At 35.2% G+C, this 68,351-nt stretch overlaps 1 protein-coding gene across 1 annotated transcript; it reads right to left on the bottom strand.

Annotated features, from left to right (window-relative positions):
* Window positions 1-3,391: 3,391 nt before the first annotated feature.
* Window positions 3,392-53,856, bottom strand: LOC132561107 (macrophage mannose receptor 1-like). The gene is made up of 42 exons (XM_060225837.1): window positions 53,830-53,856; window positions 48,648-48,808; window positions 47,371-47,510; window positions 46,711-46,832; window positions 46,288-46,384; window positions 45,658-45,790; window positions 44,828-44,904; window positions 43,873-43,982; window positions 43,404-43,536; window positions 42,565-42,647; window positions 42,226-42,351; window positions 39,827-40,009; window positions 38,742-38,813; window positions 38,259-38,429; window positions 37,908-38,024; window positions 37,433-37,546; window positions 36,962-37,018; window positions 36,201-36,380; window positions 35,778-35,902; window positions 33,827-33,947; window positions 33,317-33,474; window positions 32,805-32,921; window positions 32,471-32,586; window positions 31,918-32,072; window positions 30,914-31,125; window positions 30,001-30,125; window positions 29,269-29,321; window positions 28,141-28,308; window positions 27,839-27,886; window positions 27,039-27,214; window positions 18,910-18,977; window positions 17,842-17,939; window positions 16,079-16,228; window positions 14,940-15,065; window positions 14,399-14,547; window positions 13,863-13,962; window positions 12,911-13,155; window positions 8,543-8,711; window positions 7,843-8,118; window positions 6,983-7,210; window positions 5,259-5,447; window positions 3,392-4,382 (listed from the first exon to the last, which is right to left on the bottom strand). The coding sequence occupies exons 2-42, from the start codon at window positions 48,777-48,779 to the stop codon at window positions 4,144-4,146; spliced, it is 5,658 nt and encodes a 1,885-aa protein (XP_060081820.1). The 5' UTR covers window positions 48,780-48,808; window positions 53,830-53,856; the 3' UTR covers window positions 3,392-4,143.
* Window positions 53,857-68,351: the final 14,495 nt, after the last annotated feature.

Raw genomic sequence — 68,351 nt, forward strand, 5'->3', positions numbered from 1 at the left:
ACATATAAATTACGCTTGTTGGCTCGGATGGAAGCGCGCGAGGGGTTTAATATGGGAAGAAACCGAGTTTCTGTGTCACCCGACCACCCCAGATGTGCAATGGATTGTAGCAACCTATAAGAAAAGGGAAAAAAACCAATAACCTAGTTATGACAAAATCTAACCGACAAGTATATAGGTTACAGTTATTTTTTGTCGTCGACCGTTTTACACCAGAAAATGCGATAAACTGTTTAATCCAAAATAAGATAAATTTTGGCGTTTTGATATTAGATACGAGTAAATCATAAATAGGACAAATACATGGTGTTAAAATGGATATTCACGATTATGCTGAGTTAAATTTTCGATCGAACTTTTTATAACTGTTACGATAGTATCCATGTATGTATTACGGTGATGGTAAGCAGACGCTACATGTATCGTAGTTACACTGAAATGATAGGGAAACGCTGCTACTGAGCTTGACCTGCACTGGTCTGTATATTCGATATTTCTTTCCAAACTGTGTTCAAGCTTGATATTGCAACATAATATTTTGGAAACAATGACATGTCATGAAATATCTAAAAAGGGATTGTGAAATTGAGTGAATATTGTTATAAGTTTGAACTGACTATGGCCATATTTTGTATGTTCACTGAGTGATTTGTTGAAGTAAATGCTCTCACGGTTTGCCTCCCTTTATTCAGAAAAGATACATACACATGGCCAGACTCTATTACTGATACACTGATATATATATACATGTAGGTGCCTCATTTATAATTAGTATGAAGTTAACACTTTACAAGTTCCAGAAGAAGAATGAATTTTAACATGCGGAAAAGTGAAATTGCAAATTTAGTGAAACAGTCTTTACATGGACGCAATTTAGTATGAGATGAGCAATGGCGGTAATATCATGAAGCAACTGAGGTACCGAATGGAAACTGTGCATTTACCTTAGTGCAACTCCTTCACTGTTGGGACGGTGAATATCTTTGTGCAGTTCAGATAGAAAAAAGGAGATGTTTTGTTCCATTTTACTGCAGGTCTGGTCGCTAGGGAAATGATGGCCCTGCTAGAGCACATATAAGGGAGCAGAAGTAATCTAGAGACTCTACCGTAGTTCTGGTATAAGTTGGCCTGGAGGTAGTTTAGGTACAGGAGAGACGTAGTAACCCTGTCAGGATGCACTGCGGGCCAAGGAAGGACATTGTCGTTCTATCATAGTTTAGCTCGGGTATAAAAGGGACATGGTGGTTCTACGATTTAGAAAAGCGAAGAAACGAGATTTTCAAAAACGAAAATTGAGGTTGTTAATCAGCTTGCATTTATTTTGTCTTTTCACGTATGAATATTTAAGATTTGTTCATTATCGTACTTTCGGGGCGAAAAGACGAAAAAATGAGAAGTTATATTCCCAATTCTCTGTCTCACCCCTGAAGTGATATTACAATCCTGGAAGTGATATCACACCTCCTGAAAAGATATTACAAACCCTGTAGTGATATCAAACCCCTGAACTGATATCACACATTTTGAAGAGATATTACAACCTCTGAAGTGATATTACACCCGCTGTAGTGATATCACATCCACTGAAGTTATATCACACCTCCTGAAGAGATATCACACACCCAAAAGTGATATCACACCTCCTGAAGTGATATCACACCCCCTGAAGTGATATTACAACCCTAGTAATGATATTACGCCCCCTGAAGGGATATCACGCCCCCTGAAGTGATATCACACCCCCTGAAATGATATCACACCCCCTGAAGTGATATTACACTTCCTGAAGTGATATCACACCCCCTGACACATTTGTGTAAGAATTCAGACACATTTGTGTAAAAGAAAGTTGTACACTGCTTTTAAAAACTGACCATATTAAATGGCATATTTTCATTCATGGATTGATCAGCTGATATACTGACACCATCAGCTACATTTACAAACAAAAAGTTTTAAATTGTTTTGCCTAGTTTTTGCCAAAGTGATGAACATTACCCCTATTCAATCTTTTACTTAACAAAGGAGCCCTTTTGTTAGATTTACATAGGTGAGTGAGTTCTAAATATAGATTCACACACCTGTGCATGATCTGGTTGTGACTGCCCATAGGATTATACTGTGTAGTTCATGGTTAATTGAATTATTGACAAAACAGACAACGTATATTGAATTTTTTGTTTACAAATGTTGATTATAACATTATGACTTCGATGATAATTATGAACATGCCATTTTGCCTGGTTATTATAGTTTTGACTTACCTGTACACAAACATGTCCGAGCTTAGACACAAAAAATCTTCTTTACTGAAAGGATGTGTTGGAGTTCAACGCATTCTCTCAGGTGAGAGGATATATATTCCTAGGCTACAGTAACATGTTTATTAGAAATTAAGCTTACCCACGAATTTAATAATTTCATAATTGACTCATTCAATGAAGCTTTGATAGGAATATATATATATATATATATATATATATATTATTTTCATCGTGGTATGAAGGAAAAACCAAATTGTAAACTGCATGAATTAAAATATCTAACAACTGGGCCTGTATTTCACTAGACACCGGCTGAAGTTTATGCGAGTCAAAATAAGACTTTATTTGGATGTTATATACTATCTCCACAACAGACTTGTCCGCGATCACGACCAAAGTTACATACATTTACTTACACGTACGAATTTACGACTTCGCCGTTGTTAACTATGCGCCGCTTTCTCTTTTTCTCTGCAGGTGGGGATGCCATCCTGCCCAATTTATTGCCCATTTTCATGATCACGTGACATACTCAAGAACGATAACTCTGTCGTGCGCTTTTGATTATGAATAGCTTCATTGTTAAATTCTTTTTCAGTTGGAGCTTTACGAATGTGTGTATTTGCTATGAATTTTGTGGATAGACAAGTTACCTGTTTTTATGTAAGAATTTTATATCATATTGAAACAATTCATGTTACGATAACATGTAGATTACGGACGGTAAGCACTCCGCGAACATATCTGATGAAATACTAAATTTGACAGCGTTGATATGCATCGTACAGAAAAAATACCATTCTTACCTGCAAGTTATCAGTATTTATTAACTCCAAGTTAAGTGATAGTTCCCCCCCCTCCCTCCACTTACTTACATGACGTATTTGACATTTCATGGCAAATTACCACTTAAGGGAAATAGATGCTTTCATGTGAGGGCATATACCCGGAGGGATTGCTGACTTCTCTGGTACGGCTTAATTACAAAACGAACATGGTTGTACTGATTACGAAATGACAAATACCGGTATGTGGGACTTTATGATAATACAATATTGATTATGTTGGTTTGTCTATCGTATCATTAAACAATTATGTTTTTATTTACAAAATAATAAACAACTATAAACAATGTTTGTATATTGTTTTAATTCTAAACTTGTCAATTTTATTTTCAAACGTTTCCATTTGCAAACCCATGCATGCAAATGCACATCTTGCACAACATATTGCAAATACATTCCCGTACACATACGAACACACTTACAGCATATTTCTTGACATGTAAATAGATTTGTTAATATTATCTCACATCCCTTAAATGAAGAAATATATACAGATATTGTTATCTATCAAATTAAGTCTAGAGTAACATACATTTACGCATGGTATATTAAAAACAGGATAGTTATGTAGTGTAAAATCAGCGTCTTTTGATTAAGTGAAACACTGTGTTACAGTATCTAACCTACCAGGCATACTACTATAGAATAAAACCTAATTGTAAATTTCCGGAATCGTTGATATCGTATAGATGTCAACAAAGACGTTCATACCATACAAGAAAAAAAGACAAACAAAAGACACACGAAGAAAAAAAACCTTATAATACAAAGTAAGCTATTATCATTTTTATGTTATGTATAGTTCAATAGTAGTTATGATGTGCCGAAAGGAACTTTTTTAATTTTGTAATTTCTTTGCATTGTAGCGATAACAAATTTCGAAGTGATATACATTCAGGAATCGTGATATGAAGGTCTACTGTATATTTAATAGTAAATATATGTCATGGGCTAGCACTATATTTCATAAAAAAAAGATGTTAAACAAGACTACATCAAGACGACAAACACGTTGTGTTCATTTATATATATTATCACTTCTTCAGTGTACATAGCTTGATGGTTGACCCTGAAAGACTGTTGTCCTCCGACATAGACACAGTATCTGCAGATCTCCGATAAAGGGCGTTAGTAAAAGCCCATCCCTTTGTATTATAGGTAGCACTCATCAGTTGTCGGGCAGTAAAGTATACAGCCCCTCCCATTAAAATCAATCCTAGTATTCCAATAACAATACCCATTATTTCTCCAGTGGACAAGCCAGTGACGACTTCTGAAAGTCAAGAAAATGTGTAATAGAATGAATTGCTGTGTAGTATCTATCAATATTCATAATGCAATATAAATGGCCGAAGCGGCGTTATCATATTTAAAGTTACTGAGCGTCAGGTGGAATTGTGATCAATCAACGCATCAAGAAATAGGAAGGGAAAAAGGTAGGTCAAAGAACAAAATACAAGTAGCACAAACACAATTTTACATATAGTCAAGAATAAAATAATGCTATATTCAGGCTACATAAATGTATCACCGTCGATGTTACAAGTTTGTAGTAACTAAATGAATTGGTAAACGACTTACCCGATGTTATTTCTGTGAGAACCCAAATAACACTCGAGTAAAGATAGTATTCTGTAATCCCGTATTTCATTATTATTGTTTTTGCTGATAATGAGACTTTTTAGTTTCCAAGTTTTTTTACTAATGAAATATCACAGATATCAGTATACCCAATTACTTCCTTTAAATGATAATACGTAAAACATTTCATAGTAAATCTGTATCCAGTGGTAATTCGGGGTGTTTGATCCATTTCCTTTGTTTCAGTCCCATCTATTTAAGAAGATTGCTATCGAAAACATGTTTTCTTTTCCCTTTCTGTATTGATTTTAAATGAAGAAACAGTTATACCGATTTTAACGAAATAAAAAAAATGAAAATTCAGTCGGTTTTGTCTTACCATATATTATACGTATTTCATCACCAACTTTACGAAATCTTGCCCTATAGTATTTTGATTGCTTGAAAGAAATTTCTCCTTTCAAAAAAAAAAACAAAAAACAAAAACTGGAAATTATTTTGTGCAACACGTCCTCCTCATCGTTTAATTGTTTATTAAGACCCACGGTTAAAGTAAAAAATAAAATACCTTTATGCGGCAACGGCTGTGTTCTCCTTGCAAAGTAATGCAAAGGATTTTTTCCGGAAGAGGTAGAAACCTCTTCTGTCATGCTTGTCGATGATTGGTCCTTCGACACAATTACGGTGGTCGTCGTTTCCGGTTCCGTTGCAGTTGTTTCCTCTGTTTTCGATGTTGTAAATGTGGTCACCTCTGTTTCTAATTACAAGAATGTTAAAAGTAAGAAGTGACTAGTACGATGAGATAATTATTATTATATATATAACTATTTTATACCTTCAGAACTTACTTACCTATCTTTGGAGCAATATATAATTATTATATACCTCCAGGACATACCTACCTCGGGAGCATTATATAATTATTTTATACCTCCGCGACATACCTACCTACCTTTGGAGTGTATATAATAATTTTATACCTGCAGGACATACCTACCTACCTTAGGAGCATTACATAATTATTTCATAACTTCAGGACATACCTACCTACCTTGGGATCATTATATAATTATTTTATACCTCCAGGACATACCTACCTACCTTGGGATCATTATATAATTATTTTATACCTCCAGGACATACCTACCTACCTTAGGAGCATTATATAATTATTTTATACCTCCATGACATACCTTCCTACCTTGGGATCATTATATAATTATTTTATACCTCCAGGACATACCTACCTACCTTGGGATCATTATATAATTATTTCATAACTTCAGGACATACCTTCCTACCTTGGGATCATTATATAATCATTTTATACCTCCAGGACATACCTACCTACCTTGGGATCATTATATAATTATTTTATACCTCCAGGACATACCTACCTACCTTGGGATCATTATATAATTATTTCATAACTTCAGGACATACCTTCCTACCTTGGGATCATTATATAATCATTTTATACCTCCAGGGCATACCTACCTACCTTGGGATCATTATATAGTTATTTTATACCTCCAGGACATACCTACCTACCTTGGGATCATTATATAATTATTTCATACCTCCATGACATACTTACCTATATTTGGAGCATTATATAATTATTTCATACCTCCATGACATACCTTCCTACCTTAGGAGCATTATATAATTATTTTATACCTCCAGGACATACCTTCCTACCTTAGGAGCATTATATAATTATTTCATACCTCTATGACATACTTACCTACCTTTGGAGCATTATATAATTATTTCATACCTCCATGACATACTTACCTATATTTGGAGCATTGTTTGATGTAACCATATTGTTGCAATAAGTTTACAAGCATATATGTATGTCCATCACATACTAACATGTTTGATACAGGATTGTAAACCATGTCTCTGCACTCGGAAAATGACCTTTTTAGGTAATATTCAGACAGAAAATATCTTGCACATGAACAAATACCTTGTTTTTTTTTCAATATCCCGATATTTAGAAAGTCTTTTTCCTTGACTCAGTTTATTTTCTCTTTACTGAAGTCTCCGTGTAAATTATACTTCAAATCATGTTTTTGAAATTTTCAATTTAAGTTTGAATTATGATACCGTTCACTTGTTCAAGTATTCTTTATTCTTTTAAAGATGGAGACTGTAGACACATAACTCGTAAATGGAAAATAGAACGTTCCGACTTTGCCGATGTTTATAAAAAACAAAGAGCAATGTCATTCTTAAACCTATTGACCTGGTGATATTTCATGTCACGTCAAAGATAAAACTTACGTGACTGTCCTTTACATATATAAGGTCTGTTGTACGCCTTACAGTTGAGGTCGTTCCACCTCCCGCTACTGTACATTTCCACGCATTGTTCGTCTTCGTTGTTCCAAGCTGATGAAGGTTCATTTTCATTCCAGTTCTCAAATCCAGTTGGCGTTCCGTCCACCCACTGAAAGATTTGTGCAGGCGATTCCAAGTAATCAGACGCACCTTCATAGTCAGATCCGTAATCTGTAAAATCGGTTTCATTAAAGAATCGGACACGTGTTCAAATGTAAAGTAGCTGTATGCTATCATGTAGAAAGACTATACTATGAATTTAGGAATTGAGGATTTCAGAATTTCGTTTATTTAAAGGATATATAGATTTACGAAATACGTCACGTTTAAAAAACTGATTTGAAATTTTACTTGTGGTGGATATCGTGAACGTTAATTGTCCATGATATCAGGTATGAATGGAACATTAATGAAAAAAATATTTGACAGTACAGCTGATAGAAATGACTTTTAAAATTAAGGGCCACTTGTCAAAACGTGCGTGTTTAATTTATTAAAAAGGTTTTATATTAGTGTTTACATATTTTGTTTAAATTTTAATGTACAAGCCAATTAAGTGGTAAAAAGGCTAAGACCGACCTTGATCAACATGGTGAATGTCACAGATGAAGCTGAAGACGCTAACTATTACGGACCACCTGTTCGTTTTTCTGCTGGTATTTTTCAGGTGTCTATGTAATTCCTTTTTAAATGAATTTATTTATTTGTTCGTCTTTGATATACGTTTAATGCATTATAAAGTTACTTTTACATGTAAGGATAGTATCACATAAATACTCGAGGAGTTATCTCTGAATACTTACAATAAAGATCTGGTCGTATTTTGTTGCCTTCCAGCCTATTGTATCCTATCCATACGTTTGGAGTGGGCTCTGTAGAAAGGTCATGTATCAAACCCTTCACGTAATTCAACTCATCTATGTCACGAATGCTTACAAGATTCATTTCTTTCTCAACGCAGGTGTCTCTGGCCAAAGTCCATGACAAGGGATTATCCAGTTCCACGAAGTAGCACATATTCATATGTAAATGCATTCCAACAGGGCAAATTCCAGGCGGTGGAATAGTTTGCGGTACGACTGTAGCAGATTTGGAAATGTTGATGTGACAATAAAACATCACTTGACGTCAAATTGACAAAGATGTTATATTCACTACATATGTTGTGAGTAAGATAGTGATAAAATCCAACTTTTCTGAACAGCAGTCATGAACATTTAACAACAAAATGTGAGAACATGTGTTTAAACAATTACAATGACTGCTACTGCTGCTAATACTACTACAACTACTACAAAAACAAAAACAAGTTTGACATTTTTGTATAACTGAAAGCCGACGTCGAATTGATGCGAATGCAAACGATGTAGTTTCTATCATATCAAAAGAAAGACATGTGAACTTATATTATACAGTTGGACAATGTAGCTTAACTTCTACTGGTACGCCCGGACGTCCCTTTTGATTATTTGATTATTTCTATAGATAAAAATGCATACAAACCTAAACTCTTTTCGCATAGAAATGACATTTTTAAATCACATGCTGATGTCTTCCACCGGTTGTTTTGGGAAACTGTACATTTTTTCTCTGTCACAATGCTAGGCTGCCCTTCTGCCCAGTTTGTAAAATCAAAGGGCCAACCGTCCGCCCAAACCATGTCTTCAGATACCTTAAAAGAAAAGAAATTATAACTCACCTTAGCACAAAGTTGACAGTTGTAAGATACCACATCAAGGCAATTAATCGAAACGTTACAAAATACTACTATAATTGAAGAATTATAGAAGACTATCACCTACACAGAAAAAAAATCAAAAAATAAAGTATAATTGTGTTTGTTTTCAAGGAATAAGAAGAAAATAAAATTCCTAAATGGTAAAAGTTACACTCAATTCGGTTTATAGTACTACTATTAGAAACTGAAGTTACTTCGTTTAAATAGTAAACATAGTAACACTGCATGGCTAATGTATCTATATTGAATGTAATAAAAAAAAATACGTGCACCAGATTTTCAGAGAATGGATTTCCTTTTAACCAATGAATTTGCCTCAACAAAATTGCACAGTGACTTGAATATCAAATCTGAAATTGATCATTGGAAACTACGCCGTAAGTATACGATAAAACAAATTCATCATACATTTTAGTTTACGTCATATGGAATTAGTTGCTTTATCCGTTCATTGGTTTCAATAGCAAAGGCGCTTAGTATCACTGACACGTCCAAGAAGGACGAATCTGTACAGAAATGTTATTTGCTTATATGTCCTTTTTCACAGTCCTTTCAACTGTTTCTTGTATGTCAATGGGTTGTTTGTAACCTGGACGAGCATGGCAAGCATCGCTGATATAAGAATGGCGCAAAAACCAAATATACAATATCTACAAGACTTTGTTACATTATATATACCTGTATATCTATAGGTCTATATCTTAACACATCTCCCAGATACACATCACTAACTATACCACTCCCATAACCAAGCACACTCTTACCATATTATTATTTACATTCACCTATGTAAATTGCCCATCACTACAAATAGCAGCCTGATATCCACTAAGTCACTCAGTTGTCACTTACACCACATCCATCACACTAAAATGTGCACGAATGTTCTCTTCCCATTTTCCCAATTGACGATGACTGCTCCAGTGAAAATACTCCACGATACAGAAATATGGTGATCTGCTCATACACGGACAGTTTAAGCTACCAATATCATCTATGAAACTGCTTGCCCACATTGGACACCCATCACATCTATAACGAAAGATCATCTGTCCACAGATAATAAATCATAGAACTGCCCACACAGGACTGCGTTCACTAACTAATTCGCCCACACAGGACTGCATTCACTCACTACATCGCCCACACAGGACTGCGTTCACTCACTACTTCGCCCACACAGGACTGCGTTCACTCACTACTTCGCCAACACAGGACTGCGTTCACTCACTACTTCGCCCACACAGGACTGCGTTCACACACTACTTCGCCCACACAGGACTGCGTTCACTCACTACTTCGCCAACACAGGACTGCGTTCACTCACTACTTCGCCAACACAGGACTGCGTTCACTCACTACTTCGCCCACACAGGACTGCGTTCACTCACTACTTCGCCCACACAGGACTGCGTTCACACACTACTTCGTCCACACAGGACTGCGTTCACTCACACACACGTTCACTCACTTCTTCGCCACACAGGACTGCGTTCACTCACTACTTCGCCCACACAGGACTGCGTTCACTCACTACTTCGCCCACACAGGACTGCGTTCACTCACTACTTCGCCCACACAGGACTGCTTTCACTCACTACTTCGCCCACACAGGACTGCGTTCACACACTACTTCGCCCACACAGGACTGCGTTCACTCACTACTTCGCCCACACAGGACTGCGTTCACTCACTACTTCGCCCACACAGGACTGCGTTCACTCACTACTTCGCCCACACAGGACTGCGTTCACTCACTACTTCGCCCACACAGGACTGCGTTCACTCACTACTTCGCCCATACAGGACTGCGTTCACTCACTTCTTCGCCAACACAGGACTGCGTTCACTCACTACTTCGCCCACACAGGACTGCGTTCACTCACTGCGTTCACTCACTACTTCGCCAACACAGGACTGCGTTCACTCACTACTTCGCCAACACAGGACTGCGTTCACTCACTACTTCGCCCACACAGGACTGCGTTCACTCACTACTTCGCCCACACAGGACTGCGTTCACTCACTACTTCGCCCAAACAGGACTGCGTTCACTCACTACTTCGCCAACACAGGACTGCGTTCACTCACTACTTCGCCCACACAGGACTGCGTTCACACACTACTTCGCCCACACACACACACAACACACACACACACACACACACACACTTCGCCACACACACACACACACACACACACACACACACACAGGATATACATATATATATATACTGCGTTCACTCACTATTTCGCCAACACAGGACTGCGTTCACTCACTACTTCGCCAACACAGGACTGCGTTCACTCACTTCTTCGCCCACACAGGACTGCGTTCACTCACTACTTCGCCCACACAGGACTGCGTTCACTCACTACTTCGCCCACACAGGACTGCGTTCACTCACTACTTCGCCCACACAGGACTGCGTTCACACACTACTTCGTCCACACAGGACTGCGTTCACTCACTACTTCGCCCACACAGGACTGCGTTCACTCACTACTTCGCCCACACAGGACTGCGTTCACTCACTACTTCGCCCACACAGGACTGCGTTCACTCACTACATTTCGCCCACACAGGACTGCGTTCACTCACTACTTCGCCCACACAGGACTGCGTTCACTCACTACTTCGCCCACACAGGACTGCGTTCACTCACTACTTCGCCCACACAGGACTGCGTTCACTCACTACTTCGCCCACACAGGACTGCGTTTCACTACTTCGCCCACACAGGACACTCACTACTTCACCCACACAGGACTGCGTTCACTCACTACTTCGCCCACACAGGATTGCGTTCACTCACTACTTCGCCCACACAGGACTGTATAAATGACCGTCTTGCCCATAAAAAGGAACTACATTTATATACAGTTTTCTTGTCCAAACATGACTCATCTATGGAACATCTATTGTACCACTGTCCTCAAGCCATTATGGGTTAGAGTTGGAACGACATAAATATGACTATATCTAACTGTTGTGTCCTGTTATATCACACACACACACACACACACACACACACACACACACACACACACACACACACCTACACACACACACACACACACACACACACACACACACACACACACACACACATATATATATATATATAGTTCAATATGATAAAGGCATTGTGTATCGTTTAAATATGTGAACATAAAAAGTTCAACACGGCAAATGCAGTTGATTATCGCTAACGTTTTCAAGCCTGTAGTGGCTATCTTCAGGCGATTACTTTTAATGTCTTGGTTTCGGCATTATGACGTAACATAATCAATGACATTAGGGGAGATAATAACGTTATTAATTGTTGGGTGTCGCGACACTAAATATTGCCATTTAGTGCCGGTTTAAGAAGTTTAACAAACATGTCTTCTAAAAGTAATCGCCTGAAGATAGCCACTATAGGCTTGCAAACGTTAGCGATAATCAACTGCATTTGCCGTGTTGAACTTTTTATGTTCACACACACACACACACATATATATATATATGTGTGTGTAGATTAGCCGTTTGCATGACAATACCTAGTTCTAAATACAAACATACTGCACTAATTACATAACCAAAACTAAGCAAAACGTGTCATATTGTCAGGTATGAATTGTTCTCATCGGTGCGCACTTTATATATATGTACATTAATTTTCAAAATTTGCATTAATGCAAAACACAACATACATGTATTTCAGGTATATCACTCAATGTATGGAATTTTGGGATGGCTTACCGCAATCCTTATTTTGGTATTAAGGTGTACCCCATTTCAACATCAACACGCTCAAACAACCATTCCACCGCTCCGCTTGCTCACGTATATCTCGTTCCTTACGCCCTACTTAAATTCACCCGATGAACCCGAAACCGATGTATCCGTATTTATAATATTTGCAAAAAAAATATCACAAGAATGACAATGAAATACAAAGATAAGAAAAACTACATCGAAATAATAAAATAGAATAAATGTACAGAGTTACAAACACATTATATACTGGATATTTGTTTAAATATGATTATAAACGGTTGGCACTGTGACAGCGTTCACTTCTGCATCATTTGTACAGAACTAGCCTAAAGGCCTATTCAGTCTTTACTACCTCTATGCTATGGATTACCTCGCTCTTCTTCAGACCAATCCAGAAAGGAGCAGATTGAAGCTGGCTTGTGAATACTTCTATGAAAGCCTGTTCATAAACAGTGCCCACTGAAACTAGGTCAGCGGAGTCTATTTGACACGTGGTTCGCGCCATATCCCAAGTCATATCCGATTGAACGAGCTTGTAGCAGCTATCAAAAGAATACTTGTATCCATGGGGACACTCTTTGTCTGCCACAGGAGGGATTGTAGGAAAATGCATTGCTGACAAAAGTGTAGAAACAAATAACTTAAAGTTTTATTTTAAATTCAATAATAATGTAAAAAGATAGGAACAACAAACAAGCAATTATTACGAAAATATTTATAAACAAATTGCTTTGAAAAAAACCCAAACAAATAGAACTCCACAGCTTATAAAGATGATACTGGCAAAGAGTCTCCATAATGAGTTGGATTAAAACGCATTACCAAATCAGACAGACCAAATATTTCTTCTAATTATAAGTGTAGTCACGCATGGCTTTTAGATAACATGTTGTTCCTCGAATTGATGAAGAGAAAAATGTCTTTCAGTGATTGATTAATTCAGCACGTTATTTTCTGTAACTCATAATTACATTTATACCACAAGAGGTTATAATCTGAAAAAAAGTATGTATTCAGACAATCTATACATTTTCGCAAATACATGTACCTACTCTTCCATATAATACTAAGTTAATCAAAATATAAACAAAAGAAATAATTACTAGGGAATCATTTAAAACAATATGTTGAGAATATCACGTCACGGGAAAGTATCACCTTTTTTTACCACTTAAAGCCGTGTGCTTATATCCAACATGGGAACAATAAGCAAGTATTATGAACGTTTACGAGAATCCTATACATAAAGAAGAGAGAGTTTTTTTCTTAAGATTCTCTGTGGCTACTTCAGGTAAGATTCTACCTTAAAATGTATTACTCACATTTCTTAGATTTGCAGATGAAACCGAGTTCTTTCCAACAAGGCACATCATTCCATTTCCCTGCTCTGTTTCCAGTATTTAACATCTCAACGCATCTTTCCTGTGAAAAAGGTCAATGTACCGTGTATATATCTACTATCTTTGTAGTATTAATATATTAGCAGTATTTAATATACAGCCGAGTAAAACATATGTTGCTACATCCAACGCTTTAAACAATATTCTACTTCAGTCTCGTTAGAACCTTTGTGATATCATAATATTATTATAATATGACAATAATATTAAATATCAATACCTGCAAAAAATTGGATATATGATATTTTGAATACTTTGTCATATTCTTTTTAAACAAAAATGCAAATATAACTCATTCATATGTACATATCGTGAGTAACTAGTATTTCTGTAAGTAATTCAAATCATTCATATGTAAACAATCATATTTAGATTATTGATCTAAATTTCTTTCGATTCAAATTAAGTTTATCCTATTCCGTCTAGATCAGACATACACATCGATAAGATATACCTACATATTCACCATTCGGTTCGCCTTGATCCCAGTTTGTAAAAGTAACTTGAGAATTATCTTCCCATGAATAGGCTTTGAAATGATCGCTAAGTCCAATATAAAACGTCATGCCACGGAATTCCCTCTTCCCAAGTAGACCCAATAAGAAAGCTTTGAAACAAAAGCACAAACAGAAAATTGGTTTATTATCACGAACTTGAAGATATTTAAACTCAAAAGTGTAAATCAACACACGAAATTTACAGCGATACAAAGAAGAAAATAACACGTATCTGTTGTTATGAAAAAGACTGTTATATCATTTATATCGTATAACATGACATGCTCGTAGTTAAGACTTTTCCCGGCTAACGACAAACCGCGATAAAATGTAACAGACTTCAGAGAGAGGCATGAAGTATGTATGTTGCGTTAAGAACTCATGCTATTGCGTATACCCTTGAAATTTAGTCGGAGCAAAACCAATAGAGAAAATGTCAACGGACATTTGAAGTATTTTACGTAACGGTACTTTCGGTGACTTGAAGCATACATTGTATTACCTTGTTCCCTTGCACTGTTGATGCTTGTCAGTTGTGCTTCTGAATATTTTTTTTCACACTTCGTTCCAGCATGAATATATTGGACTTGGCCGTCAGTAGGAGTTGAAATATAATAGCATTTGTCATCTGAAATACGTGCAGTACGATAATATATTACAATATGTTACTTTAGCTGCACTAAAAGTATTGTATTGAAACAGAACACTGCCTCTTCAAAAAGTCATTAAAGGCTAGCTAATAACATTACATCGCATGATTTCCGGTGTCAGAGTAAGACAAGGCATGGACGACGGAATGTGAATGTGAGTATGAAGTTGAATTGAATCAGTGATTTTTTGATAGGAATCACGAACTTTTGCCTGTGTTGCTATGCTTTCGTTTCACAGATCACAGTCAAGGTTTTGCTGAGTTGTGGTTCTTCTACTCCGGTCAGTTCAAAATAAATATATATCCTGTATACCATGGTTACGTCGAACATTCGTTTAACAATTTATATATTTATATATATAACGTCGATGAATGTATTCATAACTCGTTATCACCCTGTGGTACACAGGTAGCACCGCAGCGAACGTTTGTGGCACTCTTATATAAAGAATCAGTAACAGAATGGAACACTCATGCAAATATGCAAAATGAAACTTGATATATTATTTAATTCCTTGTTTAAGACAAATTGTAATAAAAGACAAACTTCTATTTCGGATAATCAAGATTGATTGTATGTAATTTATCGTGGTTTCCTCACTAGTATCGGTCATGCAGCTGATTGAAGAGTATAGATACACGAGATGGTTCCTTCGCAGGAGTACTTCGAGTTTTCGGAAAACAGTCTAATCTAGTATATCAATCTAGTCACTGATTTTGCTTTAATTCTCCAGTCGTTGATAAGCAGAGCTGCGGCATTCGAGAACTATATTCTTACATAATTATATGTTAAATTCGTGTCCTTTCAAAATATCTGAAATGTCAGTCTTGTAGTTTTAGGGATATTCTACGAAAATCGAAAGTGCTGACAAATAGATTAAGACATAATTAACATAGATAAATGTAAAACTGATTCAGACAGTTCATTAGCAGTTAATACTTAAAAGTGCTGCAATGTTCACTGGTTGGATTTTTCAATAGTTCACACGTACCATATGGTGACGGTATAAAATCATGTGGACATCCACCCAAAGGGAGAGGTTGAGGTGATGGTTGGGGTGTCGCTATAATAGCAGTATTGTTGGGCTTCTTACAGATATATCCAGTAACCATCTCGTTACAATGAACACTGACCCAAAACCCTGCAAAACCAATATATATATATTCATACTTCATGAAAGGCCCCTGCAAAAAGGTCTTTAACTTACAAAAAGCGTATATCATATAACAATGGGTAATGTTAATGATGAATTCATTCATAGGAAGTATACTGACAAATATAACGACTGCCTGGTCACTATCATAAGTTGATTGAAATACAATGCATCAAAATACGTTATATCAATATTTTCAATGTTGTCTCTACCTCCTTTATAAATTAGGGAGATATAATATTCATGATTTGACTTGGATTTCAATGAATGTATTTTCTTCACAAAGGATGCTTTCTTCTTGTTTAAAAGTAATTTCAAAAAATAAAAAGGACGTCTGCACAACCATATCTTGCTTTAAAAAAAACACACACATATGTATAGATGTATATCATAGATGTCTAGGTCTGCGAAGTTTACATGAGAACTGAACAATTTCGTCAAATAAATCTTAAATTGTTTTTCTGTTATGTCACCTGGTTTGCGTTTACTCTGCGAAAAAAAACTTTTGATGTTATGAATTATACAAAACATGTGTCATAATTTATACGGTTTTTCTTTCATGTACCATTTTGATAGAACATAAAGATGAAATCTAGCCTTTAGTAGCTTCCTAAAGCTTTCGCACGTAAATGATAATCGGTAGACTTTGTACCTATTATTCCATTTTTTGAAGTAATGGTAGTGAAGTTATGTTCTACATGTAAGACATGAGTATAATTTGATATTTAACCCTTTAACTTGAGTGATATTATGTAGAACGTGATGTTACGATACTAAATTCATTTTGAAATTCTCAACAAAATGTCCGTTATTCAGGTAGAGAGGGAAAATACTAATTTTGGCCGAAGTACGTATTGTGTGTTTGTTTTATATCAGTGTTAAAAAAAACTAAATAACTTATGGCATATTACAAAAATGATAAACAGAAGGTTTTGATTTCTATGTAAACTTTTAGTTTGTTCATTTTTTACCTTGTTTCACCGACAGAGTTTGAATTAAAATTCAGTTAATACGTCATTATTTTCTTTCTTTTTTCTGGTCAAGGAGAAGAGGATACCCTTATTGTTCTGGTCAATAATTCGAATACATTTGATATAAAACGTGTAACAATTTGTACGGCTAGTATATTTTATTTGACATATCGTTGGCTTCTCTTTACTAATGAAATCTGCTTCATACAATCTACTAGCATATTTCGATTCTGATTTAACTACGAATCGCGAACATAATACTCCAAACTACCACAATCACATTTTATATTACCTAAAAACTTCTATACCATAAGCAGTAATTGTGTCGGAAACACCGTAGCTATTACGTATCATTGTAAATATTTATTGATTAGCTAAAACATCGCCATTTTGAATGCATCCATAGCACTAAATACTTTGTAACTTGGCATAGGCATAGAATATCCCCTTAAAAACTTATTCTTAAAAATGACTAGAAAATGTGGATAAAGGTTAAAAGATTAGTATGCATGGTAAATGGAATGTTTTTCTGAGCAGTCAATATATATTTATACATAACAAAAAGAACACTATACACTGTATGCGACATCTTTTTAATTACAATTTCAATGTACACAATATTGTACATACCACTATTTACTTTCGATACACATCTTTGAAATGGAATGTTATCACCTGATTGGCGCGGGAGCCAATGAGTGTACTCAACGGGTGTGCCATCTGACCATCTGAAAATTTAACAATATTTTAATTCCACTTTGTTAGTCGTCTTTGTATGACAATCGTTTTGTAGTGTTTGTTGTGTCAGACAACTACTTGTTAAAGATTATCATTAAAATCAGACAGCATGCAATTTTCAACCAATCGGAAGATCTCCTTATGGTTTACTTGTACAACTGCATTACATTTAATGTTATATTTATTCTGGTGTATAAATATAAAAAAGAAAATAACAAAATAGAGGAAAAGTGTATATTCAAAATCTGTTTGAAAATATCCGAAACGAATAGTGGAATGCTCGATTTCCCATTATTCAAGCAAAATGAAGACGTTACCTTTGATTATAATTATATTTTAATGTACATGAATGCGTCTTCTTGGCCAAGGCAATATAGTCAAGTGTGACCTTTTTTGACTTATGAAAAAATTGAAAAAATAGTAAACTCTTGCACACCACTTCTCATATACTAACAATCATATAAAGGTTCGTAAAATCCCATCACGTACGTTTTGAAAAATGTGATAAGTAAGAAACGGAACACTAACAACAAGTCTCCCTACTATATAAACAAATAAACAAATATAGGTATTTACTATGTGATAGGAGATTGCACAAAAGACAAGAATAGATAGTACTTTTTTAAATAAATTGAACTTCGATGCAGTTTTGTCATTCAAGACCAAAGGTCTAAATTTTGTAACCTAGATAGATGAATATGAACTAGGCGCCGTTTTTTAAAAATCAAAAAGATAATAGATAGAGGCGTTGATTCAGCATGTTACATGTCATTCGTAATATGGCGTGCATTGAGTTTTGTGTTTGCGTTTTTCCTATAAAGTAAAAACAAAAACAAATGGAGATAGAAAATAATTCAAAGTTATGTGATTAGGTACCCTGAACAGTTAACAAATCAACAATTGGGGTCAAAAGTATTCTTGTCTCGATAATGTTATTTTGAATATGAACGTATAACTTACGTGTAGCCATCAAGATGCAAGTTACTCAAGCCAATCCACTGCCCAATGGATTTAATCCCCATCGTAGTCTTCAAAAAATATGTCAATGACAGCTTCAATATTATTTTGAGTGACAAAAACCACTATAGCAAAGAATTCAGTATTATTAGAATTATTATTAAAATATCTCAATGTTGTTTTGATCCTTCGTATATAGAAATAAGTTGAGATACGAAAACTAGCATAGAGCAGAACACGTTATTATTTCTCTAGTTTGGAGGAGTCACATGTCATACCAAAGATTTTTACCAGGGTACTGAGGAAATGATATTAGAGTTAACAATCAATACCAATTTTTAGGGATCGAAATTTCCCGGTATCGACTATAGCGTAGCCTTCTCAATATCAGGTGAAGATCCGAGATGGGCTGTTCGACGCGCTCTATCCATGATGGTTATTGTTTCACAGGAAGCAGAGAAACGGATCATTTGGTGTTGTTGTGTTTGTGTCCTTGGTGATGTCTCTTTACCCTTATTGCCATGGGACACATATGAGGTGCCTAGCGTATGTTGTTTAGTGAGGTAGCCACTAGCTACTACTAAAATGGCCCTGGCCGATCACCAGGCGATAAACCCAACACTCAAACAGACAGTCCCATGTAAGACAATGCGTCCTATATATTTTCAGTGACGACCGTTTTTCTCCTTAATATCCTAAATTTGTTATTTCATCGAGATTAGCATACATTCAATTGACGGTTATGAAACTGCATTATCAAATATAATTCTCTTTTACGTTGTTGGTCTTTCAGTGAAAATGGCCACAATGTATGTCATTATTTCCGTGTCAACTTGTTGGTATGAACAGTCAAACATTATTAAGACTGTGTCTTTTACTGTTGAAATTAAAGAAATCAATTATATAGTTTCTGAAGTAGAGTCAACAATGACTTGCAAACAGTGAATTTGGAATTGTTAATTATTTTCCATGTTAGCATTAATGACAAAAAACTTCCCAATATACAAAGGCACAACTAGGGCTCTGGCGTTCATAATATTTCAGATATCAGTTAAATGATTTGCAAGGTGCATCCCAGCAGAATGTCGTTCAATGTATAACTACTCTCTTCTGAGATTCGAAGCATAACATCAACTTGACACAAAATCATGCTAACAAACAGCTTAAGCAGAACAAAACAAAAATGGTAATAGAAAGATGTAAATGCATCCATGAAAAAATCTTTTTTAACAAAAGTCGACAAGCACAAGATGTAATAGGAAGTGGTTGGAAAGCGTTACTGTATCCCTTTCCAGGATAGATAAAGAAAAAAAACACGTATACCTAGGTTGAGATATGCTACAGCTAGCAACAAAACATGTGTTATCATTACTTCTTTTATTTTTTCTACGAGATAAAACAAACTACCAAGTCACCTGGACTTAGTCAGTCGCCGTATGTTTGGGCTCCGTAATTTTACCGAAGTTTACTTATTCCTCCGTATCTAAGAATGCTAATTGTTGGCTTGGAGTAGTTTGAAACATCAATGAACCATATTTTTATGACCTTTTTTCTGTGAAAGTTTGTGAAAAACGATGTTTAAGAAAAAAAAATCGCGTAGAACAATGGACTGACCATCAATAGTGACAATTGTTCGCGCGCACTAGGAGTGTGTGTATACATTGTACCTTACCTACACGGGATTTACTAATGTTACCTGTACGTACTGGTGGATTCGAACTGTTATATCAGTAATCATGCCTGGATCTAGGACCAGTGTGGGTAGCGGGAGGACGGGAAGCAAAGGGAGGCCTCTGGACATTGTTAATGAACCCGCTGCAGAGAAGGACAGGATAAATGTCCTTTTTGAGATGGTAGCTACCCTTGTGACCAAATCGGACTTGGACAAGATGATGGACAGAAAACTAGAGCGATTAAGAGAGGATATTAGGGAGGAGAACCGTGTGCTAGTTGAACAGTTAGAAGGACTAATTTTCGACCTCGAAAAAGACAACGATGTCTCACGAGATAAGGTGGAAAAGCTAGAAGCCCATGTGAGTCCGAGATATTCAACGCTTCTCTAGATTATAAGATGAACGACCTGTAACAGCAGGGGGAAAATTCTATTCGCATTGTTGGATTGGAGGATACCAACGAACAGGAATCTGTAGACGACTGAAAGTTCACATATTTCTGGACACAGTAAACACAAATATTGTAGATATCGAATGATGTGATCGATAGTGGACTAGGGTATGACTCAGTACCACCAGAGAGGGACTTCCTCTGGTTTATCGATCAATTTTTTGTGTTAATTTCTTTTATGTTATCTTTGCTTTTCTCTTCTACATTACTTTTGCTCTCTTTGACTGGACTAAATATTATACTCCCGAACGCTATAGATGTAACATGATGGAGGGTGTATCCATGTTGTCTGCGAACTGTCAGGGGCTTGGGGGCAGTATTAAAAGAAAAGACGTTTCTTCTCATCTAAAAGCTAGGAAATGTTGTATTTACCGCCTGCAAGACACACACTTTACTGATGAAAATCAAAACATTAGTAGACATAAATGAGGGTTTTAGTGCTACTTTAATTCCTTTAGATCTAATTCAAGAGGGGTTGCAATTCTGTTTAATAACAATTTTGAAATTACAGTTAATAAAGGAAAGAACGATTTGTTCGGAAATTTCTTGGCTCTTGATATCACACTGGAAGGTGCTAAGATTACATTAATCACAGCACAGTGTATGGTCCATATACTGACTCGCCTAGCTTCTATGATATGGTAGCTGATACTATTGGGGATTTTGGCAATGCTAAATACATTATCTGTGGTGATTTTAACCTAGTTGTAAGTCCTGACTATGATAGTAGGCAAGTGAGAAAGTTTTAGAAATTATTGAAAGTCACTCTTTAGTCGATATTTATAGGGAACTGCATTCAGATAGAAGATATACGTGGAAGAGAACCCATTGAAACAGGCTAGATTAGATTTTTTTATATCAGATAATTTACTATCCAGTGTAACTAGTGCAACTATTGAACCAGGACACAGGTCAGATCACTCATTTCCTTTACTTAATTTAACATTTAATGAATTTAAACGAGGAAAGGATCTGTGGAAATTTAATTCCTCTTTCCTAAATGACGAGGTGTATCTTGATTTGGTTAAAAATGTTATTCTACAGACAAAAATGCAGTATTGCCTACCTGTTTACAATAGGAATAATATAATTAATATTCCAGTTACTGAGATTCAATTTTCAATTGATGATCAACCTTTTTTGAAACATTGTTAATGGAAATTAGGGGAAAGAGCATATCCTACTCATCCTTTAAAAAGAAACTGTAAATAGAAATGAAAACATTATTAGAAACGAGATACAAAACTTGGAGGACCAAAAGCAGGTTGATATTGAAGAATTAGAATGTAAGAAAAAACAGTTAAAAAATATTATAGTTAACAAGATTAAAGACAATGCTATAATATCTAGTGTACAATGGCATGAACAGGGGGAAAAGCCAACTAAATGTTTTTTTTAATTTAGAAAATAGGAATTTTATCTCTAAAATAATATCAAAGACAGAGAAAGAAAATGTCATAATATCACAACAGGAAGATATTCTTGAGAGGGTACGTTCTTTTTATGAAAAACTATATGATGACAGATATGAGACAGATGATGTTGATTTGATTGTACTGTTGGATGGATGTGATGTTCCAATATAAAAAATAATGAGGCTGAAAATTTAGAAGGGCTAATTACTATAGAGGAAGCAGCAAAACTTTTGTAAAAACATGAAGAATAACAAAAGTCCAGGTACAGATGGTTTTACTGTTGAATGTTTTAAATGTTTTTGGAAAGAGCTAGGAATTTTCATTGTTAGATCTATTAATTAGGGATATAGTAAAGGTTTGTTATCTATAACACAAAGACAAGGTGTCATTACTTGTATTCCAAAGGGTGATATAACATTTAACAGTTACTGGGTCCAAGATAGAACTTGAATAATGGACGAAGGCACGTACAGATATATCCCAGGTGTGTTATTAATGTTACATTTTGAGGAAGCGTTTGACTCAGTATCATGGAAATTTATTGATAATGTTTTGAATTATTTTAATTTTGGTCCTCATATTAGAAATTGGAATAGATTGTTTCACTCCAACGTTACTGCAACTGTAAATCAGGGGGTTGATTTATCTTCATTTGTAAATATCAAAAGAGGCTGTCGTCAAGGCGACCCAATTGCACCATACCTTTTCATACTATGGGTTGAAATACTAGGAATTAGACTTAGAAATAACAATAAGATTAAGGGTATCAATGTGAATAACTGTCCAATTCTCCTTTCTCAGTATGCAGATGACACGTCGCTTATTGTAGATGGTTCAGAAATGTCTTTAACAGAATCTATTGTCGAATTGAAATATTTTGCGAAGATATCTGGTTTAGATCTCAATGTTGATAAAACTCAAGTTATTGAGATAGGGAGCAAAGTGAACATACAGTGAAGATACATTTTTGCCTGAATTAGGCTTACAATGGAGAAAAGATCAATTTAAGCTGCTTGGAATAGATTTTAGTGTTAATTTACATGAGATCCCAAAATTAAATTGTGATAAAAAACTAATTAAACTTTAAATGCTTGTTAAAATTGGAGTAGACGAGCACTTACACCAATAGTCTTAATAAAATATCTTCTTCTTTCAAAATTTAACCATTTATTTATTTCCTTACCTAACCAGATGAAAAGTTTTTGCAAGATCTCAATACAGTTTTATTCAACTTTTTGTGGAATAGTAAGGTGGATAAAATAAAGAGAGATATTATCATGCAGAATTATTATTAGGGGGGAGGGGTCTGAAAATGGTTAATGTTAGGGTATTTATAGATTCATTAATATTAGGTTTTATAAAAATACATCAAAGTGCATATATTTTCAAAATTATCTCAGACCAACGTAAATTATCTATATGAGGCGGTGCCTATATTCAAGAATGTAAAAATAAATGCAAAAATAAATTCTGGGAGGATATGTTTTAAGCCTGGGAAAGATTAAATGATTCAGATACAGTAAAGGAAAGAAAACTCCATATTGACATTGCCATTATGGTATAACAGAGATTCACTTATTGGGAAAAAGACTACTTTGTATCAATCGTGGTACAAGAGGGGAGTGACAATAATTCATGATTTGATAAAAATATTGATACATGCTTGTTCTACACTCTTCAAGATTTTAATTAGATTCATCAAGTTAATACAAACTTTCTTCAATATAATAGTGTGACCTCTGCTATTAAATCATATTTAACAACGATAGGCTATAGAAGGCAGTTAATCTTTCACCCTATCATCCCAAGTAACATATTTTTTTTCGTGAAAAATACAAAAGGGACTAAGGATCTATATATTTTTAAGATTGAGAAATGTACTGTATCTATAGGTAGGAAGAAGTGGGAAGACATATTTGAAGATATTGAGTTGACCTGGTCCGATATTTATAAAACGCCATTTTAGGTTACAAATAACACAAAGCTACAATGGTTTCAATACAGAATAGTGCAACATATTTTAACAACAAATACATATTTGTTTAAAGCTGGATTTGCAAATAGTCCTATTTGTCATCTCTGTAACTTGGAGAGAGAGACAATACTTTATACCTTGTGGGAATGTAGAGAAACTCAGAATTTTTTGGTTAATGTTGAAACTCTTCTTGATGCATGATTGATTCCATTTTCTTTTAATAAGAAAAGCTGTATTTTTGGGGTAACTTCAGATTATGACAATGCTATAGGAAACTCAGTAGGTAATGAAATTCTGATCATGATTAAGTTATATATATATATAAATCAAGATGTATACATAAAATTTTAAATCCAAATATTCTGATAAAATCAATTAAAGAGTATTAAACATTTCAAAAATATATCGCTAACAGCAAAGGTGATCTTGCACAGCAGAATTTAGAAAATAAATGGCGAAATGGAGAAGATTATTAGACTTAAGTGACATTTAAGCTTTAATTGGTACTGATATGATCCGCCATCAAGTTTTTCTTAAATATATATATATCATTCCTTCTCTTCGCAGACAAATTTCCTTTTTTAATGATTAATGATTGGTGAATTCACTTGTGTATTTTTTATTATAACATCTATGAAAAGGAAATTTTTCTCTCTACTTACATATATTTTAGTTTCGTCTGTAGCCCAGCCATTTCTCTCTCTCTCTCTCTCTCTCTCTCTCTCTCTCTCTCTCTCTCTCTCTCTCTCTCTCTCTCTCTCTCTCTCTCTCTCTCTCAGAGCAGAGGCGTGTGTGAGGATGTGAGTGATGCATGTATAAAGGTATGCATGTCCATTTGTTGGTAGAAAAAGCTGATGTTGATGAAAATGCTGATGGTGATATCATTATTATTATATAATTGTTATTGTTTTTATTATGGTAATGATAATAGTGTGTTAGGGTGTGGAAGATGTGTGACGGTAGGATGATAAATGACGAGTGTGTTGATAAATATACCATGACGATAATTACTTCTACTGATGATGATGATGATGATGATGCATGGGAAAGTGTGTTGCATATGTAGATGTCAGTATCTCTAAAAATTATGAAACTTTTCAAAAATAAAAGAAATAAAAAATAACCTACCAGGTAACATTATATCTACAAGAATTCAGATCATTATCGGTAATAAATACTTTTAAAGAAATTCATTAAAACTTAAAAGGTAATAGTTGTATATAGTTATTCTATTTCAATGAAATATACTAACACGAAAAAGAAACGCTGAGTACACTAAATATACTACAAATGATTTATTGCTTGACCTAGAATAATGACACTCGGTCAGGTTGATGTGTTGTTCGTGGTCACTAGGTACACGTGTTTAAAATCTCACAATACCGGACCTCCGCGCTCCGTGCGAGGCACGTGCTAAAATACAAGAATCCCGTGCAGGGGAAGGTCATCGAGTTCGCCTATGGAAATTTTCAGTCTATTTGATACTGTTCAAGTATTCGGATTGATTTTTCAAAGTTTGATTCGAATTAAGCAATTTACTTCCATGCCACGATTGACGGAAGTCCAGCGGAGACAGGCTATAGGAATGCTTTTGCAGGGTCAGGGCCAACTTCAGGTTGCTGCACATTTTGGTGTGCATATTCGGACAATTCAACGTCCAACGTGTGCGAGTTTGGGGCGGTATCTCCTATGAGTTTAAGTCACCCCTGATCGTGATTAACGGTAATTTAACCGGCGTAAGGTATAGAGACGAAATCCTTTGCCCAGTTGCCGTGCCATGTGTGCAAGCACGGAACCTGATATTCCAGCAAGACAATGCCCGGCCCCATGTCGCTGGAGTTTGTCAGCAATTTCTTGCCAACAATAACGTAATCCCAATCGATTGGCCAGCATTCAGTCCAGATTTGTCTCCAATTGAGCATGTGTGGGACGAATTGGATAGGAGAGTTAGGAGACGTCCAAATGCTTCCACTAAGCTGATCCAGCTCACACGTGCCTTGCATGAAGAATGGAATACCATCCCCATTGCAATGGTTAACACCCTAATGAATTCCATGCATAGAAGAATCAGGGCTGCGACAGCTGCGCATGGAGGAAACACAAGATAGTGAAATGTCCGGCCGTGTTGCGCAATACAATTAGGGTCATCGCTAAAAGGGGGATATTTTTGGCATAATTAGCATTGATAATCGATAGAACCTTCAACAAATGGTTCCAAACAGATGAAATCGTATACAAAAATGAATGAAATAATGTAACATTAAATTATATCATTTAAAAGAATCTTTTTAGGTTACACGGCGTTTCTTTTTCGTTTAAGTATATAAACCTTATTTATCTATGTCATTTGCGATACAAGTTATTCCAACTGATCCCAATTACTCTTGCTGATCCAGATTGAAGCGCAAGGTGTATTAAGGTGGAGGGAACCAGAATACCCGGGAAAACCGAAATTGCCATCCAGATGACCCCATACATTTTTCATGCCCGTTCCAGGAATCGAACCCTGGACGCTTAGTGCGTTCCCACTGCACCATCCGACTAACAAAAGGAAGTAAAGCAAACACACAGAAAGGGGATTTTATTTACAATATATAAATATAAAAAATACCACTTACCAATGATATGAGGAAGTTGGACTCGTCTTGTGAATGAACACTGACTAAATAACTATCATTGGCTTGGCAGCTCTCCCTGGCCTCATACCACGTAACTCTATCCGCCATTCTGTTCACAAAATTGTAACAGAACCCATTGTGGAAATACCATTCACTGTCCTTGCCGCCGCACTTCTCTATTTATGAAACAATTGAAGACTAGTTATGGTCAAAGCAAACATCGGAAATGGTAAAGGAAGATAATACGTATTTTATTGTTAGAACTACGATACTTATTCAATATTATCACGTCAGAAACTAGATATTTGATAATGCCTTGGAAATATTATGGTATGAAAACACATTCAATGAAAATATCTAAATTCTTGGAATGTTGAATTTTTTTTTCATATTCTAGAATAATAAGGGTCAGAACAAACGAAATATATCAGTTTTAATATTTACAAGTGCTATAATATTTCCACCCATTTCACATAACGTTATCTATTGGAGTTATCTTTTGGACATATTATAGATAGACTATATACGCTACTGCGTTAAAAAGCAATGAACATCGTGTCGATGCTGTAAAATAATAAATATTCGAGTTTTTGTAGACGGAAAATTTTCGTTGAGATCAATCTTGGTATTATTGGTAATCTTGGTAATCGACGAATCTATATGTTGATAAATTAACTGAATTAAAAGTTCGGTAAATGTGGATATTTTACGAACGCTGACGTATCGATAAAATAGTTATAAGTTATTAAGACAATTAAAATACCCTTAAACATGTAATTTTACAGAAAATTTGATATTACCTGCTGAATATGTATCAGTGTGATTTTCCACTTCAATCAACGGGAAACCTGTGAATGAATTTCAACAAATGCTCTGTGGAATTATCCAAAGATACACAAATATATAACAGTGTGCATGAGATATTAACAATCAGTATACGTTGCAGATAGTGTTAATATCATTTCGTGTATAAAAGCATACAAGATACTGACCATGTCAAAATACTATCAAGATCAACGGGGAAACAGTGGTGAAACGTTAAAATATTTTATTCTCTCTGTTTATTGATAGTTTCCCCAATAGAGTGAAATTAGTGCCAAACCTTTCTTTATTTTACAGACAAAAGATTGTGCTTTGTAGCAATTATTGTCGTTCCACTCTCGAGACCAAGCAGGGATTTCTACACAGTCTTCCTGGTGCCAGCCATCATTAGGCTCAGCAGCATCCCAGTTGGTAAAATCCACGGGTGTTCCGTCGGACCACGTGAATCCTGTTGACATATTTACGGAAACACACTTACAAAGAAATTTATGCATTTACATTTACATCATATAACATAACATGACTGTCAAGGAAATGAAAATGATAAAGTCATTAAACTTTCTCAAACAATGAAACATATCGGTGGGGCCGTATAATTTTATACGATGTCCAATGTGCAAATTACTTACCCACGATAGGGGACAATTGCTTTTGCACAGATGTGCGATTCATTCTATCGTGGTTAAAATAGGTCTAGGAATAATTGCAAATAGCAAATAATAACGGTATCTTACCAGCGGCCCGGAATACAACCTGCCTGAAGATATTGTCAATAAGTGTAAATAACAGATATATACAAACATCGTTTTGATACCTCAGACGGAATATAAGCTGAACCTGGCACTTTTTTAAATCTAGTCCGTTTAACAGGCTCCTCTACTTCTTCGGCTGAGTTTACAACCAAACTTTTGTCAGTATAAATATGTTGGCGAGAATAGAGACCTTTGGTCGTCTTTCCAATTCTTTAAGACATTACCAACATCAGTATCAACATTGCCGATATCACCGATAATTTCCATAGAAATAAAATTTGACTAGATATCATTGAAATTCTTATTAGAATTCACTGTATCTTCGATTGACTTGATGACTGTATCCAAATCATTTTTATGACAAAGAAAGCTTTAAAATTTCTTCTTGTCAATATGGAGTCTAGGAGATCCGATATACGGCGTAGGAGGTACTGAATTATGTATTTCAGATACCCGTCACGTTTATACCAGTATAAAGGTAATGTTTTTCACTCGGTACACACCACCTCGCCAATATCTGAGGTGTGAAATTTACACACCAGAGAGACCAATTAACGCAAAATCCGGGTGCATTTCCATACTTGTTTGATTAAAATTTAATAATATCTAATTTGTTAATGGTTTTATGGACCATTAAGTGGTTAAATAACAGTTACCATTTTCGAAGTCTCTGTCGTTCAGTCCAATCCATATGGGCATCAATGTCCTCCTGAAAAATTGGTTTTATTCCATCTCATCATAGGCTTGAGTAAAATAGATTTTTTTTCAAAGCACAACATATGGTAAACTACATGCCGTATGTCGTCAAAAATATCGGGAAGACTTAAAACATATGTTCAAATATTTTTACGAAAAGAAATGTACATTTTAATATTGATGACAGTAAGGTATCGTTTGATTTTTCTGTCGTGCACACCTTTCAATGTATTTCATACGTAATATTTACGTAAAAAACAAAATATTAGGAATCCTGATTAGTAACATAATTTGTTGTCAATTTTGATGTGACCGCGATGCTATTTAAACAGCTTCATTTATTAGGTTTATCTTCTTGTTCTTCTTCGACAATGTATTTTTCCTTTCCAGAAATCTCATACTGATTTTAATTAATGAATAAACGAGTTCTTGTAAAGTACAAACATTGGAAATTGCACAATCATACTGAAAGAAAGGAGGGGACAATTCTTTAAATACACAACAATTATTAATTATTGTCTGTTTCGAAATACTTAGAGTTCAAAGCTTGAATGTGAATAGGTTTGACTTTGTTAACGTCTATAGGAAAATACCATACACAGTCACAAATGACGTGTTAGTGAACTAGAAACCACTGTCTCATAATGCATCGACTATTTTCACTATTTTAAATGCCATTGTATGTTGCTTACTTCATAAGAGTTTCATATATAAACTCCTCTTCACCAATTCCGTGAATACTCAATAAATCCCCACCAAACGCTCTACACTTGGAACGTGCATTCAGCCATGGCAACTTATCGCCTCCAACAAAAGCCTGTGATTGAAGCGTCAAAATAAGTAACCGTTAAAAACATATTCACAAAACGTAAACTAAGCGAGAATGCCATATTTGATTTTTTAAAGACATTATCCTCAGGATAGCATATATTGCTCATTAAATATATTGTACATATATCTCAAAATTACTTTCTCTGATAATGCAGTATTGTTTCCAAGAATATTTTAGCTCCTAAGGTCCGATACACCGGTGAGTTTATGTTATACTGCGGTTTCCGTGAACGCTTTTTCTTCGAATCGCTACTAGTCATGAATGACTGAGCAGATTTTGACGAAGTTTATTCTGAAGCATCCTTTGGAAAGGGAAACAAGTCTGATATAATTGTTTGGTCTCGACCTATCGGGTCGATATGGCAGGGCCAAAAATGTTGGAAATCCTACTTGTACTGTAGGAATGGTTGCGGTTTGCAAGAAGTTTGTCTGCAGCATTCTTTTGTGCAGAATCAGTTTTGTATATGGTCGGTCTCAACTTATTGGTGCGGGAGGGACGTGTTGCAAGACGCAAAATACAGCAAATTCATTAAAACGTTTGCTCCAATTTACATCCGAAACTTCCTAGGGTGAGGAGAATTTCAATTTTGTGTATTATGCATCTGAACTCCATGGGACAGAGGGGTGGGGCCTAATCTGCATATATATATATATATATATATAATTTATATGATTTTTATATAGTTTAGAAGAAGCAGTTTCAGTGAAGTAAACCATGTGAAAGATACAGTCTCATCTTATTATGGTATATCCTCATGACACTTAAACTATTACCTTGTAGCAGTTATCGGTGTAGTTGGACCAGCCTTCTGCACATGTAGATGGTGGAGAGGTGGTTGTACTAACAGTGGTTGTAGTGGTTGTGGTGAAACCACTTCTTGGGTATTCACATATAGACCAGCTCTCCATCGAACAATTTGTTTTCATCCACATACCCACTGGATGGTCTGTCGACATGGCGACGCACGCAGGATCATCGTCAATGACTATATTTCAAATTGAAGTGTCATTTATTTTATTTGCATGATTGTTCCATTAGACGACTTACATTTAAGGAATTGTGTTGTAAATACCGAAGCCTGCACAAAGTGAATATACTACTTTTGTATATATGAAAAGTAATGTATGCTTTCTCCTGTTTTCAGTCAACAGCCAAAAACTGTATACAACCTAAAACATCAGTGGTATTCATAATAAAGCATTTTGGAACTGTACGCAGAAGTACAAGCAACCAGTATTTAAATTCACAGCAAATGAATGTGTTCAAATATATTTAGTACCAAAACATAATTTTTCACATTTCAGACGATGATCAGATTTACAAAGTCAGTTTTCAGTGAGATAAATATCATATAGAAAGTTTACCTCGATGATGTTTTTTATTCAGTAACATAGATAACTGTTATTGTTTGGTCACAACGATATGTAGATTATTTAGATAATACTTAATTGAAAGAGATCACTCTATCATCACTATTTATCATATAATTACTCTTTACTTGATTTCGTACGAGTATGCTGACGTTTTTGTTATCTGAAAGAAATGCTTAACAGGGAAATTCTGAAAAAAATCTGCTTTTTTAAAAGTACTAATGCAAATAAACTTTTATTTATCTATTCGTTCAGTTATTTATTAACTTATTTATTTTAAGGGAAAATGTGGTCCTATATTGATAACACACTGATACTGCGTCATCAATTTGTCTTTATTTGAAATGTGTTTATTGTGTACCAAATGTCAGTACAATACATGTAACAATTCTTAATTGGCTACAAACCTGTATTCATTTTCATTTTTCCCCAGTGCGTGAAAGTCAATTCGACACCGCTGTTCCATGTATCAAATGTTCCTGGATTATACTGATCCGTTAAACCGATCCAAAATTGTCCTTCCTTTCCAACTATCTGGCTAGCAATGAAAGACTGGACATACCTTAAATACAACGTTTGATATTAGTGAATCTCAATGAAGGGTTTCAGTCTGATATTTCTTTTTTTTCATAATTCACATGTTCAGATTTTATTGTTTATCGATATACCTATTTTTGTAAACACATAAATCATTACCTAGTCCTGTTGTCCTGTGTTGAAACTAAATACTTTCTATTCAGATTGTAGTTTCAATTAAATGTCAGGTAGAATTATATGATGTATAAACCAATGTTTTTACAACTCGATAAAACCTAGTATTTTATGAATTGATTCACACATTGATTTACTTATCTGCTTATTCATTATTTAGATAGTTCTTTTGGCAACACTTAGTACTGATTCACGTGCTGATATGAAAATTATTTGATAAAAAATCTAAAATATATATGTATAAGTAACCTGTCATTTAACGTAGCAAGATGCCCTCCATCCCGTTGACATGTGTCCTCCGCAACTTGCCATGACAGTCTATCGTAACGCATAAAGTAGCAGAACGCACTGTAACCGATACTCCCCTGAAACAGAAAACTGACATTAAAAATCCTTCTAAACGAAATGCATTTTTTCTAATGTCCTAAAACGATGAATGCAGACATTGCTTGGCAAAAACTTGACATAAAACTTAACAATGAAAAGGTATAAAGACAATAAATTAAATAGATATCTGAAATGATGGAATATTTAGCTACGACACAATGCTGACAGAGAGTCAAACAGCGAATACGTAGCTCACGTTAGTGCAGCCAACACCAAGTGGCGAGAGTGTGGTCTTGGGCTGGAGACTTTTAGGTTGGCGGCATATATGTCCCGGTAAAGGATCGTCACACCGGGCATCATTCCACTTTCCATTCTGAAAATGCATTTTTTAGGATAAAATTGTCTATTTTTTCTTAAAATTTGTATGTCATTTTCTGGAATAATATTAAGATATCGACAAACAAAAAATGGACCCACAAACTGCAAATGTTGTTATCATAATCCTTTTCCAAATATACAAGAAAAATAGACCATTAGAATCATGGATTCTGAACATGGAAACATCGGCATGCATTTTTTAATGACTTATATGCAAATATCAGTACCACGTACTTAGCATCTGCTGTATGACAATTAAAATCAAAATTGAATAATCTTGTGGATTTTTTAATGTAAATAAATATAGTATACTATCTCTGGGAATATTTGTACATTGCTGTATTACACAATGCAATAAAAAAAACGCTTCAAAACATCATAATAATCCACCTGAAGATACATGGCAACACACTCCTCTCCCCTGCGTCCAAAGTTGTTGGGTTCATTCTCCGCCCAGTATGTATACTTAACTCTGCTTCCGTCACTCCATTGAAACGTCATGTGATCAGTTCTGTCATGAAGACCTATCCAGAATCCTCCGTAGACAACTGCTCAATGTATCAGACTAACTAGTAATTAGGGATCTGAATGTATGCTTTACTTTCATCTTCAATGGATGGGTAACTTATAAATGTGTCCTGCTTTCAATTAGGTGCTTACACGTTCAGATGAAAACTTCTACTTGAATGAGAATATTATCTCAATTGTTATTTCAATACTAAAATTACATGCGGTAAAGCCAAATATATTTACGGCAAAATACGACATTTAGAATGTTAAGTCATTCTAAAACTCCTGAGGGCCTAAGTTATCATAACGTATGAAGCGGCGAGGAAGATATATTTTCAAACATATTGAACAATAACCATCTAAAACATCTAAAAACTTTATTTCACTTACCACTATCACAAATACCACAGGAAAGAGGACACTGCTTCAGCATCCAGTCGTGGTTTATATCACACTCGCCTATTTTTGCCCAACGAGCACATTCCACTGTGTTGTATAGATCTTTGCAATCCTGTGGTTATTCAGATACAAATCCTGTCTAAAACGTACACACATTGCGTTGCGTATACTTGATTACTGAATAAGCTGTCTTGTTAGTAGTGTAAATGTTGTACTCGGTGGTGTAAAGGCTGCATCATTAGTAGGTAAATGCTGTTTTGTAGGTAGTGTAAATATTGATTTGTCGGTAAGCTAAAGTTGTTAGTTGACAAGAGATCCCAGAGGGATCTTGGCGCCCACCATTTGAGGATCTGTTTTCAGTTCTTCAAGATTTGTTTATTTGTTTATTTTTATTAATTAATTTTTTTTTGTTACAGGTGTTGTAAATGTTTATGAACGGGCCTTCATTGAATGTACTCAATGATGGTACAATATATCTTTATTAAGCACCTATTAGCAAATATCATTTGAAAAAGATCCCAAAGTATTATTAGATATCAGTCAGTTACAGGTGGATAATGGACATGGTCTTGAATCAATATGATAGAATATCGAAGAAAATATGCTTGTGCTGTATTACTGTCGATATCCAAGAAGGCTGCCTGTGGGCCACCTTGATTTCAAATTAGTCCAAGAAAGGTACAATGCAAAACTAGGGACCAAGGAAAACCAATACCTATAAAATATCAGAAGGATCCATCCAGTACTTCCTCAGAAATAGCAGTAACAACATTTTACTCTCAAATCCCAAGATGGCTGCCTGCCAGCCATCTTGATTTCGAATCAGTCCAAAAAAGGTACAATGCACAACTAGGGACCAAGGGGAACCTGCATATAAAATTTGAGAAAGATCCATCCAGCATTTTCCAGAAATAGCTGTAACAAGAATTGTTTACGGACGGAGGACGGACCACGGACGCAGGGCGTTTTTAATAGATCATCAGATGGTGGGCTAATAACATAAAAGCTATTTCGTCGGTAATGCAAAGATTGCTTTATGAAAGTGGTAAAGGTTTCTAAGTTATAGGTTGGTATAATGTAGAGATTGCTATGTCAGTATGGTGGAAGTTGCTTTGTACAGGTTGCTCTGTCAATAGTGTATAGGTTGCTTTGCTGATAGTGTTAAGGTTGTTTTGTTGGTAGTGTAAATATTGTTCTGACATTATGGTAAAGAATATTTCATCAGAGAGATAAAAGTTTTGTAGTATGTTACATAGATTTATCCGGAAAGCTTATACACAAATTTCTATTAAAACGTCGATTTTACATTAAAAAAGTGGCATAAAGTATTCAGTCAAAACCCACTAAACGAGCGAAAAACGATGGATTAATGTCTTGTAGAAGTGTTTTAGCCGTCCATTATCAATTAAAGAAGACCTATAGCCAACTGTATTTCGCAACGAATATGTTTATAAGAATATCTACCAAGGGGTCATGGTTGATCGGAATAAACGCGATTCACGTATCATTCAGTTATAAATATGTCTGGAATATATCTGGAAAATGTAGAAAGCAAGAGTCTAATGTTGTTTGGTGGAGATCTTCCAAGAAATGTCGTTTGATTGACAATGTATCTTGGTTGATAATGATGTATCATGTCTTCTTATATTGGCTTAACAACGTCTTTAAAATTTACATATACACTGTTATATCTATTTCATTTGTCTTCACCATTGGAAGCCAGTCACCGTTTTGGTTTCTTTAGCGCTTTTGGGTAAATGAAAAATCTACTAAATCAACAATTGCATTTGTACCAAAATCGCTATCTATACAATATATATCAAGTCTAAGATAAGCAACATTTTGCTATCAATCAAATGTACCATAGCAACGTAATATTTGTGATGTATGTATATATGAACACTGCTTATTAATAACTTCGGTAAATTACATAATATCTCACCTGTATACAGATTTTACAAGCCAGGTGGCAATGCGTAGCCATCCATCTTGGATTTATAGAACATTCTCCATTAGCTGCCCACACATCACATTGTGTGTCATTGTGGTGCATGTTATAGCAATGTGCTGAAATAAATAAAGTTAATGGTTTCTCTTACTTTTGAAATTGTAATCTCAGTTCGGAAATATTTGCGACCTTAATGTACATAGGATGTTAGTACAAATCACAGTATTCATTTGTCTGATGAAGTTGACCGTGTAGTCATCGAAACGTCACACTCATTTGTTTCTAGTTGTAGTATAAAAAATTCTATTCTACAGTGCTATGCTGTTTGATCATATCAGACACCTAATCTCTAATGCAGTATTACGATAATCAATAGCATTTAAGAATGAACAAACCCTTACGGCAATGCCGACATACATTTTGGCAGTTGGCTTAGAAGGAAATTATGTTCATCTTCGTTGTCGATTGTAGCCAGGTCCCCGCCCATAGACCGACAAGCTTTCTGAGCATCCAACCATATCATACGCGACCGTTGAACCATGAAGCAAGAATGCTGAAAGGATTTCCAACCAGCTGGACAACCGTAGTATTGATCATCTATAAATACATAAGAAAAGACTATTAGGGATACTAGGTCAAAAATGATGCTGCAAAATAACTATCATATAAACACTGGAATTCGTGTTGTTGTCAGCAAAATACATATACAATTTTCCGACACTATTTAACAACTGTGATGCAGCAATTTGGAACTTTCTTTCAAATGATTTTCTATGTACAAATTGACAAATAGCTATGTGCCACACTCAAATTTATTTAACCCCAATATATGATTTACGAAGAAAATATAATGGCACTGTAATGGTTCATCACTAAAATACTTCCCCAATGAAAGCTGAAAATTATTATTCTGTTATTTAATCATTGTCATACTTACAAATAGCAATATTCACTGAATAAGTTTAAGCGTCCAGCTATCCTCTTTTTTAAATAAAACTAAACAATACTAGTAGTGGCGCTTTAATATATATATTGTAACAGTGTAATACAATTAAAAAATATCAGCAATAACAAAAAATATCTTAATGATTAATGGTATGCAAACCATATTAACTGAATGAAAAATCAAATAAAGGAAACATATTGATAAGCATAGCAAACCGTTGAGTAAGACCTACCACCAGGAATGGGTCCGAGGGTCGGACTTTTGGGCAGAACGGTAGACGGAGTTAGACCTAATGCCCGGTACATGTAAAGAGACAGTTTTATAATATTATGTTGCTGATCAGTTAATACTGACGAAACAAACAAGCATCATCATAATCCTACATGAAAGGAATACCGGAAGGGAGATAACTTGAAACAATGACGCTTGAAATTTGGCATTTTACATTTTAAAGTGATAAAAATGAATAGTTACATTAATGAAGAACAATTATAGCTAGTACTATGATATATATTTATGAAAAACATAAGCAGATGTAATGAATAGTTGATGATAGTACGTAGTCTTATTCGATATAAATTTGACAGTAACAAGTTGTTAGATTTAGATCAAATACTAGATAGGTGCAGATGTGGAACGCTTTTCAGGATATATTTGATAAAAGAGAGTTAGCTTTCCTAGAATTCTCCTATCAATCAATCACCATGTTTCTTGCAGATAAATCCATTTTTGTCATTGCAAGAGTTATCTTCCCATCTCGATGTCTTGACAATCATGCTGACACAATCCTCTGTGTTATCACTGCTGTCAGGTTGACCTGTGACGTAATAACCATTTTTACAATACTAATATTCAATGAATAGATACATAAGTCGAAGAGCCACTAATAAGTCAGTAAAACACACACGTTCAGAGAAATAAACACACTAATCAGGTTTCAATGTTACTGCGGTCAATTATGGCATTCTCAAAAACAGGATTATCCTATAAAGGCGTAAGATATAAATGCATGCCCGTTCTTGTAATGATAGTTGAAACAAAATCGTAAGCTGAATAAGAAAATATACCGATAAAGGGAATTCTCTTCCAGTAAATCGATCAATGGTTCCTATTTAAAATATTGAATAACGTTTGAATATAAGTAGACTTAACTGTTGGTTAATTCAAGTTGATTTTACCTGGCTCCCAGTTAACGAAACCGAATGGTGAACCGTCTGTCCATTCCCATCCTCCCCCATCACTCCTACTGTTTGCACTTATCCAGAGATTGCTTGACCTCATCGACCTTATTCTTCCTGGAATCGTGAGGAAACAAGCAAGAGCGTTGACTTGGTGAAATCACTGAACATCTGTCTAATTAACAGTTTCAAAACGAGTTCCTAGCTTTTACCATAAATATTCATTTTTCGCTTTAAAAATAGACTTATTCTATGATTTGCGAACATCTGTCTGAGTGAAACATATCACATTCAAACAATTGGTTAGATCAGGAGTTTTTAAGGTGAATTGACACCATGAAAATCAAATACCTCCTATATAGAATTGCTCGTGAGCCCCAAGAATGCTGAGAAGATAGCCACCAGCTGCTTTGCAGTGATTTTCAGCGGCAATCCAAGTTCGTTTCTCGTCGCTGAATTTGTAACATATTCCCGAATAATGAGCTTCTTCCCAAAATGGACCACACCTTGCACTCCAGGTCACTATAAACATTAATTATCGAAATGATTACCCCCTCTCCCTTTTTTGAAATGTTGAATGCTTAATTTAGTACATTCATATTCTAGTTTACTATGAATCCCAAATCTCTTTATATATACTGTAGTTCGGTCACCGAAGAAAGGCATTTAATAAATTTTGTTCAGATGCAACATTCACTCAGTGATATCGGAGTTTGTGTTATTGCGCACTCGATCTAGTAGTCCCTTATTAAGAAGTTAAGTATGGCATTTTATCTATGAAAGGCGTCAGATCAGCAATTTTTTTATAACAAATCAAAGAATTAAACGTTTTACCTGGTGGATCTGTCGGTAATGTTGTTGGCACCGTAGTCGAACTTGTTAATGGTATTGTTGTTCTAGTTGCGACTAAAATTGTAAACAAATAACTCAGGCATTTGCGAGAACGAAATGTATTTGAATTCTCCACAACAACGCCATATTCCTCGTGCACACATTCATATTTCCGGCAATAAAGAACCCTGAATTTTGATAATTCTAAATTCGTATTTAGTAATTATCAGTTATAACATTCCGCAGAATAATCATTTAGAGGAATAGGAGAGTGTCTTTCCGCTGATTTATATATGGACCAATGGCTGCATTGTGCGATTGTTAGATATATATCGAAACGTTGAACGAAGTGAGGTGATGATTTTATCAAAGCACAATAATTGACGTTTTAAAATGAGACGTTTTCACAATTGCGTTATATTAATCGGCACCCGTCCACATTTCCGTCAATAAATTACTGTGAATTTTAAATAACTCTTAATTCTTGTTTTGCAATAATCAGTTTTTGCATTCTGCATTCTGCACAATACCCATTCAGAAGAATAGGGGAATATCCTTACGGTTGATTTATAATCTTTCACATTTCAGGACAAGAAAGGGCCAATGACTCATTCACGTCATTACTCAAACGAGGCTAAATTTATCGATGAGCTTATCCAAACAGTCACAAAGACCTTGTCAGGTCTCTTTATTATGCAGAATTTTATCCCGTTCTTTTCCTACAACGAAACTAAAATGGACACCTTTCCACCAAGCTGTATGATAAGTGTTATGATTTCAATTTCCCTATGAGGAATTTTCCGTTTCTAGATAGCATCAACCCTACTTACCCAACCTATAGTATGAGTGGATTTATATGTCACAGTTGATTCAATATTTAAGAGTCTGTTACCATTTTTATGATTTTCCTGCAAAAAGAGTGAACTGACGAACAAACTCGTAACTCTTTTGGTGCGACATGAAGATGGGCCTGTTTGCTGCTCTTTAGTTTGTCTATTGGTTCCGTGTTAATGTGCAATTTTCATGGTGTCAAATTTGGAATCAATGAGAGTCATCCAGACCCAATCAATGGTTTAAAAACATCCTACCTAATCCCGATTGAGGTGTCGAGGGTATATTTTTTGTCGTTGGTGGTGTTGGCGTAGTGGTAGTGGTGGTTGTTGTTGTGGTAGTGGTTGTGGTCAGCTGTGGTCGGTCCACACTCGTCACACACACAAATGGAATCCTCTGCTCGCAGCTTAAATCCGATCTCCATTTACCGTTACTGTCATCTAGAATAACAATTACATCGCTAAATAGGATATTTTGAAGATATGTCAACACTACTGAACACATAATGTAGATCATATAGTAGTGACTGTCATGGTATTACTTGCACTTATGTTTGACACTAAACTAAATACACAGTAACACTTTCTGGATATAGTAGGCAAAAACAACAAAGAAAAAATCAGCATATCAACAAAATATTAACTTCAACTTATTTCACGTTAACTTACATCAGATACCAAAATATAACTTTGACAAAAATCTTTTAAAACTTAAATCACTTGTTAGCTCCTGGAAAAGACAATTATTAACCCAATATTGGTAAAATAAACATGATCTAACCATTTATTTATCTCACTGCCGAACCCTGATGACAGGTTTCTATCTGAATTAAACTCATTGCTATGTGAATTTCTTTGGAGCAGTAAAACTGACGACGTAAAAAAGGAAGTTGTTACCCCGGATTACATTGGTGTTGGTTTAGAAATGCTTAATGTTAGACCCTTATATTTTCTCTTATGCTGAGGTGTATTAGAAGACCTTTCCAGTCTACTTCAGAGTGGCAAGTGATTCTAGAAACATATGACCTGATGGCCAATTGTGGTACTGAATACATACAACGCTGTCAAAATTATTTTTCTTCAGTATCAAAGTAATCTAAATGCTGTAAAGCAAGAGCAAGGTTATTCCCTCAGGTAAGATAAATGGAATGAAGTCTTTGATTTGTGTTATTCTACATGGCACCAAAGTTTTAGGCTACACTTTCTTATAACGACAAATTCAAAGTTTCAATGGTTCCAGTTTAGAAGTAATCACCATAGTCTTATAATATATTCTTTTCTTTTTAAAACTCAATTAGCTATATCTCCTCTGTGTATACTATGCAACTGTAAGATTGAAACTATAACTCACATTTCATGGTAATGCAAAGAGGTTCAAAATCTTCTTTGATTTGAAGTTCTGTTAGATGCATTTATCTTTCTATTTAACTTTAACAAAGCATCCTACTTATTTGGTTACTTAATACAAATTTTAAATCGTAAAATTGATAATGAAATACTAATTGTTATTAAACAATATATATATATATCTAATGCACTGTAATGCCATAACTCCCTTAATATAACGCTTTGGTAAACACAATCATAAAATACTATAATGTACAAAGATTTATTGCAATTAGCAAGGGAGATAACTATGAAAAATTTGATAAATATTGGAAAAAATGGGAAAGATTCCACTACCCTTCAAAAAGCCAACTTAAAGAGAAATATAAACAAAATAGAAGAAAAAATAAAAACTATAGCAAAAGCATCTTTAAAACTCATTTTATACGAAACTCGAGCTAAATAATTACAAACAGTAGACAAAATAAACAACGAAATACCAACACGTCAAAGCAACTCAGTTTCAATGAAACTAGGGTAAACATTATCAAATAGAAGGCAATGCCAACACGTCCAAAAAATGTTTATTTCAAATTAAGATTCCATGAAACTCGAACGAAATACAAAAAATCAAAATAAACAAAGAAAACATCAACACAACAAAGGAATCTTCATTTCAAACTAACAGAAGATAAAAACTGGACATATCGAGATGTCAGAAAAATTATAGTTTAAACTCAGTGACAACGAATCTAGACCGAAAAATAAACAAACAGCAGACAAAATAAAATACCGAAATTTTAACACAATCTAAATTCAAGCACTCGCACAGAATGAAACGCGGGCAAAACATTAACAAAATATAGATTTACACTTCCACTCATGATCAAAGCAGACACAAGAAAATCGTTTCACTAGGAACCATCAACATGGATTGTTCAACATGACTCAACAATAACGTATGATATAATAAAACAGCCTCCCATAGCTGTTCCCTCTATGGCTCTTCAGTGGTGCAAACTGATGACTATCAAAACTGGGTAAAATATCAAAGTTAATGTAACAAGGAAATAGTACTGGAAATGATTCTTGAAAATGATCATATGCAGCACATGTAAAGCCGGTTAAACCGGAGAAAAAACCGTCGATCACGTGAGAGAAAAATAGTCATGCAGGTCTTAAACGTTGAACTGGCAATATTGTACAAACGGGGGTTTCTCCGATGTCATCTTCTTAACAGACAACACAGAAGAAAGCTATAAGAATGAACCGAAATTTACATTAACAAAGTCGTCTTTGCCATTTCAAATGACATTCGATGTTCAAGTTACCTGCGTATACGAATACACAGCTACGGCCTGTTGAAATCCTGCTGGATGCTCCAGCGGCCCAGTTAAAGTAGGTAAGCTGATCGGGCTGATTTTCTGTCCACGTCCACATCTCATCATTGTTACGTCCTATAAAACAGACGACATGTTATGAAACTGTAAGCATATTTCATTTAAGGTAAGTTGGCATTCAATACCTCTGAAAATTATAATATACTTAAAATAAAGTTAGAACGAATGTTTAGGATGTACCACGTGGAAATATTTTAAGAAAATAATTTGACATTTTTTCCAGTAATTTTTTTTACCGGAATTTTGATAAAAAGGTACGTGAAAACTTACGAGATAGACCAAGCCATGATCTATCCATTCCACGTTTCTTCTGCTGCCTCATATAGCTGACAAGGTAAGTCTTCTCTGTGGAACTAAATGAAAAATCAAATGTTCAAAGCAACAGTGACGATGACTTCAGTCAACATTAATATAAAGTGAATAGCACCTTTTTATAATTTAGGGTGAAATATAGAAGAGCCAAACGATCAATAAAACTGCGTCATACAGCTTTTTCATCCTTGTGAGACTCATCAGTGATGCTAAAATTTTGAAGCCGAGTAGGCGACTAAGGAAAATCCAAACAGGTCTAAAAGAAAAGACAAAAATCTAGACAGGAAGTTGCAGCAGCCCCATAATTATATAAATTTCGTAATTTCGATTGAATTAAAACGTTCTAGGCAGTCATCTTTGAGAATTGTCAGTGTAACAAATATCACCCTAAATGCTAAATCGACACAATATTTCGTATGTGTGAAGTAAGGTATGTATTTTATTTAACGTCTAATGGTAGCCATGATCATCTCATTGAAAAAGTATTCTTTTTTATTTTGCATATTAAGTTGGACACATTTCATGTTCATATGTATGATACCTGTGAGTACTGGTTAGTAAACATTTGGAAAGGTGATATTAATTACTTGGATTAACGAATAGTAATGATATGGCAAGCAGACGACACGTCTTTTTCCAGAGCGCCTGGCCTCGTTCTCCTTGTTTGTTTTCAGGGATTTCCATGTCATTTTTTTTTCTTTAATTTGACCTAGTTCCACCGATCTGAATTTGAAGTAAGATCCTGTGAAAATATCGAAGTTTTTGTGACTGCTTTTAAGAAAAAATAGCATACTTACCTCCTAATGTCCAGAAGGCGTCCTCCGTTCACCAAGCGGTTACAATAAGCGCTAGCGCTGTTCCAAGTGTCTGGAGTGAAAACCGGTAAGTAACATTTTGTCTGATGCTGGTCAAATCCGCTTGGACAAACACCTGCATAAAGATCAGAATCCTCATAATGCAAGTCCAACAAATAAATACATAAAATTGTATTTGTCCTTAAAACATTTCATACGGAGCTCTTAAAGCGTTTGTCAGTGCGTACGAAAAGCTATCATCAGTTCAATTGCTGAAAGTTTATCGTAAGTGAATAAATCAGTTACATTATACTCGATAACAGAATATTTTATAGCGATACTCTACATCATCATATCAGATACCTATTTAACTTAATACAAATTGTTCGTCAAAATAATACGTTACAGTTTTATTAATATCAGCAAATACACACTTTCTTTTCCCGACATCTGTATACGTAATATAGCAAACCTTCTGGCTTTCGACATATATATGACAGGCCCTGATCACAGCTCTCCGCATACCAAGAATTGTCCCCATTTGCTGTAGCGTTGATCGCAACACAAACGGAGTTGGACGTTCTAAAAATAGATAGTGCTACTATATGTACTACCACAGGAGAACGCATTATTCCTTTGATTTTTGAGAGAAAAACATTGATTGTTATCTATAATATTAGCTCGAAAACCACGCGAATGTATCAGCAATGATTATTTTGTTTATACCGGGCTTAAATGAAGAGTAACTCTGCATTTTGATCCCCTAAACAATACAAATTTAAAGACTAAATAGGCATTCCTCTTGAAATACAAATGCACACATAACTGTTAGCTGCATGAAATTATAAAGTATTACTTTGTTGTGAAAAATCATATCATTCATTTTAAATCTATATCTATATCAATATGTTTCCTAATTATTTCCAAAGTAATTTTGAAGGATATTTTCAATTGAACGCCAAGAAAGACTACTTATGAAATGGCTATGAAGTCTACAGAATAGAAGTTCTTATAACACAACCAGTAGAGTGCGATATTTCGATGACTACACGGTCACCTTCATCAGACAAATGGCCAGTGTGGAGTGTACTAGCACTGACGTACGTAGTGTTCGAGATGGTAGGGAATCGACCAACTTTTTCGGCTGTACTTATGTACTCTGAAGTCGAAAATAGTGTGTCTGATACACTACGTATGTCATCGTGTAGTCTTCAAAACGTCACACTATAATCTTCTAGTGGTTGGGCTATAAGAACTTCTATTCCTTTGACATTACCAGCCTGAAGAAAACGTATCAAAAATGTGAAGTCTTTATACAATATATGAAATGTCAGGAAAGCAAAATTGGTTTCATAATTTAATATTTCATCGTTTACAATGGAAAAGAGGAAACATTTTTTTGAGCTAGAACACGTTGTATACTCCACCCATCAAATGTCGGTCGACTTTGCCAGTACTGCATGGACGCTGGAGACAACCTGGTGTTGTTGGTGAGAACCCAGGACTATTGTTTCAAAAGAAGTAACGGAACAATTCGACATGTTATAAACTCTATGACATGATTTAAATGCTTAAAAAGGGAGAGACGATTGTATCGATAAACGTGTAAGATAATATTAACAATCAATATTATCTAACGACATATTTACAATGATATGAAACAAGCCCACTGTTGGTCTGGATGGAAAGTAAGTGAGGGATACGGAAGCAATTCAAACATAATACCCTTCTACTTCAGATGATTCAATCGAATTCACTCCCTAAAAAAGGATGAATACGTTATCCCTGTGTCATCCATCATCAATTCTTTTTTAGAAGAAATTTTAAATATTCATGAGTATATCTTATCAAAATATAAAATATAATGTTTCCCTCTCTGACCTTGTCCTTTCCTACTGAAAGTTAACCATCTGGAAATTGAAATCTTCTGAATAATTCATAGGGAGTCAGTCCCCGATGGACATATTCAATATCAATACAATAAGACTTGATGCATGTGAAACGGTATTAACGATATATATATATATATATATATATCAACTTGTTAATATAATATCATATAATTAACACTTAAAATTGATAAACTTTAACAGAAAGGCATTTCTACGTCTTAAACATGAATCATCAGAAATTAACAATAGAATAATAAGGCTGCAGCGAATGCTAGAATTCGTCGGTTAACAAAATAGACATGTAACTGAGAACATCAGAGAAAAGTTTCGTGATATGAAGATTGTGTTGTGTAATATATACTTACGTTATTAACCATGTGTAGGCCAATCCATGCATTCTGAGAACTACTTATCATGGTAACCATATGATTAACCGCCCTTTGCTCGTTGTCATTATTCACTACAGCCAAATTCGCATCCATATTCAAACAGGATTGTCTAGCAGAAGAAATTCAATAATCAAGATTTATCTTCAGGATATTTGGTTAAAACACTTAAAACGTATTTTTGCACGGGGTTTTACGTCTTCCCAACACCAGGTGTAATATAAAGACTGATGTTAAGAGGGAAAATAAAGCACAGAAAGTAAGAAAGTGATACAAAGAAAAGGAAAGTTCCTGTTGCAAGAGGGATGTATATTCCTTCAATGTCATCTTTGTAGACAAAAAGGAAAGAAACTTCCGCTGATGATAGTCCCCTACCTTAGTGGCGCCTTACAAACTTAAAATTATGTTTCTGGAGAATCTGAATCATACAATGCTTTAGTTTTATTCGTGTATTTACGGTAGTTATGAGGCTGTGACTGTTCTTATCTCATTTGCCTTCTGAATAAGAGTGCAGTGTAAATCTTCCATTTTCATTTTTAATATCATATGGGCCTGCGTTTATTTTATAGAAGGTTTCAATAAAACTGTCATGTGTTCTATAGTAAGTACCTCGCTTGATTGTAGGTTCTGTAACCTGATATGTATTTATAACAGGATCCAGAATAGTACTGCCAGCCATCGTCAACGTCACAGGTCAGGGGTACCACTGAATGAGTAAACAATCAACAAACGGCGAAGTAAACAATCAATTAATGATAAAGTAATTCAAATCAAGCAAAACAAGTAAGCTGAAACTGCTTCGTCAGAATGTAACATTTGTACACTTGCATACTCAAATGAATTAAGTCAAAAGACAAGGTGACATGAATTTGCTGGTACTCACTACATATAAATACTCAAACTTTCATTCACCAATACTCCTGATTATCCTTTTTGTATACAAAGTAGATAATGTAACTTGTTTACACACTTTGTAAATGTATGTAAAATCACCAAACAATGTATGTACTCAGTAGATAAATAGGTACTCACATTTAGATCGCTCGCAGACATACTCAATCGGTGTGAGACATGATTTATCATTGAGTAGGTTATCCCAGATTTCGGCGCATCTCTCTGTATCAGGGTCACTTGGTTCTCCAGATCCCCAGCGTCTGTGTAGTATAATTCACGATTGCAAAGGTTGAATAACACCTTCGTTCTTCAGAATTGTTCAAAAGACGCGTAAGTAGATAAGACATAGTAGAGCCAAACAATGAATTAAACTGCTTCAAACAGCTGTTTTGTCTTTCGAGGACTCATCAGCGATGCTTAGGTCTAAATTATAAACCTATGTGATGTGCCGATTGAAGAAAATCTAAACTGACCGCAAGAAATATTAAAATCAAGATGGGGAGGTACACTATCCCTGTAATTACGTATATTTCGTAAATACTTTCCAACACCTCACGTAAAACATACACTGTACCTCACATAACCAAAGCTTGCAACCGTTGTTTTGCTTGAGGACACCATTGTCTTTTTGATGGTGTTTCACGCTATTGTGTCAAGGTCACGACATTCCAGCATGTTGATACTATAAAAACGTACCAAGGTCTCCTTGAAATAGTGCGAACCTGATGCTTAATATATTCATATTCTCCACTAATTCTGAAATAATTTTACGATTAACTTCAACATCACATGACTTACAGCAAATTAGTGGGTAGGGTTGATCCATCGGGCCAGCTCCATATCGTTTCATTTTCCCCAGTATTGGTCAGCCCCACCCAGAACTCCTGCTCCCCGGGGTACGTATTTGATAACTGTTTGATTTTCTCAAGCAGCCATGCCTAGAAACAAAAACAGAAGAAAGCGGTATTTATCAGATATTATTTATAGATACAGGTATTGAACATACATAGTGAGATACTAACGTGTGTTATGAATTTATTGTATAGTCGGAATTCAATTATTTAGTCTAATTGCGAAAACGGGGACCAAAGTAGAAAGTATCTACAAATTGTAATTTTTTAAAATGTACATTGGTATGTTACCGTTGAGTGTGGACAGAAAAGTGACAAAACAATAATATTGCTACCTCCAAACATCGTTATGATATTACTTAATTACTTACACCATAAACAGTTATGGACATTTACGACCCCCTCCTCCTCCCTCTAACGTATGAATGCAATGTGTTCCCTACTTGAAATATTTTAGAGGTAATGACTGACAAGACCTTGTCAGCTTTCATAGTGTAATAGAATAAGGTGCAGGGCCCAGTTAGGTCCAATTCATTGTGATAGAACTATAAAAGTGTCCTACAGTGGACCTATGATCTGTGTGCACTGCTTGACCCTCGCGGATTCTTCGTGAACTATTTTCAAGATTTTGATATTATATGTGGTGTTTTTTCAGTGTTGTTTGGCTGAAAAAAATAAACTAGAGATATGTGCTAGTGAGAAAAAAAATGTCTTCCCTTTCAAGAAATTTACTCCTTTTGTTGTCAGATAGGTCATTGTGTGTCTGATTGCTATGGTATTGACAAATATATATACATTATATTTAGAAGTTATTGCACATTTAATTACAGATTGATTCGTAATCAGAGTATATAAGTGATATATTAGAAAACACTTCTAAGAAGAAGCAGAGTATTAAATAGTCGTTACATTTTCAACATATTTGATGTACGAGTGTTTTGACTTGCCCTATCTTAAAAATTTGTATCTACAGGAACAAGAAACTATACTACTTAGGATGGAGTTCGACAGGGTTCCTAATTGGGTCATGCATTGAATGAATATTCTGGCCTTTGACCTTGAAGTCAATTTAACAGTAACCTAAGGGCAATGTATTGTGTACCGGTCTTAAATGATAAAGATGTACACCAAATTTCCATTTACATATCTTAACCGGTTTCAAATCTATTGCTCGCACAAGAAATTATTACATGAACTAGACCAACAAGAGACATAAGGGTTTACCTTTTCTGTAGTGTCATCGATTTTTACGAGGTCAGACTGGAACGACAGACAGTGGTCTCGGGCAGCAAACCATGATTTTCTTGGTACGCCGACTCCGAAATAGTAACAATTTATTTTTAAGGGGCCATCCATCCAGTCAACCGGACATCGCTGACTGCTACCTATAATTCAACAAGGTTTGAACCGTGTCTTTACCGTGTTCAAGATAACATTCTGATATCAAAATATGTGTCCAATTTCCCGTTTGGGGCCCACACCCGGGTACTGCGGTTCGAATCAACTTTCTGAATTTAAGAATTGATACCAAACTATCTATGATGTTTGGGACCAAATTTGGTTTTAAGTCCATCAAGGCCTGAAGGAGGAGTAGCATTTTAAAGTAAAATTTTATCTGACTTTTCGTTTTGGGTTTCCGTTCCCAGGTCCCGTTCCCAGGTCTACTTTCTGAATATAAAAACAATATTTTCGTCATCAATTAATGCAGCAAACGGAATTTGGGTGAAATCAGTAATGGCATAAACGAAGGGTAGCATTTTAAAGGAAACTTTTATGTACGACGAGCAACGACGGTGGAAACATGATAACAATAGTTCATCTTGACCGTTGTGGCCAGATATTTTGAAAATCATAAAATAGTAGACTTCTGTTTGCATATGAAATTCTAAAAATGGACGATTAGTTGGGGATAAACTTTCTAGGATCTTTTAAGATATAAAACAAACAATTTCTAAAGCCGTAACTCGTTCGCACAACAGATTCGGAAATGGTTCGACCATTGATTCTGATTGCGTTACTATGTTAAGTACCCCGATTTCCGCGTTATACAGGAAGAATCACAAGTCATCTCGGCTCATTAATGATGAACATGGTTGGCCGGAATAGGAGACATCGGATAATTGAGTCTTCTGATGGTCATATTTTGTTGGCGCTAATCATAACAAGACTGATGGACTTGTAACATCACTGGTAACCCATGTCAATTTTCGGCCACTGTCGTGAATATATCATTATAGATCAGTCAAAATGCCAGCTTAGTTAATTGCTTTTTTTTCAAAATATTAAATGGATTTTTTATTCATTACTGAATTATTCAGGTCGATTCACGTTATGTGTTTAAATGAAAAGAGTAATAAAACTGACATTTTGACAAATTGGGTTATGAAGGGGATAATTCAAAAAGAATAGTTCTTATTTTTGTTTTAATGTCAATGGTACAGTGTGTTGTGATTGGTTGCTGCACTTAACTTGGTAGACGTACACGTGTCGAATAATAATAATTGTACTCAGTTGAACTGGCTATGAACTGCTGGCCCGGTATTACATCTTATTATTGATGGAAAAATTGTGACTACGGCCGTTTCACAAATACAAGAGAACATGTCGATGGATTTCATATACTTTCTTACTTGCGTTTCTAGCAGTTTGAAATGTACAACTAAATAAAGAAAACGATAATGATCATCTCTTTCATATTTGTATACTTAATAATTGCACGGTAAATAATATTAAATAAATGTTAGATACATATATATATATATTCAAAATTATTTTTCAGTTCTGATATTTTTTCCAGATATTTCAACTCTTTTATTGACTTTCTTTCAGGTTTTTCAGTTCCATTAAGAATTAGATAAGTGCCACCATCAAACTATGAAAGAAAAACAGCTACTTCATCTACTTTTATCTCTTTTATCCTTCAGTTCAGACGACAGCCGGATTTCTCGCAGTACAATCACCGCCCTCGGGATTCGGCAACAAAACCGTGTAGGTTTCTAACCCTTGACGGTGAGGGCTAGTGATGAACACGACCAGGCGCCTTAACCACTCAACCACCGCCGCCCCTTTAAGTGTAGCATATGGAAAGAATGCTTTTGTATTGTATGATATTGCAGAAAATTTATAAATATGAGTTGATGACTTTTTAAGCACTTGTTAAAACAGGTTTATTTATATATTACATCTCAAGCATGCTACTTGTTTCGTATAAGTATAGCTGTGTCCACTGTATGTTTTCAGGACATGTGTTGGCGAATGATACTGTTATCTATTTAAATGCCTCGCCGCTACGGTTCAACAGAATGTTACTTATGGTTTGAGAAACCTCTTCATTTCGAGTATTTCAGAATGTTACTTGTATTGAGCAACATATATGATCAATGAATGTTGAATATTTATGTAAACACGTGAATATTCACAGTCACATCAGGCTCTAAAAAGCACTTCCACAGAGTGACTTGTATCACGTGTTATACAGGGCGAGAGACGAAGGCAATGAATCATTTATTACCCCTCCCTTTGAACAGCCTATCAAAAAAATGACAGAACTGTTCGAAGTGTTATTGGCATCTTAGAGAGTTACACATTTTAATTTTTACTTTTTTCACTGTGTCAAACCAGATATTAGTTGACCAAGGTTTCATTCGTTCTTCCTCTTTATCAAAACGACCATGTATTGTTGATAAAATCAGTGAAATATTTTACGTAAAGATAAAGTCCGCACACATATACACATTTTGGTTGCTCAAAACTACAGAATTCGTCAACATTAAGGATTATTTCTCAAGACATTGACACGAATTTCCAACCAACGATCCCCATTGTATATGTATTGTAGTGTTAAGTGTTACATACATTATTTTCTGTTACACTCTTAAAATTCGTAGATCTTCGTGACTACCATTTTCACTTAGAGACATGTTCTGTCTTTCCTATACCTGTTTGACCAAGTATTGACAAAGTCATAACCCTTGCGAGTTCGGCAATATCTCTGTCTGGTCAAAACGGTCTCTCATCTATACCACTGTATCTATGACATGATCACAATCTCTGTACTTGTGGTGGTATAGAGTACACGTGACCGCGTCCACACAGAATGTCATTTGATAACCTTTCTTCTCCTACGTTGTAGAAACTCTATATTAAGATCAAGGAGCTCACATCCCTTAACAAGAAACGCCATTTATTATTTTTATTGCCGATGATTAGAGTATACTGAATTTGTCTTCGGTCGCGACATCTAATTCCGTATTGTCTCAATCTCAAGAACGAAAAAATAGATAAATTTTAAATTTTCTTGAAATATAATTTGGGGGGAAAATCTAACTCCGATACTTTGAATGAATTAATTACAAATAAATAGATAATCTTTACTTATTCCAACTTATAATAAACCCTTTTTTGCCTCGGAGTGAAGCCCGCGAGGGTCTTGGTGTGGGAGGAAACCGGAGTACCCGGGGAAGGGCAGGTGACCCCATACTTTTCACATCCATCACGACTAGGTGAATTACAGTTTCACGTTTGAGTGCTGTGATATGTTGGATTTTCAAAAATATTGAAAGAGATTTTTAAAGAATATTTAAAAGATCATTGATATTCCTATGCGTTTCTTACTTATTTTTATACACTACTTTATTTATTACAGTTACAACACAAGAAATACACAATAACAAATAACGTCTACTCTCTGATCTCGCCTCGTTCCATTCAGTTAAAAGATGGTATAGCGACTAGCGTGCCAGCTAATGGGGACGAGAATGGCGATCTGTTGCTGAACAAACAACTGCAGTGTACCGAGTTCCTACGTGTACGTCTCTAGTTCCCATAATCCCACAGGAAGTGACAGAGCTAATACTCAGTGTCCACTCCCACACCTTTCACGTTTAAGGGATCTATCTGCTCTTGCGATGTGCGACAAGTCCACTCAATATATACCCTCATGACATAAAACCTCAGCACACACCAATCTTCTTATAGATCACACAGCGGAAGTCCACTCACAAACAAATATGTGGATTATCGTTACAGATTGAGGTAAATGTGCGACCATTCAATAATTGTTCAAACTATTTATTCGTGATGCACACAAATAAATTTTACTGTCTAGGGAAGAATAACATGACCAACCCCCGCCAGTTATAGATATATAGCTATAATGGCCCACAGAAGAATGTCACGTGATAATTGTCTCCTCGACAGTAGATTCGTGGTCATAGTATCCCCGAGATTAGATATATATCTGCCATCAAGTAAATACATAGGTGCCACAGGGGACTTGCTTATGTATAGCTATGTGATCAATGGGGGCTGTAACATTTAATGCATAGCTAGCACAGGGGACGGTATGATTATTTTTGGTTTAACCTATATCTAACCACAGGGGCTAGTTACATTACATTTTCATTTCCATGTAGAACCCGCATTCAATTACAAACTCTGGTACTGATGATGCAGTATACCAAACCCTGTCTCAAAACAGTAATGTCTTCTTGTTTCCTAAATACGTCTATGAATCAAGTTTGGGCTTTCCTGCTAGTAATATATAATTGATACCCTTTTTTTGTAAGGAAACACTCAGAATAAGGTTTTTAATTCAATAAAGGTATAAATATAGCCCATGCTTATCATTTAAAACTAAAGCTTATACTTACATGTAGTCTATAGTTATTTAAAACTATAGTCCAAACTTATTTTAATGATCAGTGGGATGTATCTCCTTACGTTTAACATGAACCTAAGATGACCGGACAGATCGATAGGCGTTGTATCTTTTGGAAATGTTTTTTTTTTTTTTTTTGGGGGGGGGGTGGTGGTGGGGTGGGGGGGGGGCACGAGTAGTTATTTAGAAATTGTAAAGAGAGAACAAAAACAAAATGGAAAAAAAGCGAAACAAACCGTTTTGACACCCATCAAAAATTAGCATAAATTTAGTAACAGATAATTACAAACGTTGTTTTAAGATGCGATCATTTCACTTGTAGCTCGTAGTTGGTGAAATCGGGGTACTTGTCACGTTCTCGCAGTCATTTCGATCAGTTTTACTCATTTTTAGATACAAACTTCGATATGGGGAGATAACATCGAGTTATACAGTTTGCATTTTACAAGAAACTGTCAGAGAGGTTTTTATTTTCTTTTTGAGGTCAACTGACATTCAATATAAAAATTTATTCAATACGAGAAAATTATACATTTCATTGTCCCATTATTGTGATCATAGGTGCAAATATGGCCTTACCATTTCTTTCTGGTAATCTAGGTCACCAGTGAATTTACGCCACTAAACATTGTACAGATGTTATTTTTTATATCTATATGAAATCTTGCCAAAGTACATGTACAAAGCAATATGAATATCCCATTCATTGATGAGTATAGATAAACAATTTACATAACAGATACTCACATTGCCCGCAAAGCGACAGAAAAATCAAAACAGCAGCAAAATAGTCCCCGTCCATATCGTCTCACAAATCGCAATGTCAGTGACAGCCGAAGGAGATGCGAAAATGCAAAACCGGAAGTAAGTACTTTGGTCACGGGGTCCGTGTTGTCGATGGGAAGGCAATTAGTGTGTTTTAAGGGTCAGGATCTGCTCCTAAATACAATTGGAGAGGTCCTTATCGCCTCATTCAATTTGTATACATAGATCCTTATAGCGATGCCGCGATATAAATCAAACAGAAAGAAATGTGATTGTACAAGGATTTTACGTTATTGCTTATATTTTTCACAAATTTTGTATAAGAAGCGGAACTTTTCATCAATTGTAATCATATCAGTGCATTCTGATTATAGATTTTAGTTTACATAAAAATTTTGAACATTTTGAATAAAAAACTAGAAAATGTCTTTAAAACATGAATTGAACTACTATATAACTCAGTATGTCACCATGTTAAGACATCGACGTTATGGTGATATGAGGAAGATTTGAACTAAATCTGTAGAGGACTTTTAAAGAAAATACTATAACCATAATTAACTTTGAAATACCGACATATCAATACTATTGTAATTTAAACTAAAATTCGACGGAACAAGGGCAAGGTATGAACGGAGACTCGGGAAACAGTACATAGAGAATAAGACCAGGTGTTCCGGAAGAGTGGCCGTCTTCTGCTTCGTCGAAGACAAATGGTTTGTCTAAATAAAGCTTTGTAAGTAATGTCACGTTCAAAAATGAAACAAAATAAACAACAATGGAAACACCAGCCATATACAAGTAAGCATCAAAGACGTCCGACTTCATATTGCATAAAATATAATATTTCTCATCGAAATCCTTCCGATGACCGTAAAACCTCCACATAATCTTCCTTCATCTTTCAAAATTCTGTGTTGTGAGTTTGTGTTGTGTTGTGGTGTGGCCTGTTTGATGAGCTATTCGACACATCCAGTTTAGCATGAAAATTAAAGTCAGGAGGAATGCGCTTTATTCCCAAAGTCTTTGTTTTTTTTTAAGTTTTATGCTGCAGGATAGGTGAGCTATTCCGGTCCATTGCTATTCAAAGAACATTTTTGTCAGCGCTCTAGCGACCTCGTTCTTTACTGGACTTTGATTTCGCCAGTAAGAAACGATTGTGATATGAATTAATATCTTAGACAAGATCGAATTTCATGGTGGTTGGGTCAAGGTCAATTACTATTTATATAGAGTCTTTGTTAATGATCGAGTTGCATTATTTCTCATTGGATTTTGATTAAACCACTTACATATGTCTATAATAATGTGGTGGTAAAGTTTGATCATTTTGAAATTAACCTGTGATAGTATGGTTACCACCACTGTCCCCTACCCGGAAACCTGTGACAAAACTGCACCATTCTAACACCTAATTTCATAGGTAACTTAACGACCAGAATACAGGTACAAATTCAGTGTTGTATTAAATAATGTATATTTCTGAATGCCAACATTTTTAATTTCCCTACAGGGCAATAGCTCAGTAACTATCTATGTCGTTTGTATCACAATGAAAATTTTGTGTTGCTATCTCTACATTATTCCAACTGTCAGTTTCCACTTGGAAATATGGTTGGTTATTCTAAATATGAAGTAAAATTCTTGCTTTACCATTTAATATATCAAATTTGTTTTTTTTTTTTTCTGATTACAATTACTTTTAATATATTCTGTATTTGTAAATTGACACTGTGATATCTGCTAAATAAGTTTTATCATATATCAAATAATGTACATACATTACTAATAATGATATATAGCTGCAAGCAGTTGTACTGTGACAGGAAGTACTATCAATAGAAAATACGAAACTACGGACTATGAAATACTTATACTGTGGTTAACCATACATATGAAGCGATTCCAAGTAAAACACAGTTCTAAGTACTACCAACTATAATAATGACATGGTCCAGAATATCTAGAGATTACCATGTATAAAATACCATACAATACCATTTTGTTTCAATATCTTGGACAAAATCGAGTTTCAGGGTTGTTTGGTCAAGGTCGATGTCGTGTACTATTTATAAAGAGTCTTTGTCAGCTCCCTTGTAGCTTCATTCCCTTTTGGATTTTGATCAAACCACTTACAAACGACCAAAATATCTTGGACAAGATCTAATTTCAGGGTTGTGGGGTCAAAGTCAGACTCATTAGCTATTTAAAGGAAGTCGCTCTCAGTTTCAGTCTCAGCTTCCGGATTTTTGAAATAAGGTCACCATTAACATTCTCAGAAAATCGTTATCAGCGCTTCAGCAGCTTCATCTCTTACACGAATTTGATCAAACCTCACATACTTACAAATGACCATAACTCACTATTACACATTAGCGATGAAACTTTATTATCAGAATGTCATACTTATTTCATTAAAATCAGTTATAAATTAATTATATACTTATCTTTTTTTCTAAATTAACACCAAAGAGCACCGTCATTATACATTATAACATGATAATAATTTGTGGTGGTCGATATGGAACAAGTGTCGATTAAGTAATAATTGGAAGGCATGTATATATGGAGGTCTTATAGAGGATTTTTATTGAGTTACTTCCCTTTACTGCTGGTACTTCTACATGTACATGTGTGCTATCATTTTGAATACATACAAGAGCTATAAATCATATGGTTACCGCCCCTGGTAAATATTTATATAATTTATTATCGTTGTTGTGTCTTTCTAGGCGAAATTCACTCGACCCTTCGTCTTGTTAATGAACAGATTTGTCACTTCACTTAGTTTATATTTTCTGGTTATTAAAAATATCAAAAATACAAAAAGGGTTAGATGAGGCGTAATTAAGGATCTCCCAGGTAGCATTTGTTTCATTTGTTTCTAGATTTTCTGCTTCTTGCAGGAATTAGTGTAGTCCAATGTTTTGGTATGATTAAACTGTTTGTACTACTAAATTCCTTTTCTAATGTAAAGTTTACTTATGTATTTTTGTATGCCCGTGATTACACCTAACCAATTAATGTTCGTGATCACTTGTCATGTACAGGTCTGAAGTAAGAGGACAAATATCCGTCAGTCGGTAATTTTTTCACGCAAGAAAAACTGGAACTATGAAAAACTTACTTTTTCGATACGGTAAGTTATAAGGGCACAGGTTGTAATGGCTGTCTCGGACACAAACGCAAACGGAACCTCAACGGGTCATACAAGAAGGCCTGTTCTTATTACATCGACGTTGTGACAACTAGGTTATTACACCTCATGACAGTGTGTTTGTGTCTCTAAATGGGGGGAATGGCTTTGCAATTATAATGGAAAGGCTTCCTTCCTAATATTGGCGGGCAATGTGGATATTGCCAGTAGTCCATGAATTGTGTTTTTTCAATATCCCCAATCATATTCACGATAGGGAACATAAACGTACCCTTTCCAGTGTAGGGGTAACGAAGGCGGTATTATCTCGGTGCTAAAAACACGAATGGCACGAGATTTGTTAAGGTCAGACTTCCGCCTGCACTTCCGTCCATTCGGTATACAGTAAAATTGGAAACCTCAATCGTCTAATTGTTCACAAGAAGCAGAAGAAAAAGCCCTTTCTGCCATTCTATTAAGCACTTTTGTTTTAAATGCATTATCCACTGCGCACTTAATTGCCGGAATGAGTTGTGCAGGCATTATGTTAACGTCGGAGCCAATTGTCTTTGTGATTTGATATCACGTGTGCACGTGAGGGAATTCGAAACGAACATCGACAAAGTGTTCCTAAGTAATGTTTTCCACAGCATCAATAAGTCTTATCTTGATGTCCCGGATGTCCACGCACAAGGAAAAGAACACACACACATAAAACACACACACACACACATACACACACACACACACGCGCGCGCGCACGCACGCACGCACGCACACACACACACGCACGCACGCACGCACACACGCACACGCACGCACGCGCGCACACACGCGCACACACACACACACACACACACACGCACACACACACACGCACACACACACACGCACACACTCACACACACACACACACACACACACACACACACACACGCATACACACGCACACACACGCACACACACACACATATATATGAGGTGTGAAGGTCGGATAAAAGTGGAAGTTATGCTTGTTATCATGACAGTAGCTATTAAGGTACGGCAATAAGTAATTATACAAGAAAGATGTTGTAAGTAATGAATGTCACGGTGATCTATTTCTACATATTAAATTAAACACCACTGGCACTTTTTTTGTAAGTGATTCACATTTCTACTCCTAATATACTGCATAATAGACTGAAATTTTTCTACTGCTTCAACTCCATAACGTCACAATCATGACAGCAGATATCAGAGTATGTCAATATTAATAAGTAATTATACAAGTAATTTGTTGTAAGTGCTGAATGTCACGGCGATATATTTTTGCATATTAAATATAAAACGATGATGGCACTATTTTCGAAAGTGATAGATATTTATGTACCTAATATACTGAATGACAGACTGAAATTTCTGCATGGCCTCAACTCCATGTTTAGTTAAATAAAGGGTAAATGTAGTATCATCCTGGGTGCTGACTATGATACTTATCACTAAATTGTTTAGACAGAACTAGATAAGTCTGTCATGCTCTTATTCTCCCCGTATTTTCAGGTGTCTCCGTGTAAAGTTATCAAATCCTTCTGCCATAGCCTTTGTCCACCATTTATAATCAGTGAAATGATGAACACTCGCCGAAAATACATTGACACAAAGTGTAACAAAGAACAATAATTATAGATTGATAACTCTGTGTCGAAGGGATGACATGCCATCAACTTCAAAAAAAACACATTTTATAAGTACGACAAATGTATAAACCAATATTCATTATCCTAAGTTAAATGAAAGAAAAGTTATACACCTTACGTAGAATGTGAGCTTAGAACTGTTGGATGCGAGTCCTGAATTTGGTTCACCGCATATCTTTGTATATCCTAGCTTAACTGAAAGCAGATCTATGCCTTGGATACAAAGGTCCAAGTGGGCAATAAATCACTGCTAGACAAATTATTGTCTGGAAATGAAATTTGGCTATAACTATTTTTATGGAATTGAAGACCTTCGCCTTTGGTACACTACACATTGTATTGGTAACAATGGCACACCAAATTTCCCTTTCCTAGTTAAAATGTAAGCAAAGTTATGCCCCGAGCGCGAAATTTTTAATGAGTCTCGGGCACGAAATTATAAATGAGTCCCGGGCACGAAATTTTAACATAGCCCAAATAATCTGCAATTAAGGAGTTGGAGACTTTGAGTTTTGAAATTTGCACATCCTCTAAATAATACTAATATATACACCAAAATTTATCATCCTAGTTTAAATGAAAGCAAAGTTATACTTCTGACACACATGTTCAACAAACGGCAATGGGTCGGTATTTTTAATTTTGACCAGTGCGCATCGTCTTAGGATGATAAATGCATCAACTGAGTTTCATTTCCAAGCTGAAATGAAAGCAAATCTTTACTTTGGACACAGAAGTTATAACAAAGGGCTATAAATATGTAATTTGGCACACTGTCCGATATCTTAAAATGACCAATGTATACATCAAGTTTTATCGTCCTAGCTTAAAAGAAAAAAAAGTTATGTTCGGTCACAGAATTTTAACGAAGGACAAAACACTATAATTGAGGGGAAGCAGGCTCTGACTTTGACACAAATCTCATCGTCTTTGTACGACAAATACATACACCTGGTTTAATTATCATAATTTATGCTCTGGATACTCACTTTTAAATATGCTTGTGATTTAGAGGTTGCTGGCCCTGACATCTTTGCCAAGTATATTGTGTCAAGGTACAAATATATACACCAAGTTTCATAATCCTAGTTTTAAAGTTACGCTCCGACACGAAATTTACATAAAGGGCAATAACTCTGTAATTGAGGGGTTTTGGGCAATGCATTTGGGTAACTGACCTCGTCTTAGTACAACCAATAGCTACACAAATAAAAGTATGTACTATGTAATGCGTGGTTATCTAGTATTAACAGGTTCTAATTGTAAAGGAGACAGTTACAAAAGTCCCCCGCTTAAGCAAATTTTGCTATCGCAAAGTCTTGCTAATTGAAAATAGTTTTACTTAACAGAAAACATCAAGAAAATATCAACAAAATCATAATTCGAACTCAAAATATATAAAACTAGGGCAATATACGAATAAAAGAAAGATTTACACGGAGACTCCAGAAAAAGTGTAAGGAGAATAAGACCAAGTGTTCCGGATGAGTTAAGCCTATCTTCATAAGAGCAAGATATATGACCTTCAGTGTACATACTGTAGACCAGATGGACAGCAAACTGTGTCTTACTCAGATAAAACAGTAGACGACAATGGATAGGCAAAGACTGGAAGAGCCTTGACATAAACCATTAACAATATCAAAGTTTCAAATTTAAAGCAATTTTGGCGGTTATATTGATTGGTAAATAAACTGAATGAACCGTTTGGTTCCTTATATTAGACCACACGTCTACCTACACGTTTACCTTCCTCTGGCGGTCATCCTGGATTTTATTGAGAAAAAAACTCTGATATAATTTCTATCTAACTAACGGTTTTTGAATAAGAGCCTGTTATGTGTTAAACAATCAGAGGCTCTGGCGTCATATTTGATGTCCGATCGCAAACAGAATGGATGGGAACACAACTCTTCGGTCATCAAGAAATGTATCGTACAAAGCGCGGCGAAAGAATAATATATAGGTTATTGAAAAAGTATTTTCATATAATAATGTTCCTTTTTTGTTAATGACAGTAGCAACTATACAACAACTAGCTATTTACAAATAAGATGATCTGCCCCCACGGGGACATATACAGGGTTTACCTGCCGTAATAATATCTCCTTAATTCCAATGCACATGCCCTCTCTGTTCGTCGCCGAGATTGAAACACTATATCACGCACTAAAGCGTTTGAAACTGCCAATATTGCAAAGCATATCAACGACTCGAATCTTGGCTTAGAAATTATCGACTACTTTTTCCCTAAGTAACGAGCAACTGCCGGATTATTTACAGGTTAGGTGCTGATACATTGTGAAGCAAACAGTCGATAGATTTACTGTACAGTAGCTATTTAGTTTTAAGCAAGAAACTCAGTTAAGACTGAGAGTTCGTATCTGTGACCATTTATATCTATCTTCTGATTTTGTTTCATCTTATTTACTTCTTTGTTATCCTGTCATATATTTTATTTCCAAATAGGCGATTACCGAATCATTTATCAAAACCATTTCCGAGCACACGCATTCTCTCCGACCGCTGTGTCACCGAACAACATTAGATACATACAAAGTGATTACTTCTTAGATACAGCTACATTTTAAATACACTAATATGTAAAGACTTATCTAATGGTTAATTTGTAATGGAATAAGTATTTACATAATAATATTATTCTATATTTATGACCCCGGCGACAATACAACAACTGTTCTGAATGATCTTGGTCACATTAGATAATCTGATCGCACGGGGATATTTTAAAAGGCTTATCTGCCGAAATATACAATAGGCATTCCCAGTTTTCAAAGACGTCTGCTCTAGGCCTTCTATTTTGTTAACAAAGAGTTTGAAAGTCTCGGAAGTAATGATCTATAGTTTTATACTTTAATTACGCCAGAAACTTATCGGCTACTTTCTCCTTAAGTAGCAAGATACTATCTGATTATTCACAATTTTTAACAGCTGCGTGACAGGAGGAATAGAATCAATTTACAAATAACATATTGCATTCCATAAAACCTATCATCGGTGAATGGTCTCCATGCTATAGAGACAACCATCGAGACGAAGTTGTCCTTGCTCGTCTTCTGATGGGCCATACCTACCTTACACATTCATATATTCTGACAGGCGAAGATAATTTCTTCGGTGCATAGCATGTGATAAGCCATTTACAGTTAAACATTTTTCATTAGACTGCATTTACTTTCTGTCTATTCGATAATTTTTTTTTTATATGATTATATGAGATTTTAAACATTTGTCTTGTACCTTTCAGTTCGTTTATTTCCTTTAGGATCGGTGTATCGTTCCCCGGTTGATGGCCCTAATGACCTTTTATGTGTTGACGGGCCGTTTAGACTGTAAAACGTAATAGATATATATAAATATTCAAAGTTACCTGTTTACTGTACCCATGGAACAAATAGTCGATAAATTGACGGGCCTTAGCTGTATAGTTTTAAGCAAGGAACAGCATTGCACCCTCTCGATGGAGGGTTTAAAACACAACCAAATGGTTTTGGCTTCCTCCCACAGCGTTTAATGCATTTGTAACAAATGGCTGCCTCATTAATTACAAATTGGACTATACCTTCTCATGAAAGAAATGCGCATCACCAATCATGGTTAGGAACCTTTTAGAAGATCTGTTTTGTGATCTGGAAGCATTCCTTACATGAGATGTGAATCCTGATCCAACACAAGATTAACCAAGATCCCATTCAATAAACAAACTTTAGGGCAATTCCTGTTATGTTGAATGCACTCTTGAATCTGTCGATAATTCAAAAAACATTATTTGAAATTTAAAGGATTTTCCTGAACTATGTGGTCTTTTCATTGACCCCTTAGTAGAAGAAAACCTCGCGATTATGCAAAGTTCAACGTTTAGTCGCTTCTACACTTATCGAATGCTTCATATAACACTGTAATAATATACACCATTACCATGCTAGACCACTGAGTGTATTAACTGTCTCATTGGCCGTCCGCTCATTGATGAATTAGGTGTACTGGTTAGTTGTGTGTGAGAGAAATTTGCCTTGTTTGGCGATTGTTAGGAAGGGCTTACGGCTGGACTCAATACACGCGCGGAAAAACATGGGCGGTGTATTGGTGCGTGGTCATTTTAGTAATGGAAACATTAAGCAAAATTGCGAAACAATGATGCTACGCCTACACATGAAGAGTATGTAGTTTCTAACGACCCATATTTTCTAGCATACAATGAGGATTTGTATCAAATCTCAGTGCTAAGTCTCAGTCTCACATAATTCATGAAGTCAGCTTTGTGACGACCGTTGACAGAAATGAAAACAAAAACGTTGACAGTAAAGAGACTGCAGAGGGGACCAAATCTTTTTGTTAAGGGACATTTGGTTTAGCCAAAGTCACAACCTCACAATGGTCAAATAAACATATACGAAGGACAAAATCATTAAAGTGGTCCAGTTTCTGGATGACAACATCGTCGTCGAGTTTGGTGAAATCTACAAGCATACTATTCACACACTTGAACTACCTGTACCCCTCTGTTGGCTGACAAGTTTTTTTGCGATGCTGAATTCATAAAGGAACTTGATAAAACAGATCACGTGGACATTGAAATGTTGTTTAATTTATATTTAAGAATATAACTTTTTCTACACATATTCGCACTTGGCAAATATTTAGACAAACATTGCATTCAGTGCTTTTTACAGTGCGGTAAAACTATATGCAAAGTAATATTCTATCTCTATCCTTTCTCCATAAGATGCAAATATATTGAACGTTACAGCAAAATGAGGGATAAGGCGGTTGATAAAGCAATGTAATATGACCTCAATGCAGCCTATTCATAGGCAGCAACACTGCCTGTCTATGATGGTGAAATCGACAGTTGTCTAAAATTACATTTAACGTAAGCTATACAATTCGGGCTGTACATATTGAACAAACTGTTTGACGGATCCATAATAATATTATAGTCAATATCTCAATGTTTTCATGCTTAATTTATAGTGTCTGTACAATGTGGTTTTTTCCATCACCGTTTCTGTAAATGTATCATTGCTAGTTTCCTTTCATGCTGTGCATTCTGCCATGACACTTGTCAGTGGTGTCATGCTTCACCAATGAAACTAACCCATTCGACTTTTTATGCTGCCAGTTAATTTCATTCCCGGTCGAATCGTATATAAAGTTTTTGTATTAGATCGAGACGTAAGCCACCTGAAGTAAGATATTCCGCCAATTTTTGGAAAATATCACAACAGAAAAGGTACGTTTGAAACATGAACATCAAATCGTGGGAAAAGGAGATATTGATCTATTTTTGTTGTTTTATATATATATCATCCGCCAGAAACGATGGACGTACTTTTAAGGCCGTGCCATGTATTTCGGCAGTAACTGTTACGTCATACACCTCAAGTTCAAAGGTGGTTTGTGCTGGGTTATGTCTTACTGACAATCAAAATGCATTCGCTTTCAACAGTAAAACTGGTGAATGTCAAGTACTTAATGAAAGCATCAGTGAATCGCTAACCTGCGGAACAAATGATGTCAGGATTTACAAATTCAATGGTAAGTCTCGAACTTTTCTAAGCATCAAAATTACACCAAGCTTCAACGTATTGTAACTGTTGCTTCGAGAATTTTTTATCGTAACGTTACAAGTCTAAAGATCATTTTTGACACTGTTCAGAGTTATATAATTCTAAGTTATCTGAAAGATGTCTATCTTATAGACTATGACTTATCACCTTAAGATTTTGTAATAATATAACTATGTAAGATATTTTGCTTTACTCTTGTACCTTTTAGTTCGTTTGATGTTTTTCATTTTTTTTGATCGCTGTGTGTTTCACCCGATATTGGCCCTAATGACCTTTTGTGTTGAGGGGCCGTTGGGACTGTAATAATAATAATAATAAGTGTAAAACCTGTTCAAAAACAATTTTCTTTCTACGCACACGGCCAATGGTTTCATAGTGGAAATGTACATACCTGATAAATTTAATGAGTAGAGGCGAGCATTGTTTGATGACATTCTTAAGCCTAAAGTAAATTCATTTTATAATATATAGATATGATAATGAAATCAATCTATCGATAAAACTAGATGTCTGTGGGCCTTGACGGTATCTCACTTAACCATAAAGACGCAATTGTAACTGCAGTAGTGACAATAGGATCAATAATGAAAGGATCAAACCATTCTTATTTCTAGGGAGTGTATGTTGAATATATTCTCAATACATTTGCATTCATTAATTTATGGATTTACTCCTAAGAACTGAAAAAAACCAGCATTAATCTTATTTTCTGATGATTTTATTTTAAAGGTGTGATTTTAAAAAGTAGATCAAATTTACAAAAAAAAATAAATAAATGTTGCTTCATCACTTTTTCCGGTAAAGGCCACAGAATATGTGTAACTTGGAATATGTTCATTTTAATATGATATTTTTTAATATTCACTATCAATTTCTCTTCAGCCTTTTTAACAAGTAGATTTGCGTCTTTCATTACTAAGTAAATAAATGATACCAGGATATAGCGAAAAAATCACATGAAAATGGTTTTCATTTGGTTTATTAGAGCTTTAAACTGCATAGCAACCGAAAAGTCAAAATTTGTAACTTTCGGTTTTGATAGAGAATTTTCATGGATACTTTCTGTTAAATAGCTGTTGTTCCAAGATAAGAAACCAGCTGATCCGGCAAGGTGGTCACCAAGTTATAATTAACGATTTAGAAATCTGTGATTTGTGGTGATATTTATGCAAAATTTGCTTGAAATTTACCAGAAGTAGTTACAAAAAGATGTGATCATCCCTCTGAGAGCTACCAATAAAAGTAGACAAGAAACGGTTTCAATGTTGATGGTTTCAATAGAATTTAAGGAAAATGTCAAGTTCCTGTCATGTGTGTAGTTTGTAGTATAATTAAAAGTAAGGGACATTTTCGATGTTGAAAGATTTTAAAATTTTGGTTGTTTTGCCCTTATATAAACTAGAGTGGACTTCACCCCTTCCCAAACTAGGTGCTGGATAACTTTTATATTCACAATTTTGTTAAAGCCCCTTAAGGAGATGGCATCTTTCATTACTGATATTTCTTCTTCGTGAGATTTTTAAAGTTATGACAATTTTACGTCTTTACGGATCATTAAGTGGATCTTTCGAGGGGGGGGGTTCATATCCTTAAGTTTACTATTTATGAACTGACCTGCCCTAAGGATATTGGAGACGAAATATGATAAAAATTGGATCTACTGGTTTAGCTAACAATAAAAAATATATATATACTTTTCTTATATAGTGGAGGATAGCTCAGAATTGCGATAAAGATTATAGAGATACTTCTGTTTGTCGAGGCAATAAAATCATTTCGCCCCTTTCGGGCCCCTTTTCAGACTTCCTTTGGGGGTCTGACCCTGCGAAGCACAGTTTCACTGGCTGGTTTAGTAGATGTCAAAACTGTACTTTTTTCTTTATATCAAACTACATCCCTCCAAAGGAGGCACATAGATGCAGGGCAGTTTTGAGTGATTTTACAATTTTAATAAAGCTTAAAAAATGTTTTACATTTCTAAAAATTATCTAATCATGACATCTGTAATTGGTGGGAGGAATATATTTGTAAATAGTTAAACTCTAGTCTTATTTCCTTATACTTTTACAGGATTTTCCATGTAGATCTTTCTTTTATAAACATATGTCCTAGTTTCATTGAATTTCCGTTTGGTATATGATTATGTTGACAAGTTGGTATTCTTATTGTTAATTTTTTAAGACCATGGAAAGAATACTAGTGCAATAAGTGATTAGAATACTCGACATCTTCATATACAAGCCTACATCAGAATTCCATTTTGTTTCCAAAACCCAGATAGCCTGGACCAAAGGGTCAAGGATGTTATACCAAACTCGTGAAATTCATGACACGCGGATCTCGTTGCCCTCTACGGCATTGACGTGGGAGACGATTAAATGTGGGCCCCATCAGAATCGCGGGGATTTTCTGTGCATTTTATCAAGGGGAAAATGAAGACCAAAAATATATATTTGAAAACCGCATTGCTACAATTCTAATCTTGACTTATGTCTTTCGTTCCTGCCGTTCTGTATTGTACTTACCGGCGTTCCTTCTTTACATTAGTCTTCGTATGGCTTACTCCCATTTCGCCTTAGCTGTCAATTTCATGGTAAAAAATTATTCCCATTTCGCCTTAGTGCCAAAACCAGGTTGGAAGAAGTCAGCTAAGGCGAAATGGAACCTTGTATATACAAATTAAGGAAGCCAATTTATTAATTTAATAATGTTTATTTAGCTACATACTAGTATTCTTCTTGCAATGTCATCAATAAAAACATAATAAACATTATAGATGTATAATATATATTGATACAGACAAGTATACATTTCATGCGACAAAAGCTTATAGTTAAGCATTATCAAACTTATCATATCAATCATTTAAATCAAGCACTTCCAAAGGTTATCTGCTTCAATATGATATAATAAATAGTCCTAACATGATTCAAATTAAGCACTATTAATGTCACAATACTGTAAAACTAGTCACCGAGTTTCAGAATGTAGGATGCTGCGTCTCCATATTGTATGAAGTCTTTGGTCCCATTCATTAGATCAGCCTTTAGGTTTGCTAGACGATCTTCTACTTCTCTGTATTTCTTTGCTTTCTTTCGTCTCTGTCCGCAAGCTGCATATTGGGTTATCTTCACCTCGGTAGCTGCTTGCAGTCGCTGGAACTACTCGATGATCTTGTAGATATTAGGATGTGCGGTCTTTACTCTCTTCTTTAGTTTATTGTGCTATCCTTCTAAGTGGTTATTGGTTCTGGGTCAGAAAGTGGTTCCATGTTGGTTTTGGATATCGCCCTTCAATCCATGTCTCTGTGACTTAATCTATAAGTTTCAGATAGTCATCTCTCTGTGGGGCATCTTCTAAGGCATGTAGCTAGTAATCTTCAACTTGGTGTAATGGAAGAAGTGTCAAAGGTACTGCACGGCGGACAAGTTTCTGGACTTCGGGAAGGTTCTTGTAGACAATCTGAAGTCCATATTCTTGCGTCTTTTTCTCTCTTCGGCAGTAATAAATACTCAAGCGGAAACATAACAGTACCAACAAAAGCATGGATGTTGAAGATACTGTCAAAAATCTGTGGGGCTGTATAAAAGGTTCCATCGCAGTAGACGATCTCGGCAGAGCATATATGTACTAGGTTCTCGTCAGTAGTGCATATCAGTATCTTGTCTACATGTAGCATAATACCTGCCATATTGATTGTGAAACTGATACTTTAGCATACTGTCAAAGGTCTTTTATTTATAACATGTAAGCTGAGATGAGGAGTTATTCCAAGCTGTTCAGTCTGTAAAAATCTACTATGAATATTTTTGTATATATATCTCCCCAAGAAAAACTATCTAAAACTATAACTAAAAATACAAGTTGCTTATAAACATACATTTCATAGAAAAACTAGGTTTTTAAAATAAGATTTGTTCCTTCTTTGAATTATAAAAGAAATAAGAAATAAATTCGATATTTACTTAAATACATTTAATTGTTTTAGTGTTAAAATGTACAAGTTCCATCACAAAATGTAGTTATTTTTATTTCTTCATATATGTTTTATATATTATATATATCTTAAATCTATGAGGACTTTGGTCAATCATGATT

The sequence above is a fragment of the Ylistrum balloti genome, unplaced genomic scaffold, assembly GCF_031769215.1.
Source record: "Ylistrum balloti isolate Yb309-2 unplaced genomic scaffold, AGI_CSIRO_Ybal_v1 Utg371148, whole genome shotgun sequence".
NCBI classification, from domain to species: Eukaryota; Metazoa; Mollusca; class Bivalvia; order Pectinida; family Pectinidae; genus Ylistrum; species Ylistrum balloti.

Bases quoted from the DNA above. Each gene is read 5' to 3' on its own strand.
- LOC132561107 (XM_060225837.1), bottom strand. From the start codon at position 48,779: ATGGATGGCCCCTTAAAAATAAATTGTTACTATTTCGGAGTCGGCGTA. The intron at 38,430-38,741 runs GTAAAACGTTTA...TAATGTTTATAG, and splicing joins ATTACCGACAGATCCACCAG to TGACCTGGAGTGCAAGGTGT. The intron at 32,587-32,804 runs GTGAGCTACGTA...TTTCTGTTTCAG, and splicing joins TTGGTGTTGGCTGCACTAAC to GGGAGTATCGGTTACAGTGC.